At 36.3% G+C, this 72,089-nt stretch overlaps 3 protein-coding genes across 7 annotated transcripts; 1 reads left to right on the forward strand and 2 right to left on the reverse strand.

Annotated features, from left to right (window-relative positions):
- Window positions 1-879: 879 nt before the first annotated feature.
- Window positions 880-29,022, forward strand: LOC148674883 (beta-soluble NSF attachment protein). 3 transcript variants are annotated; one of them, XM_088625610.1, is made up of 12 exons: window positions 938-1,091; window positions 2,436-2,520; window positions 11,294-11,373; window positions 12,008-12,124; window positions 15,442-15,488; window positions 15,611-15,688; window positions 15,819-15,874; window positions 16,310-16,394; window positions 16,490-16,594; window positions 17,092-17,160; window positions 18,355-18,405; window positions 26,930-29,022. In XM_088625610.1, the coding sequence occupies exons 2-12, from the start codon at window positions 2,462-2,464 to the stop codon at window positions 27,029-27,031; spliced, it is 849 nt and encodes a 282-aa protein (XP_088481736.1). In that variant the 5' UTR covers window positions 938-1,091; window positions 2,436-2,461; the 3' UTR covers window positions 27,032-29,022. The 3 variants fall into 3 exon arrangements, with proteins under 3 accessions (XP_088481734.1, XP_088481736.1, XP_088481735.1); XM_088625608.1 differs by lacking the exon at window positions 2,436-2,520 and having other exon boundaries at window positions 880-1,091; XM_088625609.1 differs by lacking the exon at window positions 938-1,091 and having other exon boundaries at window positions 2,302-2,520.
- Window positions 29,023-30,860: 1,838 nt separating this feature from the next.
- On the reverse strand, window positions 30,861-39,799 carry gzf1 (GDNF-inducible zinc finger protein 1). Of its 2 annotated transcripts, none has more exons than XM_088625614.1 (6): window positions 39,648-39,799; window positions 36,713-38,106; window positions 36,122-36,216; window positions 35,242-35,409; window positions 34,751-34,908; window positions 30,861-32,697 (listed from the first exon to the last, which is right to left on the reverse strand). In XM_088625614.1, the coding sequence occupies exons 2-6, from the start codon at window positions 38,092-38,094 to the stop codon at window positions 32,170-32,172; spliced, it is 2,331 nt and encodes a 776-aa protein (XP_088481740.1). In that variant the 5' UTR covers window positions 38,095-38,106; window positions 39,648-39,799; the 3' UTR covers window positions 30,861-32,169. The 2 variants fall into 2 exon arrangements, with proteins under 2 accessions (XP_088481740.1, XP_088481739.1); XM_088625613.1 differs by having other exon boundaries at window positions 39,285-39,769.
- A 459-nt stretch (window positions 39,800-40,258) lies between these two features.
- Window positions 40,259-52,108, reverse strand: LOC148674885 (uncharacterized). Of its 2 annotated transcripts, none has more exons than XM_088625612.1 (7): window positions 51,715-52,108; window positions 49,317-50,471; window positions 47,620-48,615; window positions 46,571-46,665; window positions 46,008-46,175; window positions 43,170-43,327; window positions 40,259-41,730 (listed from the first exon to the last, which is right to left on the reverse strand). In XM_088625612.1, exons 2-7 carry the CDS (start codon window positions 50,468-50,470, stop codon window positions 41,500-41,502), a joined length of 2,802 nt encoding a protein of 933 aa, XP_088481738.1. In that variant the 5' UTR covers window position 50,471; window positions 51,715-52,108; the 3' UTR covers window positions 40,259-41,499. The 2 variants fall into 2 exon arrangements, with proteins under 2 accessions (XP_088481738.1, XP_088481737.1); XM_088625611.1 differs by lacking the exon at window positions 51,715-52,108 and adding an exon at window positions 50,886-51,026.
- Window positions 52,109-72,089: the final 19,981 nt, after the last annotated feature.

Raw genomic sequence — 72,089 nt, forward strand, 5'->3', positions numbered from 1 at the left:
GGCTCCACGGCTGAAACGTTGTGTTTTCTCTCTTCTCTTTTCAGCATGGAATAAACCTATTACTTTTTTGTTTGCAGACTACACATTTTTATGCAGCTACGCACCTGAACCAAACAATAGAATATGTTTGTTCCATAAAATATCACATTATTCTAGAACATGTATATGCCTATATAGAATTAATTATATCTGTTACCTAATACAACCAGTAAACGTACAAATATGTGGATTTTTAATTAAGCAAAATGTGTAGGCCAATAAAATATAACATATTCTGTAAACATTAAGCAAAATGGTTCTTACTTCCGTAAGTAATATTTTACTCTTAGGAAAGATGTTTAAGTTACGCAAATATAGTAGCACTAAAGCCTATTTTTTTAAATCGTGAACAGTTAAACAGTTTACTTTGAACAAAAAAGAAAAAGTTCTTAAAATAATGCAATACTATTTATATAAAATACTGTGAAATTCAAGTGTTTCAAAATAGATGTTTAAGAAATTTGTGAATGACTGTCATTGTATGCATTATTATTTATTATGTATTACGAACAAAGTTCTGAAAATAGAGTATATAAAACCCAAGCGTTCGTTTTTATTTTCAGAAAGGTCACTGCATCTGACTTGGTTTAATGAAAAGAGATGCTCAGTTACACTCTCCAAAACCAAATATTGAAGTAAATTAATCAAACATTCAAACACTGTGCTATATCACGTACTGTAGAACCACGCACGTAATCCCTACTTTTTCAGTGGAGAGTCTGAATCCGGTGATCCGCAGAACAAGTTGATGTGCTTCTTGGGACAAGTAGTTCTTTTGTAAATATGTTGTGCAATTATTGAAGATGAACAAACTACATATCCCAAATTGCCATTCGGCGGATGAAGCACGCCGGTGCTGGTAGTAAATAAAATCATTGACTGTTATCTACGGCCACCAGAGGCTTATGCGTTAGTATTTGAGAATTGTCGATTACAACACATATATTAATAAAAATGGACAACACCGGCAAAGAAAAGGAAGCCATTCAACTTATGGCTGAAGCAGATAAGAAAGTGAAATCCTCCCACTCGTTCTTGGGGGGTATGTTTGGGTAAGCAGCATTTTACTGACAGTATGTTTAAGTGGGGGTGGGGTACGTTTTTTATTTATTTTTTCCTTTTAAAAAATGGAAGACATCTGCACTTACTTTCTGAAATAAATATGTTGCCACTTTTTTCCCCTTTGAGAAAGGCGTACAGAGCTCATTGGATTGTTTTCGTGTATTTGAAATGTTAATCTGCCAAAGGCCTTCTCTGTGGAATTATTGCAACTCCTCCCATGGCCATCGAGTTCACATCAAGTTATATAAATATGACCAAAAGAAGGGGATTTGTTATCTTATATCCCCATGTAAAGCCCGAGTGTTTTTTTTTTATTTATAACGTTATGAAATTTGATTGTAGGATTTTTGGAATTATGAGAGAATATAGATGCCAACTGATTTTCAGCAATGTGGAACCCGAGGCAGTCCCACCTTCATGACACATCTTTAAGTTGTATGATATAGCTGCTTTTCTTTTTGAAACAGTAATACTAGTGACATCTCCATTTTTTTGTATCTTATCTAAGCATTGCATATACCCCGTTTGAAATTACCTAACTGTAGACCTAAGTCATATATATGTGGGAAAGCTAATTCGAGTTGCTGCATTTCAGCGATTCTCCGAAATCAAATGCTAGTGAATGATTTCTTTTTCAAATGCTTTAAAGGACAATTTAGAAAACGTCATATTAATGTGTTAAAATAAAACGCAAATCATAATTTCGAAGTTTGACAGTTATTTAACAGTTTAAAATAAGATACGCTCATAGGAATATACCGATAACTCAGGGCCGAGTCTGTTTTAGCTTATGGCCGAGACAAATGTACTCTCCAAGGTGTAGTTGTTTTTAACTAATAGTACTATGCGTTAGCAGAATGTACATTGAATACTATTTTCAATACGTGAATCAAAATTGGATTTTAGAGATGACATTATAGCATTCTGATATTTTTGATTAAAGAATAACAAAATATAATGTAAACAATTATATAATGATTTTTTAATGTAATCAGAGAATGCATTGTAGAACAAAATATGTAATTTACAAAACTATCACAATCAGACCAAGTCACACAGCTCTTAAAACGTGAGTAGCTCTCTGGTGCAAGCGACACGCAGAATACTGTAACCCCTTGGTTATGCGCTTCTGGGAAGTGGAGTTTTTTGCCCTTCTCATCCGCTTATTTTGTAAATGTATTTCGATGTTGGCATAAACTACATTTCCCGCGGCGCCTTGCGGTCAACGGGTCGGAGCGGATTGTAGCCACATAAAATAGCCCAAAAATTGAAACCTTTACAAGACGCATATTGAGTTTGTATATTTGTCCATCCCTACAAAATGGACATATCAGGAAAAGAGAACGAAGCCATTCATCTTATGGCTGAAGCTGACAAGAAAGTGAAATCCTCTCATTCCTTTCTGGGGGGTATGTTTGGGTAAGCGGCATTTTATGGAAATCCTTGCAGTGTTATGTATTCGTAATAAACATTGATTTAGCCTGGGGTCGGGCGGAGAATTTATTCAGCGACAGTAATGTTACTCAGCAGTTTCTGTAGTGGTTGTGTAGTTTGATACTGTGGTGTTACAATACTGATTAGAAATATATAGTTTTTCTTTGGATATTGAAAACAACGGGCTTTTAAAATGTGATGCTTATCAGGCCTGCCTTCCTTGTTTTTCAGATTGCCCTGCATGACCCTGACAAAAAAGGTGTGCACCATTGCTGTAGATTCAGATTTAAAGATGTTGGCTTAATATGGCTAAAATACATTTCCTAGTCTGTTGATAGGCGTTTTTTGCATGAATAATAAAATGAAAATTTACATTTTTGGGGATATGTATTGTTTTTGCTTCACTGTTAAATGTCACATGAACGTTTTTGTAGCTCTTTGCAGTTTGTGTTTTTCCACTTTATTCAGATCTGGGATCTGACAAACGAAGAATAGCTAACATTTTAATACATTTAGATTGCCCATACAGATATCTAATGAATTTGTAGTGACAGAAAAATCATTTTTTTTAAACATAACTATATATTATATATCCTTTAGATGCCTGCAAATGCTACACAAAATCGAGCATTTAAATAGTTTTTATTTTTTCAGAATTGCAATATGTTTTAGAGTTCTTGAACTGCTAATTCATTAGTTGAGGTCTTCAGGTTCTCACATGGCTTAATTTACATCTCAATGTTTAATGCAGGGAGGCAGTTGTTCTAAAAGTAGTGCATTTGTTGTTACAGTCCACAAAAAATGACGCCTCCGCTTCAAATAGTCTCAGTACATGTATAAGTTCATAATCGTGCAATGTTTTCAATTTTTAATATGAAGCACGAAGCTATGAAATAGTTTTCTGCAGCCTCTCTATAATTTTGAAAACGGTAAGCTAGGTACTGACAGCAGCCCTCCTAAAACAGTCACATCTGAATATCAGTGGGGCTCCTATATCTGGCTTTCAGTTTTGCTCCAGCAGCAGCACTGCAGTTTAATGCAGTTATTGTCCTTATTATGTCACCACAGCTTCCCTTAGTAAAAAAAAATAGATTTTGAAGTTCATGTGTATAAAGCCACTCCTGTAAGTTTATTAATTTAAAGACACACTTACAGTGCCTTGCGAAAGTATTCGGCCCCCTTGAACTTTTCAACCTTTTGCCACATTTCAGGCTTCAAACATAAAGATATAAATTTTTTATTTTATGTGAAGAATCACCAACAAGTGGGACACAATTGTGAAGTGGAACGAAATCTATTGGATTTTTGATACTTTTTTAACTAATAAAAAAATGAAAAGTGGGGCGTGCAAAATTATTCGGCCCCCTTGCGTTAATACTTTGTAGAGCCACCTTTTGCTGCGATTACAGCTGCAAGTCGCTTGGGGTATGTCTCTATCAGTTTTGCACATCGAGAGACTGAAATTCTTGCCCATTCTTCCTTGCAAAACAGCTCGAGCTCAGTGAGGTTGGATGGAGAGCGTTTGTGAACAGCAGTTTTCAGCTCTTTCCACAGATTCTCGATTGGATTCAGGTCTGGACTTTGACTTGGCCATTCAAACACCTGGATACGTTTATTTGTGAACCATTCCTTTGTAGATTTTGCTGTATGTTTGGGATCATTGTCTTGTTGGAAGATAAATCTCCGTCCCAGTTTCAGGTCTTTTGCAGACTCCAACAGGTTTTCATCCAGAATGGTCCTGTATTTGGCTGCATCCATCTTCCCCTCAATTTTACCCATCTTCCCTGTCCCTGCTGAAGAAAAGCAGGCCCAAACCATGATGCTGCCACCACCATGTTTGACAGTGGGGATGGTGTGTTGAGGGTGATGAGCTGTGTTGCTTTTACGCCAAACATATCGTTTTGCATTGTGGCCAAAAAGTTCGATTTTGGTTTCATCTGACCAGAGCACCTTCTTCCACATGTTTGGGGTGTCTCCCAGGTGGCTTGTGGCAAACTTTAGACGAGACTTTTTATGGATATCTTTGAGAAATGGCTTTCTTCTTGCCACTCTTCCATAAAGGCCAGATTTGTGCAGTGTAAGACTGATTGTTGTCCTATGGACAGACTCTCCCACCTCAGCTGTAGTTCTCTGCAGTTCATCCAGAGTGATCATGGGCCTCTTGGCTGCATCTCTGATCAGTCTTCTCCTTGTCTGAGCTGAAAGTTTAGAGGGACGGCCAGGTCTTGGTAGATTTGCAGTGGTCTGATACTCCTTCCATTTCAAGATGATCGCTTGCACAGTGCTCCTTGGGATGTTTGAAGCTTGGGAAATCTTTTTGTATCCAAATCCGGCTTTAAACTTCTCCACAACAGTATTACGGACCTGCCTGGTGTGTTCCTTGGTCTTCATGATGCTCTCTGCGCTTTCAACAGAACCTTGAGACTATCACAGAGCAGGTGCATTTATACAGAGACTTGATTCCACACAGGTGGATTCTATTTATCACCATCAGTCATTTAGGACAACATTGGATCATTCAGAGATCCTCGCTGAACTTCTGGAGTGAGTTTGCTGCACTGAAAGTAAAGGGGCCGAATAATTTTGCACGCCCCACTTTTCATTTTTTTATTAGTTAAAAAAGTTTCAAAAATCCAATAGATTTCGTTCCACTTCACAATTGTGTCCCACTTGTTGGTGATTCTTCACATAAAATAAAAAATTTATATCTTTATGTTTGAAGCCTGAAATGTGGCAAAAGGTTGAAAAGTTCAAGGGGGCCGAATACTTTCGCAAGGCACTGTAGATTTTCACTGCTTGTGATTCTTCTCGGCATCAAAAATATTTTAAATTAATGCTTTTTCAGTGCTTTAGACAACCAGTGTTTTCTTAAAGTTGATGACTATATATGGAAGAGTAAAAACGCAGTACTGGTCTGCTGCCTCACTCCAGAAAAAAGGTTACACACGAGAGGGCTGCCCATTTTAGCTTGTTTGGTTGCTAGTGGATACCCTAATTATTTCAGGGGTCAGTGGAACTGTCGTGCAATATATCTGTACCTGGGGAGCAGGGAAAAAGAGTTAGCAGATAATGAGGCATTATCACCTCATTACAATAGAAAAACTATGGCTGAGCGAGAGTCCTGTGGGGTTTGGTGGAAATCCATCAGTATGAGATTGGTACTCCAGGGCAAAGAACCTCGTCATCATCTACATACTGTACCAGTTCCTGGAGGAATCATGAAATGAACTTTTTCCGTTTGAATGTGCTTTGCAAGTTAACTAACTCACGCTTTTCAAATTTTTGGAGAAGTAATAGGGCACAACTTGTAGTGCCCCGTTTTTTAATTAATTCAACACAATCTGGTGTCCTCAACACGCGATGCTTTGGATTTGAGAAACTTGGATTTGTGAATTGTGGTTGTCAGCCAGTGAAAACTGGTTTCAGATGGGACTCAAGCCATGCTTGCTTTCTGTCCTTAGGCCTGAACTGCTTGTCCTTTTATATCATCTTCCACTGCATACTTCCCAGTATTTGGTGGATGGTACCTTGCTTTTAGTGGATGTTTGTCTGATAGAGAATAGAGAATATAAATATAAATATAAAAAGTGTAATAGTGTTCAGTGTTGATTGGTTCTGGAGGCTTGTAAGATGTATTTAGACTAGGTATTGTGTGTGTGTATATGTTGTTTTTCTTCTGTTTAGTATTATGCCTTTCCTGTAATATATGAAGCTTGGGAATGCAGCTGTGGTTTCATCAGTACTGCAGATTTCTGATGAGGTTTTCTCTGCCCTTAGGCAGAGCTGTGGGGTGGGTGGAGAGGCAGCAACATTGGCAGGAATTGAAAGTGCAGGATTTTAAAACATGGAGGTTGTTGCTGGGCAGAGTCTCCAATTATAATAAAATATTTAGCAGAATCTCTGTAGTGTAAAATACTGTATGTACTTTAACTGGATCTGGAGGAGATTGAGGCATCACTTGAAACACTGATAAGCTGTGAATAAAGGGTTTCTTACTTGTACCATTAGGTTAAATAGGGTGTACAGAATTGAGCATTTGGCACAGTGTGGAACTAAAGTACATTACATGTGTTTGTATGTAGTATTATGTGTGTAAGAAGAAAAGTGAAATTCATAATGATGTCTCTTATTACTTGTCCTCTTAACTGAATTACAGGAATTGTTAACTCATAATCTGTTAACAGATTTTATTGTAAAGATAGTGCAGATTATTTTTATTAAGTTTGTTTATCAGTGCCTGTGTTCAGAGTGTGAGCAGAATTGTACCTTCAGTGCTGACTTGCTCCCTGTGCTTCTGGGATAAGTTCTGTGTTGTTACAACCCTCACCAGAATAAGTGGCTTTCTGATCACACTGAAGCACATTTGAATCATGATTATCCTCTACAAAAGATAAATTGGTAAAAGATTCCCTTCATTTCAGATTGGTATCTGTGCTCAGTTTTCTAATAAAAACTATTTCATTTACGATGGCTCATGTCTATAAGACATAACAGAAGTAAGAAAAATGAAAATGACAGTAAATTGACCAAATTAAAGCAAGAATAAAACTAAATTATACATAAAAAGCTATAGTGAAAATGTAGATCTTTAAGAAAGTTAAAAAATGTCAGAAGTTGTGGAGTCTGCAATTAATCTAGGCAGTGAGTGCCTCAGATTTGATGCTGTACCTGAGAAGGCTCTGTGTCGCATTGTGCTGGGCCTGGTCTTCACCAGAGTAAGATGGTCTGAGTCAGCAGTTCTTTGATTAAGAGCTAAACTATTCTTGTGCATTGTGTACTTAAGATAGTCTACAAGACACTTCAGTGTCTTATACTTGAGCAGGAGAACCTTTTAATTCCACTGTAAATGTCAAAGGCGGCCCATTTAATTTAAATGGTAATTTAGTTAACACATGATCTGTAGAACCCTGGACATACTGAAGAATATTTAGTACTTGAGTAGAGATCCCAGGAAGTAAGGCCTTACAGCAATCTAATCTTGATTAATTGTATCAGTATTGCATTATGTATTGTCTGATAACGATAAGGGCTGTGACTGGGCAGTCATAAGTAGATATTTTATGATGAATTTTCTATTTTATTTTTAATGTTAATAACATGAGCTTCAAATCACAACACTGGATCAAGTTAACACCAAGGTTTCTACCTTCTATTAAATAGTGTAATTTCAGTGCTGTCAACACCATTGATAATGTTGGGAGTCTTTGAGCATAACCTATCCTTGTAAGAGATTACCTTAACAAAAGTCCTGTTCTGGCCATATCAGACCATATCTCAATATCACACAGGCACCTCTGCAGTGTAGACACTGTAGACATCAGTAGTGTGATTCAGTCAATAAAAAAATCATGTCATCAGCATAACATTAAAAAACAAGTTCATGATTGCGACTAATCTAATATAACATGTAAATACTAAACAGTAAAGGTCCCAACACAGAATCCTGTTGAAAACTGTAAGTAACAGTTCTAAAACAGCCTCTTGTTTTGAATTGATTCCTGGTAGCCAAACAGGAGCCAAACCAAAGAAGGAAAGTACTAGTGATGCCTAGGTCAGAGCTTCTCAACCTTTTTCATCTGAAGGCCCACATAGTGTACACAGTGTTCAGGGCAGAAAAGGTGAATAGCAAGAAAAAAGCTGTGGCTACAGAGGGTATTTTTAATTGAAAATAATTTGTAGCTGCAGTAATAATTTCACAAAAACATATCTACTGCTTATCTGCGGAGAGATACTTGGGCTTTCTTCTGGGAAATAATCTGATTACGCTGGCATGGGATTTGAGAAAGGTGGACATGGAGAGCAGCATTTAATGTTATTTGTAGCTTATTTCTTGTTCTTTATTTTCAAATAGGCAAGTAAAAACCCTGACTCACACAGATTGTGAAAGACAACAGGAAGTTGCTCGCTGTGGCAGACAGAAATATTCAACACTTGTCTGCAGTTCATGGGGCTGGAGTCTCTCAACAAGCAACAGACGCAAGGCAGGGTGAACCCTTGATGGGAGGCCAGTCATCCACAGGGCAGACACACAGACACTCCCACTAGGGCCACTTTTCCCAGAAACCAATTAACCTACCAGTATGCTTTTGGAAAATGCAAAGAAACCACAACACCCAGCTGAACCCCACCCAAGCTTGGAGACAACGTACAGACCCCACATGGGTAGTACCCCAGGTCTGAAATTAAACCCAGGGCCCCAGCACTGTGCTGCCCATTAACCACTGTGCCGCCGATCTATTTTCATATTAAGATAAGGTCACTTTATTGGCCATATGCAATTTCTTGTATTAGGAATTTGTCTTTTTTCGCATACCCCAACTTGCTCTCCATGAGACACACAGACAGGGAGAGAAGCTTGGGGTCAGAGTGCAGGGACAGCCATTTATACGGCACCCCTGGAGCAGGTGGGGTTAAGGGCCAACGGAGAAGGATTCCTCTGCCGGCCGCGGGATACGAACGGCAGCTTTCCAGCTACAGGCACAGATCCTTAGCTACAGAGCCACCACACCGCCCCAATATATTGAATGTATATATTGCTAAACAGCAGCTTCTATTGGTCATTGTCTGAACGGAGTTGGTGTTCCATGTATTCACATCAGAGAGTAGCAAAATAAACCATGTTCGATTGCCCCTGGCGCACTTCACCTTTCTACACCTGTCTGTGGAAATTACCAGCTTTCGCTGTTCTCTGTTCAGATCCAGAAATACTCAAGAAAGGGCTTGTCTGCATGTTGGTGGCATCTTTGAATCTCTAGTCTTTCAGTTTCTGTTGTGTCCTGTTGACATGATGAGGATCGTGTCTCAGTAGTAACAATGTGGTGCAAAGTCTGTTGTTTTATTGTAAATTGAATTTGATTTAAGTCTTCACAGAAGTCATAGCTAGGAACACTTATATTAAATTTCAGTTCCTAAAGTAGTTAAAAAAAAACATGCTTATTAATGTAATGGTACATAGGGCAACATTAAAGACCATATTGATGATCATGTCCATCACATGGCTTGCATAATTAATATTTCAGTGCTTTGACCTTGCTCCTATAGAGCTTTACAAGACAATAATTCTGTAGAATCCGATAGTCCCAGGATCAGATATATTCAGTCATGATATATTTATGAGTCATTAGCAAAATGTTGCAATGACCCCAAAATAATTTTAAGTCACTTATCCCAGAACAGTAGTGTAATACTTTTCTATAATTACATCATGTGTCCAAAATGTCCTAATGTTAAATTAGTGCTAGTAAATCTCTGGTTTTAAGACTCCATTAAAGTGAAAACCTCAGATTGTTTTACCTAACATTCTTAATGGAAAATGAAGTTTTGCTCCATGTTCAGAAAAGGAAGCTATTGGTTTGTTTATGCAGCAGTTGCTACTGGCTTTAATATCACAAGTGTATTATTGTAAAATTAACCAACGTAGTATTTTTGAGACCCTTCTTAATGTCTCAATTTCTTTCAAATTTTAAAACCAGGTATCAAGATTAATATATTATAGAAACCACCTCTTTTTTTTCCTAATCAAGTTTTGAAATTTTAAAATGGATTTCTCAGCTGTCAGCTGTGCAGTTGCTAGTAGTGCTGTTTTTGAAAACTTGTTCAAACTTTCTTTTAAAATTGCTGAAATCCCAGCTGACTGGAAGTCCACCCTTGTTCTGCCCCTTTTCAAAAGTGCGAAGGGGGGGTAATAAGTGCTATAGCCATATATCTGTTTTGCCATGCCTTGTTGTTTTACAGTTCTGAAAAAAATGAAAAATACATTTAATAAGCAATTGTTATTTTTAGAGCTTTGTGAAGTTGGTCCCTCTACAAACAGCATAAACAATGACTCCCAGTGCATTTGTCTGTGCTGCTGGAAGAGGTGTGTGTGCTAGTTCTCTTGTGAGATATTAGGGATTCTTTTTTTGGTGGGGACTGCACTGTTTGTGCCATAAAATGTAGCATTTGTACTGCTTTTATTTCTGAGATACAAAGCATTTTTATTTTTGGGAGTGTGCAACTCAGCAAACACCACAAATAGACTTTCGGTCTATTTTTTTGTGCAGCATTTGTGCTGGTAGTATCATGATGGCTCTTGTAAAAAATGTATAAATCATATTTGTATAGCTGTGTGGGATGAAAAGTAAAAAAAAATCAAAGCTTTTGAGTGTGCAGATCACTCAATTCTACTCAAGTTGCTGTGTAGTAGATATGAATTCCCATCACATGGTTTCAGAACTATTTACAGAACAATAAATATGTACTGACATTTGTTTTACGACCTTCCAGTTAGCAAGGGAATTGCACAAAGTCATCCCTGGTCTCTTGGTAATTTCCCAGCTTGTAAGCTTTAAGACCAAGAAGGTCTCAATTTCTTAATACATAGTAATCAAATTATCTGGAATAATCTGCAGGATAAGATGAAACTATCCACTGAGGGTGGTTTCAGTTTTGTAATATCTTTTCTGCATAATATTTGTATTTGTTAATACCGCCACATCCTATTATGTCCATTTGTTATTTACATTTTGTTGATCATTGTTTTCTTTAACTGCTTTGTTTTCTGTGCAGCAGTAGTATAAGCCTTTCATTGATTACACTGATAGCATTATGGTCAGCACGGTCAATGAGAATTTGTTGTTAAATACTATTTAAAATAGGTTATCTTCTTAAGGGTTTAATTAAGGGTCCTTGTTATCATGTGTATTAGTATTGCTGATTAATTTATTAATATTTTTCATCTGAGATTAATGTTACATGCATTTTATATTCTTAATTTCAGAGGAAACTCTAAAATTGAAGAAGCTTGTGATATGTATGCCAGAGCAGCTAACATGTTTAAGATGGCTAAGAACTGGAATGGTAAGTTATCTGAAAGTCTTTCATTTTTGTATACAGTTTTGTTTCATTTCTTTTGTTTTAGTTCTTATGTGCTTTTCTGAGAGCTGTCAAGAGATACTTCCATTCAAATTAACAGCAGAAGTTGTATATTCTCTCGGCCTCTGTGTATTGAGTAATGGCTTAATCCAGGTTGCAATTAGTGACATCTAGAGTAAATTTCAATCTATGACCTGAGTGCACGTGCCTGAAGTAGAGATACATAGGAGACAATAGTAGATTTGGTAAAATAAATTATTGTATTAAAGACCTGGCAATTTTGTGATCCAGACCACAAAGCCTGGAGAAGGTTTTTTGTTAAGGATCATTTTATCATTTAATACATTTGCAGTTTATAGTTTTAAAAGCACGATGTTTGTCTACTAAAACTCAACAGGTCATTTATACTCTTAAATTAACCTTTAGAAGAGTTGAAGATTAAAATATGGAAACTCTATATTCTATATAATTCTATATATTTTTACGATGTTGGAGTTAAAAACCCACAAAGACCTTCTCTATTTTACTCTTTCCTTCTTGTAAAGCAACAATTTTGTTTTTCACTTTGTATAAGTCATTATGAATCTGTCTTAATGGAGTGTTTCACCTTTATCCAAAGGTGCAGGAAATGCCTTCTGTCAGGCTGCCAAGCTGCATTTGCAGCTCCAGAGCAAACATGACGCTGCCACCAGCTTTGTAGATGCTGGCAATGCTTACAAGAAGGCTGATCCTCAAGGTAGGAAATTGTATTATTTCCTCTTTATGTTTAATGCAAACAATTATTTTGATTATTGTTTATTAGTAGCAGAAGCAGATGCTGAGAGCTCAATAAATTGGCTGTTATCACTGAATTACAAAAAGATTCTAAACAATGTTTGGAGCACTGGCTAGATTATGAGGGCCTACGTCTGTTATGGTGTATGTGGGTTTTTTTTTTTACCTTAAACCAGTTTCAGACAGGTTTGCTCTGAGGTGGTAGTTAAAAATCACTGATTAAACACAGCATATTTATAATAAATTACAAGTCTCAATTGTTGAAGGTTGTAAAATTTTCACTAACCTCCTTTAGACTATGGTGTGTGGAAGCCAAAATGGTGACATGCAATTAAATTAAGGGTGGTGACTGAATGAAGAAAAACAGATGAACAGAGGCAAACTATTGTTTTTGTAGACTGGCTAAGAATTCTTTTGTGTGTGTATATACCCGAAAAAAAGATGATTATATGTAAACTGATAATTCTTAAAATCACTAGTTACCTTGGGGGTGTCAAGCATACCGCACATCACAAGCTTTGCTGTGCCCTCTCCAGGATGTGATTACAGTCGCTCACAGGCTCAGAGCCACACAACGCCACTCCACAGACAGTGGCAAACTGTGCTTTGCCAAAAGACTGGGTCTTCTAATGAGAGGTGGCAGAGCAGATATCCAGCACAAACTAGGAACAGATTCTGCAGATCTCTATTCTGTTGAAAAGAATATTGTCAAAACAATTTGTTCAGCAACTGGTGAAAATAAATGTGCCACTGTAAATGTATGCTAGTTGGTAAGACGCAGGGCTGAAATGCTGATTAAACGGGATATGTAATTAGTGATCGGCATCACTTCTCTGAGAAACTTATAAAGCAGTTTGCAGTTTAATTCAGAAATTAAAAAGTTTTGTCTTTTTAACTAAAAAACTGAATCAACAAAAGACAAGATTAAAGGTGCATTGCATGAAAAGAAAATGCAGAATATTCTTTTGTTTGGAAACAGTTACGTGTTGTTTACAGATCTCGCCATATTATATTCTCCACTGTTTCTTGAGAAGATATGTCCGTGTCAAACTAGAGTCTAAAGATCAAACGGGGGGCACTGCAGTCACATAATGAAAACAAATGTTTATCATTCTGAAGGCAAATCCAATACAGTCAGTGGTAAAAATGGTAAAATATTCATGTGTTTACTTATTTAAGCATCAACTGCCAAACAACCACCAACAGTGTAGATCTTTCCAGGCTTTAACCAAACATTATCTTTAATGAATCAGATGGACCGAAGGCTGTCATTCTGTATGTACTGTTAAAGTATTAAGATTAGCCCTCAGCTGACAAATGGACAATAAGTATATTATTTTTAATAATTTAACTATATTAACTTGGTAAAGAGATGTTAAAATTGCAAAAATTGTTTCCAAAATGTTTCTACGGGCCTCTTTTACATTCATGCTATGTAGTTTAAGTGTGTACTGAGCAGTGTGGAGCAGGTTCTGGGTTTATCTCTGGGTGGGACACTGCAGTTTGTACCCTTGCTCAAAATCTTCTGTTGCTCCAGTAGAATACCCAGCTGTATAAATAGGTACTAATTTAAGTCACTTTGGATAAAAGTGTCAGCCAAATACATTAGTGTTAAAAAGTCATGTTAAACAACATCTAACAGAACTAATACAATTCTGTAATAAGTACAGCTTTAGTAGGCAGTGAAGTAGTAGCCTGAAATAGCACACAACCACAGATAGTTATATTAACTGAGTTAATCGACATCTTTATACTCTATTTATAATAGTTTTTGGTATTTAATAGTGCAGAATACTTGTATACTTACAAAATACATAATCAGGTGTTATAGCATATGACGGCATCAACAGTTCACACCTCCACTAGAGCTTTCTATTATTCTAAAAGCTTTTATTTTTATTAAATACAACTTAGTTTGGGTAAGAAGACAACCCAAAAAATTATTAATTCATACTGTAATTGCAATTGCAATTGCAAGCTACATTGCGGTTTGTAACAATGTAAGACATACATGGTATAGTAAAAAGTGTTTACCTAATCCATTATGTTTGCCAGTCAAGTCTAATTGACTAATTTTTAGGTATTTCTCATTAAAATTCTCCCTCTGCCCATCTGTGAAGCTAAAAGGCTACTTATTATTAGCTTAAAAGAAAACAGCTACAATTTCAGAAAGCTATGAGTTTTCTCTCTAAAATGTATTTGTAGTGATAAATCCTTTTTCATTTACCTTTTAGGATGTATTGTATGTAGCAATTTTAAATCCTTTACAAAATATATTGTGTATTATTTGAGCAATTTAATAAATAAAATATTTGTTTTATGTCATTATCAATATTGGACTTAAAAGTTTAAGTTATATTCTGAGTTATCCTAAGATAATGGGGAATATTTAGCTTGGCATTATTAGGTGGTGTGTGAATGAATTTTAATATTTATGTAAGGTTTGGAAGAATAGTTTTTGTCATATACTGTATATATAATTTGTGTGGTTCATTGCAATAACAAAATAATTTATAAAAAACTAAAATCTTGTCTATAGTAGAAAAACTGATGTCTTAAAAGATGTTTAGAACAAATGAGTCCCTTTGTTCTGATGTTTCCATGATTGTCTCTTGAGTTTGAGTTTTCTGTATCTAGTTGTCAGAACTTTGCAGATTGTCACCTTTAATATGTAGAAATACAACAGGTTTAAATAAAACTACATATCACTAATTCTAGAACTAATTCTTATTTTTAAAAATGTTTCCATTTTATCATTAGGCTTTTTGTTTCTGTTTTCTGTGCTTTATATTTTCACTTTTGAGTTCTGAACCATAATTTCTTATTTATCTTTATCTGTTTATCTTACTTCTATGACAAATTATTTCACATTTAAACTTGACCTGAACATTCTGTAAAACATGTTACAATGTTTATAAAATGGGAGAAATTAAACTAAATTGGATCAGGGAATTTATTTATTGTAATGGTGGTTGTTTATCTAGGGAAGCTGAAGAGATTTCAGTGTTTAAACATTTTAAATGCTTTAAACTATGACTTATCACTTAATACTGTGAGGAATCCTATTAAAATGTGTTCATTGCAAGTTTAAATGTAGAATTTTGAAGTTATGTTTGCTAGCAACAATATCTATGATGGTAATGCAAGGTTGGATAGAGTTTTTCAGCTGTGTAGCTCAATATTACCAGGAGAACAGTGGTTTATCTTGAGGGTTTTCCAAACTCATATGTTTACCTTTGTATTTACCTTTTCCTTCCTTTTTCCAAATGCACCCAAAAGAGGCTATCAGCTGCCTAAATGCAGCCATCGATATATACACAGATATGGTAAGAATCTCCTACTCAATGAAGAGAAACAACAGTTGCTTTATTATTGGATTTGTTGTGCTGTGGTGCTTGATTAGTAGATTCCAAGTCTTCTCATTGAAAAATTTCTTTCACATTCATAGGGAAGATTCACTATTGCAGCTAAACATCATATCACGATTGCTGAGGTCTATGAGTCTGAGCTGGTGGATATTGAAAAGGTATGTATAGGTTTTGGACTTACTCACAATGCTGCGACATGTCTGCTGCGTGCAGTCGCAATCGTTCAAAATCACGACAAAATTAAAGTATAGGTATTAATTTCTGTCTCATTCTTTAATTTTCATGTAGGCGATTGCACACTATGAACAGGCAGCAGATTATTACAAAGGAGAAGAGTCTAATAGGTAAGGCCAAGTAAACTTCCTTGTTTTTTTTTTTGCTTTTTGAGCAGCTGACATAAAGCTTTGTTCACAAAGCAGTAATCATACATACTTCCAGTTGAGGAAACTGTGCTTCTATAATGGATGAATAATAAGGAAAAATAGTTTTCATTTTGTGATACATACAACAGGATGATATTTATGGGTGAAAACAAGTTGCAGTGAATATAAGAACTTATACAGATCTTATTTTGGAACATTTTACCAAAAAATGGACTTTAAACTGAGGGACAAACCCTCACTCCTGTTGAGATTATCCTGAGGAACTAGTTTGCTTGATGTTCACAGAGCAGTTCTTAAACTATCAGTTTAGAAACATGATACAATAACCTGGTTTTACTTAATAAAAGTATCCTGTTCTGAAAATTCTGAAATGTTTGTTTTTTTATTTTGTTTTAGTTCTGCTAATAAGTGTCTGCTTAAGGTGGCTTCATACAGTGCACAACTCGAGCAGTATCAGAAGGCAGTTGAAATCTATGAACAGGTTTGTATGCTTTGCAAAGCTTATAATTAATATTTTCCAAATGCAAAGTAAAAACAAATCCACAATGAGTTTAATTCACCTTTTTTTTCCCATAGGTTGGCACTAATACCATGGACAACCCTTTACTGAAATACAGTGCAAAAGAATACTTCTTTAAGGCTGCATTGTGTCATTTTATTGTTGATGAATTAAATGCAAAGGTTTGTATAAATGTAACTGCTATCAGTGCATTTTGGGACAGATCAATGAATCAGCTTTAATTCAAACATATTGTATGATATTTCTTTAAAATATAGACCCCAGCTTTAATTTTAATTACAAACTAAAAAAATCACTGAGACTTCTAACTTTGTTAGAAAATTACACTGTAGTTTTGTGTTGACATATGTCATTTGCTTTTATACTGATATTGTACTAATTCTACACCTGCAATGCTATATATTTGCCAAGTATCTGAATGAAGAATGGAATTGAGTACACCTGATCAAGTAATAGAACCGTCAGATGCAGTTTTGTAATGAAGAAAAGCTATGCTTGCAAATCCTAAACATAAATTAATGTTTGTTAACATAAAATAATTTAAAGGCTTATCTTGCAGTTATTCTCTTTGAAGTTCAGAACACCAAATGTACAGGTACAATAGCTTTGACATTATGGCACTGATGTTTTTGCTTTTCTGTTGTATTTTTTTATCTAGCTTGCAGTTGAGAAATATGAGGAAATGTTTCCAGCATTTTCCGATTCAAGAGAATGTAAGCTGTTGAAGGTATGTAAGTTATCAACTTGACTCCATTTTTTCTCAGCATTAATTCCTTTAATGTTGATATAGATTATGGGGTAATTCTGAAGATAATGTTTTCTGGTCCTGACAGTTCAGTGCTATTCTGTCTATAGCATTTTCCTCTGTCCAGGATATCTCTGTTATCTCGCTGGGTTCTGTATGTTGTAGTTTAACCTTGTGTTCTGAAGCAGGCCTAAAATCTTAGTTTTCTCCAAAGAACTGTAATTGCAGTTCACTGAATTTGGTTCTGTAAATATGGCATGGGGCAGAAAATGTGGGGCTTTCATAAAGAAAAGTCAGTGAATATAGAGTAAAGGTTTCTATTGAAATTAGCGCAGAAATACATTTCGAACCGACAGTAGAGGCTATTACTCGGAACAAAGGCTGAGCTCTGGGAGCCAGGTGTTGGATTGATTATTAATATTGAGTAATGTTATTTTCTGAATTTTACCTTGATTTGACCTTGCGACGGTGCACAGTAGACTGAGAGTTTTACCCTGGTCACCACATTTTTAATTGACAAAGGATCACTCAGCTTTCAGTGCAACAGCAACGCCTAGAACCTGCCTGCAAATCCTGTAAGACACCTTGTCATTTTCTAAAACAAGGGGTATGTTAGAAAATTGTCTGCATGGGACTTTTTTTCCTCAAACAGTAAAGTGTTTTATTGAGCCATAAGTGATGGGTTATTCCAAATCGGATTAATCTAAAATAATTTGATTCACATTTTTTTTAAAAGACTGTTGTGAGTCATACTGTGGTTATTCTATTTAAATCCCTTGTTTGTGTGTAATTTATAAATAACTATTCATGTGTTTCAGGATACGACCTGACTATAAAGGTGTTGTGTACTGTGTTCGTTTTGGAAACCTTACATTTCTTTTTGTCTCAAGGGGAACTATTACAGAGCTCTGTTACTAATCATCTGGCTCAGCTGATTTATACAGTGGTTACTGTATATTCTCTTGATATGTACCAAATGCATTGTATTTGGAATTTATAATTCTGTTGAAAATGAATGACTGAAGATGAAAAATAAATAACCGTGCCCTATACAACAGCAATAGCAGAATAATAAGCGATGTTCCAATTTTAATCTTACATTGCTTTTCTCTATAAAGGTATTAGGAAGACTGCTCTTTTCTGCCTGAAAACTTACCTGAGCTTTCTTCCCAACAGAAACTTCTTGAAGCACACGAAGAGCAGAACAGTGAAGCTTTCACAGAAGCAGTAAGAAATATATATATTTTTTAGTTTACAAAAAATCCCATCCATCTGTGATACCAAAATTGTTCGTTTCTAAGGTTATTTTCTTATCTGCAATAATTACGTACCACCTGGCATATAATTGTGTTTATATATGTCTGTTTCCATGAGTAAATTTAATGTTCAGATAAGCGGCCCTTTCACAGATCATGCAAAATGTGATGTTGGCTTTGTCAAAGGATTTATGGCATTACTGTATCACAAAGGTTGTAACAGAAATCCTGTGCTCCTAACATTTTGGTTGCTTTTTATTCGCCCTCCACTTTATAAGAATTAAGTGATATGCCAGTAAAAACTCAGTCCTTTTTATAAGTAACAGATTCAAGCACAGTGTTTCTCATTTCAATGGACTGGAATTTGAAAATTGTTCGTATGTGGGGAATTCTATCAAAAGCCTTCTGGAAATCTAAATACACCATATCTCATTGTGTATGTTTTTTTACCATTTACCATTCATTTTTTTTGGGGTGTAGTACTGAATACTGAAATAACTTTTATGTATTCTAACCTCCATTGTAGTATTACTTTCAATCTCCTAATAATTATTCTAATATCCATTTTATCTATGCTTGCAATTCGTTGAAATCACTTTCTTTAACTTTTTTTTCCTCAATAGGTTCAGAATTACGAACTTATTGTTGTTTTTAATCATATTATAAATTATATTTGTCCTAACTGATTTGTTTAACCATTTAGGATACTTTTTTTTTGCCAAGAACCAACCAAGATATCTTTAGGGACATCCTACAGGAACAGCTGATTTTATTTAGGGCTTATCATAATCACTTCAGTTGATGTCAGATGAGGGCAGATTACCTTTGTACATGATTTCGAATGTGATTGGTTAACTCTGAACACAGTTACAACCCCCTTTATAAAGTGTGTGCAGACTTATGCAACAAAGTTTTTTTTTCCCTAAAAATTATCCATTTGTTTTTCACTTAAATATTGTTGGTTACAAGATCTTATTTAAAGTGAAAAAGGTCTGACATGATTTGTCTTGATTTCAGTCTTTTCATCAACAAAAGCTTAAATTTCAATAAGTATGTGATATCCACTGTATTATTGCATTTTTTAGAACATCTTATGACAATTCTGACTTGTTTGCAACAGGTTTATGACTGTTAATTCTTTAAGATGTATGTTTATTTGTAATCATCCTTTATTTAACAAGATAAATTAGTTACAATGATGACCTGGTCAAGACTCTCTTAGTATCATTAGATAGATGTCAAAGCCTTTAAAGAAAGCAAAGAATCAATAAAATTGAAATAGCTTTATAGGACATGATAATGTTAACAAGTGCAAAAGTCGGTTAGGAAAGATTTAGATCATCTTCCCCTCAATAGGATTAACACGCGGTATTCTGTAGTTATTAGCTGTATGTCACATACCCCTGTGGATCTATACAATTTTGCAATATGTTTCTGTCTATGTAATAGACTTTATATGCTGTATTTAAGTGAACATTGGTATTCACTTAAACTTTAAGAGGACACAACAAACTCATATTACACTGGCAAAACATGCCCCCAACCTTAAAGCCTAATGCTAATCCCAAAGGAGTTGACTGAACTCATGTACTCTTTAAATACCCAAGTACATAATGGGATACCTGACAGTTTTATTCACATCAAAGCTCAGGCCTGGTGTGTGTGTTTTTGATAATTACCAATTTGAGGTGTGTAAAGGAGGCTGTAGAGGGAGAAGGCGCTGTTCACAGTATTTCAGCAGCTGCTGAATTTTGTTAGAAACAGAATTTGGACTTCATATCTGAACTGCATTTAGATCCAGCTGATACAGCAATGAATAATTAACATTCTGATTCCTTACCTATGAGTATATTTTTAGAAAATTGAATAATGTATTTAAAGAAGAGTTTAATTCCACAATGAAAGTGAAAAGAAGGATGAAAGAGATCGGGACTGTGGCACAAAGGGGAGGGGTAGGAACATAAAAGAAAAAGGAAGAATAGGGTTAGACAAATGTGAAAAGGGAGCTAAAGAGATAGGAATCTGGCCATTGGTTTTAGGGGAAACATAGAAAGCAGCAATCTGTAATGAAAGAAGATACTTGAAAGAAATTAGTCAGTTTTATTTATTTTTTTTAAATCTCATGTAGTTTTATATTTCCCAAGTACACCTCATGCAGCCTGTATTAGGTGCATAATTAACCTAAAGTGCCTACACCCTAGCTAGCCATTTCATTTGCCAAAGTGTTTTGGTAGTTGGACCCTGTTTCTGTAAGATGTGCTGTAATATAGACCTTTAACAGCATCAATTAACGCAATATAGCTGTCCTCCCCCTTAAACCTGAAACCTGATAGAAGCCAACCTTTGACTTTGGGATGTACTTGTCACAGTTAATTATGATCTCTAGAAAAGCCTTTATAAAGTATTCTCTCAGTGCTCTACAGATGCAGCCATTCAAAATGGGTGAGGTATTTCGCGGCATACCCCGGTGGGCGTGTCACAGTATCACGCAGTATCACGCGGTATCACGTGTGTCACGTGTGTCACGTGACTAACTATCCGGCGTCGCCTTGTAAAACCGCCAGGGGGAGCTTAACCTCTCATGTACAGCATTTGAGCCTTTAATTTTGAACTGTGTATTACAGCATGTTAATCATCAGTCATTAAAATGTTGGTATATATTATGAAAGCAAGATTGCTCAGTTGGACAGAAGTACACAACCTACCTTTATCAGAAATATTTATGCATCAAAGCCTTTACTGAAGATATTACTAATAGTATTGATAATGGATGACTTTGGACAAGCTGTATACTCAAAGTATAATTTCTTTAGCACATTTGTACAAGCACTTGGAATCTGTCCAAGCCATACTTTGTCAGGCATTTTGTTTTACTTCAACGGGGCATAAAAACTTCCTTGCTTTTAACAGGGCGTTTCATAATTTCTAGCTACGAAAATGATTTAAAATGACACCTATCATTCAACTAGAGCTTAAAATATCACAAGGAAAAATACACACCGGTATTCCATTTCTCCCTAAACATTGCTTCGAAGTCTTTAACTAACGTGATACCGGAGTCGACAAGCATACTTTTAGAATTTGATTAAAAGGGAATATAATATGGAATCGCGTATCTAAAGAATTTAATAACGGTATGATTATATCCGTGTACTGCGGCAGGACTGTGTAAGGCTGTTTCGCCTACCTGATCATGCGAGCTGTCTTGTAGCCTACTGGTCTAGGTGCGTGACTAACAACGCACAGGTTGTGTGTTCGAATCCAGCTGGTGCTGGGCTTTTCTTTTAACAAACATTTCTTTGAAAAAATAGAATAGCGATATTATGGACAATCAATTGACTTTTATATTTCAAAATATCGCAACATGATCGATATTTGCGATATTTTGAATATATCTTCCCTTCTGACAGCGGTTCCTGCTTCTATTGTGTGTGTGTGTGCAACAGTAAATTTTTATAGAGAAATGGAGGCTGGACAGTATGCGTTACAATATAAACATTTATATTGATTTAAATCGTGTTCTGATTTAAATCGCAAACGCGTGTTTAATTATGTGTTTTTTAATCATGATCAGGCTAATGCATTTCTACATTTTCTGTATGAACCAGCTTAGAGGTTCATACAGAAAGACAGCTTGTGTTTAAATTGAGTGTAAGGTAATTTATGCTTCTAAAGTCATGGTCAGTATTGTTGTACTGTGCTGTACTGTGTCACATTATTTTATAGCGTTTTTATTGCGTTATTAAATCCGGTGGCGCTGTGTTAGTTTCCTGACTCACATTATTTAAACTGCGACACTGATCATTCATCTCTAAATAAACTTTATTTTATATAGCGTTTTAAGCAAATAGGTAATTAGATTGCTCATAAACCTAATCACTTTTTCTACATAAACACAGCGTGATTGCTCTCTGAAAATGCTTTTCCTTTATTTTTAAAGTAGGCTCAGATTTCAACTATAGATCGTATTATTATAAACTTTCTTGGAAAAATGTATTTTATGTAAACCATGTTTGCTATTAATTCATTTAGGGCTAAAATACGTTCATTGTCTTCTAATCGAGTCGAGTTGACATTGGAAGCCTGCCACACCCGGACCGTTAAACCAACGCATTAGCACGTCAAAGCCCATTGAGCCAGTATTGGCTTTAGTATCCCCCCCTTCTCCCCTCAATTCAATTCAGTTCAAGGTGTTTTATTTGCATGACAGATGGGTACAAGCAGTGTTGGGTACTGTATGTATATTGTAACGCTTACGGCAGACAGGCACTGTGTAGGAGCCGACGCACCAGAGCAGCGCCTGCAAATTTTATATTTATAACTTAGTTTTTAAAATTAGTCAAGCAATACGAAGCATCTCCTTTTACTTAGTGCCTGAGCATACTGCAACGCGTGTGAAGCCCATAAACGATATTAATTTTGGAACTTAAACATACAGTATATGGCTGGTCTCGGTACTTTAAAGAAAACATACACACCAGTATTCCATTTCTCCCTAAACATTTTAAGCATCGAAGTCTTTAACTAACGCGATACCGGAGTCAACAAGCATACTTTTAGAATTTGATTAAAAGGGAATATAATATGGAATCGCGTATCTAAAGAATTTAATAACGATATAATTATATTCATGTTGCAAAAGAACTGCAACGGACATAAAAACTCCCTTGCATGGTTTCATTACGACCAGAATCGGTCTTGAGATATTTTTAACTTGATTTACAGTATTTGAGAGGTATGTCTTAACACCGATACTACAGTGCTTAAGTACTGCTCACGTATATGTTTCTAGGTTTATATTATGCATTTCATACGGTCAAATTACTTTTGAGCAATAAGAAGCGAGAAACGGTATGCGTTTTACTTTCGTTTTGTGCTGGGACCCGTGGATTGATTAGAGATATCAAGTACATACAAGTCATTTTTTAAATGTTGTAGTTCGTCTTGAAAAAATGTTACGAGTACATCATCTATCAACAATTACACAGGTTCTGTTTCCATATTGCGGATTTTGGTTACGTAATATTATTTTCTAGATTTCACGTTGTGAATATGATGGGATGTCTGATGGGATGTTCCTAAAAATCCATCCTCTGTAAAACGTCTTCTCTAGTTGTCCTGCATATGTATTCGCTAATGAAGCTGTGTGTTCTGAGCCTAGCCAGCTTAGAGGGCTAAAGACAGCTTGTGTTTAAATTGAGTGTAAGGCAATTTATGCTTCTAAAGTCATGGTCAGCATTTATCTTTGTACTGTGTTGTAAACTTGTTCTGTGCCAATCACAAACTCGTTTTCAATAAAATTATTTTATTAATTCAGCAGTTTGTGAGAGGGACATCCAGCAGGGAGACACACACACACCGGTTTTCATTGACAACATTGTTTTTTTTTCAATTCCTCTTGTCTAACAGGAATGTTTTGTTTGTGGACAGACTGTTAGACAAGAGGAAAAGACCGCCTCCTCCTACGAAGCATTTCGTTGATCCGATCACGAATTCTTTTCCAGTCGTACGCAGCAAGGGTTGAGAATCTCCGATTCACCATCGTACTAATGGTTTCCCGGAGATTGGGTTAAAAAAAAAAAAAAAAACATACTAACAACTGTGCCATCCTACTCCTTAGTTAATACATTTTATTATTCATGAACAGTTAACATTGTTAGCAAAATATTTTGAATTATATATAACCCTATTTTTTCTTTAGTTTTGTATTTAACTTATATGATAGTCAGACTTAATGTATATTTGAACAATGAAAATATATTTTTACAAGATTTTACATTAAGCACTTAAAATTAATATGGTTAATAATAGTAAACTGTAACATGCTGTAACAAGATCGGTTACAAGAAGAAAATGCTTTCAGAGAAAATGTTTCAACCAAACCTGTTCCCACACACCCCGCCCCCACTACCATTAGAATATACACAAACATTTTAGCGTTTCATTCTGAGCAGAAGACCCTCACACCTGAAGAGTGCTGGCTGTGACGAATTAAACCGGTTTTACAGGTTTCAATCACAGACCATGTGACATGGGACTCAGTAAACTACGGTAACACCGTATTTGATAACGCTTTAAAAACGCTATAAAATAATGTGACTTGGCACAGAACAAGTTTACAACACAGTACAAAGATAAATGCTGACCATGACTTTAGAAGCATAAATTGCCTTACACTCAATTTAAACACAAGCTGTCTTTAGCCCTCTAAGCTGGCTAGGCTCAGAACACACAGCTTCATTAGCGAATACATATGCAGGACAACTAGAGAAGACGTTTAACAGAGGATGGATTTTTAGGAACATCCCATCAGACATCCCATCATATTCACAACGTGAAATCTAGAAAATAATATTATGTAACCAAAATCCGCAATATGGAAACAGAACCTGTGTAATTGTTGATAGATGATGTACTCGTAACATTTTTTCAAGACGAACTACAACATTTAAAAAATGACTTGTATGTACTTGATATCTCTAATCAATCCACGGGTCCCAGCACAAAACGAAAGTAAAACGCATACCGTTTCTCGCTTCTTATTGCTCAAAAGTAATTTGACCGTATGAAATGCATAATATAAACCTAGAAACATATACGTGAGCAGTACTTAAGCACTGTAGTATCGGTGTTAAGACATACCTCTCAAATACTGTAAATCAAGTTAAAAATATCTCAAGACCGATTCTGGTCGTAATGAAACCATGCAAGGGAGTTTTTATGTCCGTTGCAGTTCTTTTGCAACATGAATATAATTATATCGTTATTAAATTCTTTAGATACGCGATTCCATATTATATTCCCTTTTAATCAAATTCTAAAAGTATGCTTGTTGACTCCGGTATCACGTTAGTTAAAGACTTCGAAGCTTACAATGTTTAGGGAGAAATGGAATACCGGTGTGTATTTTTTTCTTTAAAGTACCGAGACCAGCCATATACTGTATGTTTATGTTAAGATTTCCCTTCAGTGGTAAAATTAGATATGAATATTCAATACTTAAACGGGCACAGTTAAGACATTAAATATACATATACATATTGTATACAGTACAGTTTGCATACGGTAATATGTTTATGTTACGCGATTAAAAAATAAATAAATAAAACTGGAAGGTCCAGCACCACCATTATGTTTATATGGTTGTTTTTGTTGGTTGGTTGTTATTATGGTTATTAATAATACGATCTATAGTTGAAATCTGAGCCTAAATAAAAAGAAAAAGCAAGTGATTAGGTTTATGAGCAATCTAATTACTTATTCGTTTAAAACGCTATATAAAATAAAGTTTATTATTAATTTGCTGGACAGAGCGGTGAACATTATTATGCATAAGACAAAGATAACGATCCTGATCAGTTTAGAAATCTGTGTACGCTGTAAGGTTTTTACTTCTTAAACTTTTAAAATACACGTTTTGAATATAAAGAATTCCTCTTCCTGGTAGTGTGTATAGCACGCCAGCATGTCTTTTTTCTCCAATCAGAGGGGTGTCAGATGGTGTCAGCCAATCACCATTCTGCGTTGGGTAGCAACGGGTGACTGTTCTCAGGTGGAAGATGTAAACAGCTTAATGTTCGTGTTAAATAATTTTTTTTAATTCAATTAAACGGGCACAGTTAAGACATCAAATATACATATACATACTGTATACAGTACAGTTTGCATACGCTAATATTTTTATGTTACGCGATTAAAAAATAAATAAATAAAAATGAAAAGCCCAGCACCAGCTGGATTCGAACACACAACCTGTGCGTTGTTAGTCACGCACCTAGACCAGTAGGCTACAAGACAGCTCGCATGATCAGGTAGGCGAAACAGCCTTACACAGTCCTGCCGCAGTACACGGATATAATCATACCGTTATTAAATTCTTTAGATACGCGATTCCATATTATATTCCCTTTTAATCAAATTCTAAAAGTATGCTTGTTGACTCCGGTATCACGTTAGTTAAAGACTTCGAAGCTTACAATGTTTAGGGAGAAATGGAATACTGGTGTGTATTTTTTTCTTTAAAGTACCAAGACCAGCCATATACTGTATGTTTACGTTCCAAAATTAATATCATTTATGGCCTTCACACGCGTTACAGTATGCTCCTATTCTTTTTATGCTCAGCTACTAAGATTTCCCTTCAGTGGTAAAATTCAATATCTACAACGGGCACAGTAAAGGCGTTTACAGTAAGTCTTTCTACGACAGACCAACGGACCACGAGTGCCCCTGTCGGTCAACCAATCACGCACCGCGGTATCGCGTGTCATCTTACCTGCGGTATCTGTACTGCGGTGTCTGTACCGCGCACTTTGAATGGCTGCATCTGTACCATATTATGCCTTAAGGATGGCAAGTTCTGAAGGACCTGCACTGCGATATAGCCTTGTGTGCTAAGTTAAATTAAGCACATTAGAACTTAATTGTTTTAGAGAGACGATTGTTGTTCCCTTAAATTTAATTTCCCTGTTTTTTCAATTGTTAATCCCTTCCAGGTGAAAGAATTTGACTCTGTCTCTCGCTTGGATCAGTGGCTGACTACTATGCTGCTTCGTATCAAGAAGACCATCCAGGGAGATGCAGGGGACCTCAAGTGAGAAGCTGGGAGAGCCTGTGGCATGCCACCACCTTTTAATTCCTATTTCTTTGTGCTGTGGCCTGTGAATAATTCGGAGTTCACAATATTTTCAGTACTCATCTGCAATTATAGTAAATCCGTTGCATTTTAATCTTTATTTTCAACAGAAATACATAGTCCGAAAAAAGTCCAAATCCCTGTCATGTAACTAGTTTCGTCTCGTTTTTCTTTTCTTCAGTGGGATACATTTAACTTACCTTCACATTTTAGGGTAGTGTAAAATGTTTTACAATAATTAAAACAAAGGACATTCCAAAAAGAAACTTAAAAATGTTGGGAGGCTTTTCACTTCTCATATAACTACTGGTGTTACTATATGGTACTAGTGCAAGTCTTGCGTGATGTACAGTTGTAATTATTTGATAGCTGGAGTGGGAATAATCAGTATATTTTATATTTTAATATATATTTAAAATGAAGAACACAGGTTTTGTCTTTATGTTGAACAAAGCACTGTAGATAAGGGAAGTTGATTTTTACTTTTCACTTTAGAATTGTTTAGTATGGTCTATTTGTAGTTTCATTTGAAAGGATGAAAAACAAGGAATTTAGAAAGTTATAAGCAACAACGGTACCTTTGACTTAAATGTGATCGGAGAATCCTAAAATTGCATGCTCTTCACGCAATGTTGGTTCCTATTGTTTTCAGTGCAAACATTTCACTGTTGTATCATTGTTATAAAAGAAAAGTTATCATTTTGTGGCATTTGTAGTAAGAAGAAATGATGTGGATCAGTAAAGCTGGCTTTCAACAGCAAGTACAACTGTAACTCATGACTGGTCATTATTATTTTTAGTGAAAGCATAATAATGCAGCTTTGAGTGCAAACGTGTATAAATGCCAGAGTCATGGTATCAATGTTTTTGCAAGAACAACTACATTTTAAAATCAATTCACACTCTTTGATATGTCCAAGAATATAAATATTTTTGAGCGTATGATATTCATGAACATCTAAAATCTGGTGTAAAACAAAAACTTTTACTGAAAATTCAGGACATTAGATAACTGATTCAGTAGTTTGTAAAGGTAACTGTATAACGCACTCATTGCTAAAGCATTGAGAAGCACAGAATGTAACCAGAAAAAAAATTGCCAAGTTGGAAAAATCAGTTTAAATGGTTAAAATCTTAAGAAATACTTAAGATTCATTGTAAGAAGTGACATAGTACTATGAGAAAATAGTACTAGAAAAGGATGTTAATGTCCTGTGTCAAGCAATTTAATATTTTTTTTCATAAAGTATACCCTAAACAAAAGTTAAGTTTTAGTACTGGGTGTATGGGTTTTAGAGGACACATTCCGGAATGTTTCTTCTCTATAGGTAGATGAGAGTTGATCTATTTGCTTACTAGTCTCCACAGTTGAAATGTTAAACCTGTTGTTTCTTCCCACTGTGATATTCTTATTTTGATTATTACAGTATGTATTTCTACCACATGAGATTTGTTTTCTGGTGATAGATGTTACATATTTATGGGTCTTTTGTTTACTGTGAAGAGCAATTATTATTTTTTGCTTCTGCTTAGTGATTTGCAATTCTGTTACTGAAATGATCAAGTATTTTTGCACAGATGTGAAAGAAAACGCATACAAATCCCTTTTGGTGTTGTCGGTGCAAAGGAATTAATGTCAACTATAACCTGTTTAATGTACTTAATGTCTCAATGTGTTGTGGATTAATGTGTTATCTGTTATAGAGAGCAACCCAGTGTATTACCTTTAAATGTATAGCATGTTGTCACTATGTGTAGTGCAAAATGTTGTGAAGTGAAACATAAAACCTGTTATAAAGAAATCAATGAAAAGAGACAATCTACCTGCCTATCAGTTTGTTGTTACCGGTTATGTAATTGAAACATGTAAACTAAGTGGCTGGTCTCTTCTGTATCTATTATTCAATGTCAGTTTATTCTGAACTGTACAATAATAAAATTAGATCAACACTGTTTCATTTTTCTTTATATGATTAAGTATAATACACTATGTGATGCTTTCACTACAACCACATACCCCTTATTGTAGAAATTCATTGGGCTGGATAGCTTGAACTACCATCAAACCTTAGAAGACTTGCCTAATAGTGCCTCTAGTTCAATTGTCTTGTTACATTTTCCTCCTTTGAAAAAATCTAAGAAAAAATAAGATGCTTCGATAAAGTAGAAGCTGATTAAAAGGTGTACTGTGTAGGGCAACTGTTCAACCTGAATTATTTTCAGAGCACTGAGACATTCTTTGAATAATTTATTTTTTTATTGTTGTATTTTATAAGTTGTTGTTTATAGATTGAATTACTTTATTAACCAAGTACTCTTGAAGACAAAATACATGTTGCAATAACACTTGGATCACTTGCTAAGTCTCGCCATGCATTTACAGGTAGTCTTCTACTTTCCTCCTGGAATTCATCTCCCAGATTTATGTCTGTTGGAGACTCATTTTTCAACCGTCCCGTACCCATTCCCACTCTCCCTTAATTCTCCCCACTTATGATGGATGCACATCCAAGTTATTTTTACATTTAGGTTTAAAATTAACCTTTTGAATTATGTAAGATGCATGACAATTCTTAAACGGTCATTCTTTGGCCTTCTTGTAAAAATGGCAAAAACAGTAAAATTAGCAAAACTTCAAAAACAGTTTAATTAGCCAGCAGCCATATCACCCTGCAACTCACAACTGGCAACCCACTGAAGCTAAGCAGGTGTGAGCCTGGTCAGTAAAAACTAAGGTTGCTGCTGGAAGAGGTGTTAGTGGGGCCAGCAGGGGGCGCTCACCCTGCAGTCCATGTGGGTCCTAATGCCCCAGTATAGTGACGGGGACACTATACTGTAAACAGGTGCCGTCCTTCGGATGAGACGTAAAACCGAGGTCCTGACTATCTGTGGTCATTAAAAATCCCAGGGCATTTCTCGAAAAGAGTAGGGATGTAACCCCGGCGTCCTGGCCAAATTTCCCGTTGGCCCTTACCAATCATGGCCTCCTAATAATCCCCCTCTATGAATTGGCTACATTACTCTGCTCTCCTCCCCACTGATAGCTGATGTGTGGTGAGCGTTCTGGCACACTATGGCTGCCGTCGCATCATCCAGGTGGATGCTGCACATTGGTGGTGGTGGAGGGGAGTCCCTATTACCTGTAAAGTGCTTTGAGTGGAGTGTCCAGAAAAGCGCTATATAAGTGTAAGCAATTATTATTATTATTATAATTAAATATATACATTTCTATCTACTGAAAAAAATGAACACCTTATTAAATGAAGACTGCATCTGCCAAATTAACTACTGTTACCTTAATCACTGGTAGTATTTTCTGCAAGTCTCAAAAATTTTACATAAACAAACCATTGTATAGTCTCATAATCTTAGAATAATTATGTCCACATATAACTCTTTCTAGTTTAAATTATACTACATGAGTACTGTCCTGCTTCCTTGTACTCAATGGATTATTGGAAAAAAATGGAGTTTAAATTCCATTTAAATTGCAGCAAGATTAAAATGTGGAAGCATCTTTATTTATTGAGGCTTTGGTGTAAATTTGAAAATCACAGGAAACTATTAGGTAGAAAAATAAATTAAGAAAAGTTTGAATAAAAGGAATTTGAGCAATCTTGTTTCAAAGGAAAAAAAATCCAGCATACAAAAAAATCTAAGAAAATACAACATTTCTAGATGCACTGTCTCTAACGTAAAGTTTGGTACAATTTATGATTCATATCTATTCCAGTGAATTATTTACCAGTATTATTACAGCAAGTTCAGCACTGAATTCAGTGACATCAAAATATTTCTGTACCTCATTTTATTTTTATTTTCAAATTACAATACAGAATGGCATTATAATGGAGTAATACTTTCCAGAAATACTTGTCAGAATTAACTGAAACCTAACATTCAGCTGAAGTGGACACATAGATCCAATATCAATATTTACACTACAGCCATTTAAAGCATTTAATTTAAACATCTCTTCATGTGCACTTGACAGATTTTTAAAAGATTAAAGCTAATTTCTCACTGTTAATCAGTTTACAAAAAAAGATATTACATCAAATACCAACAACAACACCACACACTGGATTCCTTATTGATTTTTTTTTTTACATTTTTAGATGTAAAGTATTTTTTACAAAAAAAGATCCCACTGAAATATGCTTTGCAGTTTACATCCTTCAGTTTCCAGACTTATGTCAAATGAGCTCTTTGTCTGAAGTCTAAAAACACATAAGCATATGTATACATTTCAGATAGTATATATTTACCTTATTTTCCCCCTTTGTCTTTCATTTCAGGAATAATCTATTAACAACCATCTATTAACACTTAGATGCTTTTTCCTGGTGAGGGTAATGGCAACTTGGAGCAAATCTCAGAAGCACAGTGTGCAATGCAGGACTAAAACTTTGATGAGCCTGTCATAGTACATACATACAGAGAGAATTCAGAAACCCAGCCAGTGCATTTAGAAGGTGGAAGGAAACTATAGCACACTGGAAAAATCCATGTGAGCAGAGGGAACATGCAAAGTCCACACAGAAGGAGTCAGTCTATAATTGAAACCAGAACTCAAGAGATTCCAGACAGCGGTACTATGTACCACTTATTAAAAAAAAATAATCACACACCATTTGTTCAAAAATTAAGCCAGTGATAAGGGACTGGGAATGCCTAACTACACTATGATTTAGTAGACTTATTTTGTTAATCAAATAGTAGTATTATTGTGTTTAGTTCAGGTAAAGATCTGATAACCTTCAAAGAGGTATTTCCCTGTAAATAGGTGTCTGTTTAACAAAAGCATAATAACAAAATACTAATTTTGTTTTGGTAAAATTAGGGATGTTTAGCTGATCACAATTGTTGTTCTTTTACAATAGAAAAAAAAAACACAGGACTGCCTTACAAGAAGAGAATACTGAAAAGACTGCAGGTGTTCCTGCATGCCACAAAAAACTAAATCTGTTTCTCACCAGTAACAGGTGGGAATTTCAAAATTATGCAAAACAACAATGTAAATGTAACTTTAATTTAAATCCGAGTGTTGATGAACAAATGCAACATTTATTCTAACACAGCTCTTCGACAACAAAAACATTATGCATCTTGTAGGGAAGAACTAGTGACATTTTCTGATGAAATTTCCATGGCTTCAACACTTATGTTCTCAGTCATATTAAGGCTGGAGGCTTCTGCGGTAATGGGGATTGAAGAACTGCCAGGGGTCTGTTCAGACATCTCTGCTGTGATACTTATGTCACTGGAGACGGGGGTACACACTGAAACAGGAACTGAAACAGGGCAAGCAACTGCAACAGGATTTTCTATGGAGACAACTGTGAAACCACCAAGCGATGCATGGCTAACCACTGCAATGGCTTGACCATTGGAGCTCCAATCTGCAGCGATGGACACGGGCAAGGCCTGCTCAGTCAAAGCTTCTGTGCTCACATTTGCTTGACTGAGTGCACTTTGACTAACAATGGCTTCTGAAATCGGCACTACCTTGTCCTGCTGTTTACTCACATCCATGTTACCTTGTTTCATTCTTCTCTTGTGGCCACTTTCCACATTCCCCTCCAAAACTACCAGATAGTTCTTCCATGGGGTTTCCTTGTCATGAGTCTGTTGATAGAAACAAACCTATTGTTTAAAGACAGTGACCTTTTCTCTATAATATATTCCAGGTTGTCATTGCAAATTAGAATTTGTTCTTAATTGATTTAATATGGTGAAGAACCTCTGGGAATTCTCAAGGGATGATTCTCGATTTATATCAATGATCTAGATTCTGGTGTTGTGAATTAGTCATGGAAGCAAATTATACTAAATTAGGAGGTTTATCAAACGCTGTAGAGTCGCAAAGGAAATTCTTGAAGATTTCAATCAAATTCAAGTCTGGGCAAACGTCTGTCAGACGCCATTTTAATGTAGATAACTCCATCCACCCATGTCATCAAATTCAGGGTGGCAGAGGATACTAAGAGTGTCCCAGCAAGCACTTGTCGTAAGGCAGGCTACACCCTGGACATGACGCCAGTCCATCACAGGGCACAAACAGACACAGACAAGAACACGTTAGGGACAATTGTCCCAGAAGCCAATTAACCTACTAGTATGGCTTTGGATTGTGTGTGGAAACTAGAGCACCCAGAGGAAATCCACATGAACACGATAAGAACATACAAACTCCACTTACTTAACACCACAGGTCCAGAATTGAACTGTGGTCCCCAGTGCTGTAAAGCACCAATGCTAACTGCACCACCGTATCACCCCTTAAGTAACTCATCAGACAGAATTTAAATCAGGGTATGTTAGAATTACACAATACATTAGTAAGATCTCATGTAGAATATTGTGTACAACTCTGGTCGTGATTTAATAATAAATAAATCAGTGCTCCAGAATCAGGTTAGAAAAGAGTGACCAGATACATTTCTGGGCTAAAATTAATTACTTACTTTGTTAGGCTTAAATTTCTAAATCTTTTTTTTGTTTTAAAAGGATCCAAATATCCAGTGCTAAATTCAGTACTTTATTCCACTGAATATTCAGAATCCTGCAAGACAGAGTTAAATCCCAGCGGACATCTTCCGAATCAAGAGTGAAACACACATCAAAGCACAGAAACTAAGGGGAATTGCTTTTGAAGCTTGGAAGAGGAGGCACATCTTCAGATAAGGTGTTGTGGGAAAAAAGAGCAAGCTTTACAGTCATGTTATGAAAACTGTTGCCATTACTTCATTACAGAAATGCTTGGATGAGATTTTTGGATTAATTAACTACTAGAAGACAAACATGATGGCCCAGATGGCCTCCTTTCATTTGAAAAACTGAAGGTTTTTATATTTAAGACCTTAACTCTAACCCAAAACACAAACCCGAATCTCACCCCATTACTGATAATGAATGTTCCAACAATAAGATGTAATATCAGACTCTTAAGAAAGAAAATGAGATACTTGACTCAATTCCATTATAAAAGACAAATGAGGTATTGGAAAGAAATGTCTAACTCAGTTTAACCTCCTACACCATTGTGCAACACAGGACACAACTGTTGTTAAGTTACAACAATTTGTAAGTATACCATAGCTTTATATGAAAACTTAAAATCTACAGATAGCTATACTCTTATCACAGTGGTTCGGAGAGCTGGTCCTGGAGGAAAATTGATAATTTTAATTCCAGGTAATCTCCACATCTTAAGTGCTAATTTAAGTTTTAATTGATCTGCTTGCTTGTGTACTCTTTAAACTTGTTTCGTTGGTCAGTTGTAAGTGTCAGAAATACTCTTCTTTCATTGTTTATTTGGCCACTCCTTAACTTGCAAACTGTGGATGGATTTCTGACTAAGCAGCTCTTACTACTTGATCATTTTATGGTGGAAAGACGCAGATAGGAAAGACACTCACACAGTGAGCATTTTTCCTTCTGAAGTGGTCCAATTTGAGGCAATTTGAGGCAACACACCTGAGTGAGGGTAGTTCTCAACTCAGAAATTCATACGAGGTTGCTACCAATTCCAAATCATGTTGACCTTTTAAGAGGTGAAAGCAAACCTGTAAATATGCCCTAAAAAGAATACTGAAATCAGCCTGCATTTAAGAACTTTGCTGAAACAAAAATGAGAAGAGACGATTCCTCCAGGAACAGGGTCGAGAAGTGATCTTACCATAGTATGTCTCCGAACAGTAGACTTGTCTGTGAATGTTCGGCGGCACAGCAAGCACATGTATGGCTTCTCTCCCGTGTGGATACGGTGATGACGCTGCAGAGCGTTGAGCTGAGTGAACTGCTTTCCACATTGGTCACAGCAGTATGGACGCTCCCCTGAAACCATAGATCATAGCACAGGTGTTACAGGCCAGTATGAATCCTGACAAAACACTCACCCTCAGTCATAGCAATAGTGTACATGGATTAACAGCAGGAACACTGGTTCCCACATTGGTTTTTCATTTGAAATTACACTGTATAGTAAGTCCCAATATAAATATGTAATTTCTTCTTAACACAGCAATTTATGATTTATCATTATGTATGATACCACCATTATCTTCTTTTTCAATAGCTACCTAAAGTGATTGTTTTACATATTGAGAACAGTACAGTATATGGTATCTTATTTTCATATGGTTTGATATTTATATTTTGACGTATTACCTGTATGCACTTTCATGTGCTGGTGGAGTGAGTTTCTTTGTGCAAATGCCCTAGAACAGACTTCACATTTAAATGGCTTGGAACCAGTGTGGATTCTAGCATGGTGTTTTAAGTACTCCTTGGAAGCAAAGCTCTTTCCGCAGTTCTCACACATGAATGGTTTCTCTCCTGTGAAGTAAAAGGTACAGTAAACACACAATTTAATAGGACAATTATTTTCCACTTTGGATTTTAAATCCCTAAATGTACATAGTCAATATTATATAATCAACAGTGATTTTCTCATATATCACTGTACCTGTACACATTATGGTTGTGACACTTTTATATTATTCATGCACTTTGCCAAAAATTATAAGGATTTTACCTGGACAGAGTAATGGGCAGATTAAATACTAAACTGAATGTACATTTAACAAGAATCATTCTCTACAGTGAGTGCAGATAACATGAAATTTGAAATTCCAAAAGAGTTTAACCTCACAAATGAACAAGAAGGCTCCAAAACCGAAACGTTATGTTTTCTATCTTCTCTTTTCTGCATAGAATAGACCTATTACTTGTTCCTTTACAGTACTATACTATTATTATTTGATTTGACAGGTGTCTAAAATACTCAGGCACCATCAACATTTCTGTTTGGAAAAGTAATTTAGTTCTAGTGATGACAGATACAAAACAATTTACCTATAAATCATGAATTAGTAAAGGTTACTACAATAAAAACACACTGGATGAGCTTGTTACTTATAAAAACAAACAAAATTAAAGTAATATGGGCCAAATGGCTTCCTTTTAAAACCTTTGTGATGTTTTATAAAGTGCTTGACCTCACACTTTACAATAGCTGTATAATGCTTTTACATTGTAAGCATTTTACCTGAGTGACATCTCTTATGGTAGGCAAGCATGTGGTTTTGCGTGAATCGAGCACCACATTCATCACAGGAAAACGGTTTTTCACCAGTGTGGGTTCTATAGGAAAAAATGAATTAAAGAGGTAGATTTTCAATTCCCTACAAGCATATAAATATATGATGAAATCTTAATAAATGTTATATAAAAAAGCAAAATGAATCTGATGTGGAAGATGAAATAGCTGTGCAAGCTTACTGTATATTCAAATTCCAATTGGCTATATTGACTTGATCAGTTAAGGAAAGTTTATTTCCTTAAACTTCAACATTTTTTAAATGAACAAAATAAACAATAGGATTATTCCAATAAACTTGGCTCGTTCTTGGTCTTTTTTTATTTTACATGAGTTTTAACAAATATGCTAACCACACAGTATTTTAATCTGGCATAAGCACAATTTAATTTACAGTGAAAGCCATATGATTGAAAGATTACACAATCTCCATTTTCATGAGGCTCAGGCCTCTTTTAGACCAGGCTTTAGAAAATCTAATTCACAGCATACTACAACATCAAACACTGTACTTCATACTAAAATCCCCCAGAACCATACCTGCGGTGTGTCTTGAGCGCGGACGTCTGGGAGAATTTGGCTTTGCAGTCTGGACACTCATATGGACGGTCTCCAGTGTGAGTTCTCTCATGAAGCATGAGAGCTGTCTTGGAGCTCAGTGCCTTCCCACAGATTTGACAGTAGTGCCTCTCTCCACCTCCCTCATGCACCTGCCGAATGTGCCTCTTCACATCCTTCTTGCGCTTGAAAGCCTTGTTGCAGACATCACAGGGGTAAAGCCGCTCGTCACTGTGGACATGACGCTCATGGATTTTCAGGTTGCAACGGTTAGCGAATGTCTGATTGCAGGTACTACAGCGATAGATTACTTCTGGCATTACACCGTGGCTCTTTTTGATGTGTTTAAGATAGCTTTTCTCATATTTAAATCCCCGCTGACACGTTTCACACCTGAACAACCCACCTCGCTTCTTCTTTTCACCATCTTCCAGGTCCCCGTCATTCTGGTTTTCACCAATCTCAAAGTCCACATCATAGAAATCGTCTTCAACAGGATCCTCATCTTCATTATCAGCCACATCGGATTTCTCCGCGGCTTCCGCTGCTCCGGTAACGTTAGCACAAACATCTCCTTTCCCGTTTTCCCTGTCATCCGGTTGTTTCACCCCAGTTTTATCAGTAATGTCCACTGTTGGAGGTTGGCCTGACAGCTCATCTGCCACCCCCTGCTGGTCCTTCAACTTTCTGACATATTTTTTTTTAGGAATGTCTACGAACACTTTGCGGCCTGCAAGCCTTGAACTTAACCTCCTGCTCTTCATTTGCTCATCTTTCTTCTGCTCCCTTTTCTTTTCTATTTTCTGTGCCGTATTTGCTTTTTCATTCCCAGTCGCTACAGTACTTAATGCCAGTTCCAGGGGGTTTTCTTTTAGAGGAAGCAAACCTTCTTTTGTGCCAGCTTCATTTTCGACATTTTGTGATAGGTTGTTTGCTTGTATTCTACTTGCTCCCTGTAAATCAGCAGGTTTCAACTCATTCACCTGCTCGCAGGTATCCACCAAATCCTGGCATTGCAACAGTTTCGCAATCTCGAGTATGTTGCCAACTCTACCCTTTTCAACTTGTACTCTGGAGGTGTAGACAAATTCAAGGAAGCAGGTGAAATCAGTAGCTTCCATTTGCTGCAAGCAGACTTTGGAAGATTTCCCGTTCACCTCATCTTCACTGAGGAAAAGCTCTTTGAAGAACTTACTGGTTGCTGCTAGCACCGTCCGGTGGGCTTCAAACTCCTCCAGTTCACCGTGGAAGTCCACTTGAATGGTAACGTCACATAACTGTCTTGAGAGCCGCAGTCTGTGCATCTCATTCAGCACATTTTTATGGTAGGACTCTGAAGTTAGCTGAACAAGAGTGTTGCTCATGTTTTGTCACTTCTGGTTATAAGTAAAAAAAAATCAAACTTGTTAAAAAGTTCATGTTTACTGTAAAGCAAATGTAAGTTTGACTACCTGCCATATTCCGTTTTCTACAGAAAATGTTTTCTATTATTCCAAAACTCTTTCAATGCATATGCATTCATAATATGAAAGCAAGCATATGCTAATCAGCTTGCTGACTGAAGATCTTAAACCTAACAAAACATAACATTTATCAAACTGTTTAAGACATTGTGGATTAGAATGTCTTTCAAATTAAACTATGTGATCAATTATATTTTCCAGACTGGTACCACGAACAACATCATGCTGAAAAGAGATGTAATAAGTATGTAACGTTATGTGTGAAATATATGAGAAAATGTAGTATTAACGATCTATTTCAAATAACATCCAGTTGCACTGAAATTAGAGAAGTTCAAGTCAATAACGTACCAGTTTTTAACTCAATGTTGAATCGCAAAAACCCTAATAATATGTTAGTACTACCTTTACGTTTTTACTTTGTTATATATAGTTTCTTTATTTTATGGGTTTTGTAATTATTTTTAGAGCAAACTATTAAACTAATTTTCACTAAGCCCTCGGATACAGGTAACTAGGTAATGTATGATGCTGTTTCATGCGTGCCTGATGAGAGTTAGCGATTTTTGATGTCACAATTACCTGTAATACTGATTGGACCTGCAGCGTAAAAAATAACCAGCGCAGTAATGGTTCAAAAAAGCGATTCCTTAAACATTAAAACAAGCTGGATATCGCCCAGCAAGAATTTACAGCCTTACTTAGAAATCATAAAAGTGGTAACTGCAAAGTTGAGGAGTGTTTTTCACTTGGAAAGCATAATGTCATATTCTGTTATCATAATTAATTATTTTAAAGCGGCGCAACATCATAGTATACACGATTACTTTGGATTATTATTAAACATAAGAACACTTTTTATTTTTATTGCAGCTTATACATTGTATCTAATTCATATCCTCCTGTTTTTTTTTATATTGCTACATTGGCCAAAACAATGGCTTTTTGTTTATGCTTTAAAAGTTACAGGTGCAACTTAAACGAATCTCACTTCACCCGTTAGTTGACAACTACAAGCTACAGTGCATATAAGTGCAGTAAACGAAGACCAAATGAAACTGAACCCAGCAAATACAAAAGGGCGACATTACCTATATCATTGCATCTGCAGTTGTAGCAGACAAAAAAACGTTTCAAGTCCACAGGCCTAAAACTTTGAGCATGCATCAACACAAAATCCTTAATATTTCGCAAATATTAAATGAATCCATTGCTCATTCTAATCTGTTGCCAATTGTAAATAAAACTTTTCAGTTCTTTTTTAAAGAGCAAACCATGACGTTGCTCTTCTGTCAAAACAACAATAGTAGTAAAATCTGGGATTTCAAGTCTGAAATATTTTGCAACCTCAAGTCACTTTTAGAAAAAAAAATCATCTCATAACACTGGTAGCAGCGAAAAGATTATGCTCTCTAGAAGTACTGGGAGCACATTTTTGATTTTCGGTTTCTTACCGTAAGCTCGGTAAAATGGCAGCCCATCACAATCTTCAGCAATACCATGAAGTGTATTTCCTGTAAAAATTGCACCCAGAACGCCTTGGTGCCTTTATGTAGCAGCCATGTTGGAGATGGTAATGTGAGGTAACGCTGCGAGTGCTTTCCAAACATGGCTGCGAAAGATTGGAGAAAGGCGGAGTGGGGTTAAAAAAAAGCTGTTCAGGAGCCAAATATACATTTCTTTGAGCAGATCGCGGAAAATAATAGTGATTGTTGATTTTCTACATACATGACCCCACTTCGAAGAAACAAAAGTTAATCTATTACTAACTAGTACTATGTGCTGATATATGTTTTAGATTTATAGTCAGGGTTGAATGTGTAATGTGAAAATGGAAATGTAAATTCTTAGATTTGCCTTTATGCCTTCTTACACCATAAGCTTATTTTATAAAATAGACGTTTTTCTTTGAAACGGCATATCCTGTAATATGACTACTTGGTCTCCACTCCATATGCAGTAGTGGGTTTTGAGAAGCCTCTTTCATTGATGGTTTTACTCAAATTATGCATTTAGCATAGCAAACATTGATTTAAGAAAAACAAAATAATCACTCTCGACAAAGTATTGAAGACAATTTTAATTTGTTGAATAAATCACAGTACACAGACATGTTCCAACTCCAGCAAAGTGCATTTAAAATAGTGACATTTTTACCACTTCTAATTTATCGTGAACATATCACAATTATTTTACAAAAAACACCAGAATAAAACTTTTGTTTTCAACTTTATTTAAGTTGTTTTTTTCCCCCACTGGAGTTGCAAAGAAAAAACATCACAGCTGTGTTCGTTACATTTTCGTAAGACTAATACTGTATGTCCAAGACAAGAATTCAAGTTCAACTCAGAATAACGCATTTACTGTGCTGTCATATTCTTTTGCTTAGAGAAGGCATGTTTTTTACAGTCAGGTTTTAAGAATTAACATTAGACAAACTGTTAATAAAAAATCTGTTCCCATTTAATCAGGAAAATGCAGTGCACTCCAAAAGTATTTGGACAGCAAAGTAAAAGCTGTTTTGCTTTATAATCAAGCAATATGCATTTGCAATCAAAAGATTAATATTTATAAATATAATACTTTTGGGTTTTCCCATACATATAGTCGTATTAGAACAAAACATACTTTGTATTCAACCCAGTGATTTCAAGTATTGCAACACATTTATTATAAATATAATTCAGTGTGTAAAAATCAGTATTTTGCTGCCTAAATGTCTGAGGCAATAACTGCCCTCACCCCATTAAGTTCACCAGACTGTGTGTAATCATTTGAGATGGTTTTCTACAGCCATTTTTGAGTACCTGCCTAATCTTGGGAGTGATCCGATGTTAATAATTTTCTTCAGCATGTAAAATGCACAGTCAGGTGGAAAAAAAATTCCAAAGTTGCCTCACTGCAATTTGTGTTATAGGAACTAATAAAACATAAATCATAGAACAGAACATTATGACATGTACTCTTATAAATTGATTCATAATTAGAAACTGTGGCCTTGTCAAACCTAATAAGGTTGCAAAATAGTACTAAAGCTACTTAATTTTTCAAATTGCTCTGTTAAGCAGTCAATTAAGTCTCAAAAAGTTCACAATATTTTTCAGAATTTATACATTGTCAGAATTTGGCCTTTTTAGGTAAAAAGGTAATATCCTAAGAAGCTGAAGACTGAAATAGATTAAAAATAAGCACCTCTTTATGCACAATGTACAATTCACTACATTCATCATATTATAAAGCTATTTACATTTCTGTGAGAGTAGAAATATAGTATTTTAGAATTGCAAGCTACTATAGTGCTATGTATTATGAAGTGTTTGAACACTGGGAATTCTGTTTGAGAACTGCATGACGTTTTTCATTTTTGTTTTTTTCTTGTTCTTCATGGGCTTGTTTGAGGATGTCAGCAAAATCCTGATTAACAGGGCTGTCCTCTACATAGGCACCTCCAAATGTTTCTATCTTGGACCAGTTGTGATCCTTTTTTGTGGTGAGATCAATCACATAGGTTCTCCACTGTGCCTTTCTGTCATGAACCTAAAGATTCAGGATTAAAGAGGAAGACAGTTAGATTTGCAACTGCAGAAACGAGATAAAATGAGAAATGCAATGTTCAACAACAAACGTCAAAGCGTTGAAGTCACCCAGCTATGTTCAAAATCTATTTAATAATCAGGAGCACAGACTGACAAAAGTATCTGTAGGCTATAAACAATAAAGAACATCTGCTGTAGTGATAAGGTAAAGCACAGCTTTACTACACTGTTGTTTGGCAAAGCAACTGTAAAAAACCTGAGGAATACATAAAAAAGGTCATGTTTAGAAATACGTTCAACAGATATTTTTTTAGAAAAACTGAATTTCATCCAGGGCTGGCACATTGGCTAGCACTGATGCCTCACAGTGCAAGGGCCCTGGGTTCAATTCCAGACCTGGGGTGCCATCTGTGTGGATTTTGAATGTTCTCCCCACGTTCGCATGGGTTTCCTCTCACAGTCCAAAAACCTACTGGTAGGTTAATTGGCTTCTGGGAAAATTGGACCTGGTGCGAGTGTGTACATGTCTGCGTGTCTGACTTGCAATGGACTGGCGTCCTGTCCTGGCTGTATCCTGCTTTGTGCCTGTTGCTTGCCAGGATAGGCTCTGGCTCTCTATGACCGTGAATTGGAAGAAGCACTTATAGAATTGGTGAAAGAATGTCAGCCAACTTTAATAATGGACAACATGCTTATAGACATTACACAGAAAGTATTGCAGGTGGGTATATGTCCTAAGGTTTTTGAAGTTGTCACATTGCTGAGACAGGCCGACAGGATATAGAATTCCACACACCCTTCACTGCTTTTATCTCCGATTTGAAACTGAATGTTGGCCACAGTAGGGATTAACCTGTGTTGCTGTGAGTTTGTTGGTAAGGCTTTTGAGACTAATAACAGTTGTACCGCGGTAGTACAATCTTCTGACTGCAAACACTAGTAGCTCAGTACCCAGAATTCCTTCAGGCAGTCCATCTAAGAATTCTTCCAAACTAACAAAACTGAAAGGTGAGAACGGCCTCTCACTTACTGAACTGTATATCTGCTTACATCCAAGTGGCAGAACATTCAAACAACCTGTGGGCTTGAGGACGCTTATTTCATTAAAAAAATTTACTTAATAATGCAGAAAAAAGAAATACAATATTTATGTTGTTAGAGTGGGGATCTGTATCTGCCTGTAAGCTGAGATGGAGCATGTAAAAAGTAATGCTGTACCACGCTGAAAAGTAAAAATGAAGAAAACATGTTTTGGATGTGGAGGTGATTGATTTATATAAGGTAATGCTTAAATTGTGCCTAACTGAAGCTTCAGTCCATTATTTCTATAAGCAGAAAACACAAATAGATTTATGTTATGCCTGGCATTTCAATTTGAGAAGTCTTGTCAATTGTTTTCTAAGAAGAACACTGTAGCGTTATCCATCCAGCGTCCCTTACCGCCACATGTCTCCTCAGAGTGGACATGTCCGTGAAGCTGCGGTCACAGGCTTTGCACTTGTAAGGCTTCTCTCCTGTGTGAATCCTCTGGTGACGCCGGAGAGCTCCCTGCTGAGTGAATGTCTTCCCACACTGCTCGCAGAAATAAGGACGAGTATCTGAAAAAAACATTAAAAGTCTCATTTGCAAGTTTTCAATAAAATCTTGATTTTATACAAATTAAATAAAGGGTTAAGATACTTAATTGGCCTAAGATTAGCCAGTTCCTGTTTTGATGCATGGGTTCAATGTTCATTTTTCACATAAAGTATTGACAATAGAAGTCTGTTGCTTTAACATTTGTGTATAAAACACTGAACACAGCCACTCCTAATTACTATTGGTACTGTAATAACTGTTAATTATCATCATTTTTAGACGTTTTACATAAAAAAATATTCAACCTACTGCAGCTGAGAATCATGTGGTACAGTTACAAAATGGTGTTATGTTTCATTTTTCTAACAAGGACATGTATAATGTTGAATGACTAAGGCATTTTCCTTACGTTAAGGAGATATTGAAGAACTGCTTGTTCAAGAACTTCAGAAAGAAAATGAAGTAACTGGTTTATACTTCATGGTGATGAGGGTGTCATGAGTTTTTTTTTTGTCTGTGCAAGACTTCATTAAATTTAAGCAAATATAGGGCAAAGAGCAATCGGAGAACAATTAATATATGAATCCAGAGTTAACTGTGAAATGTTACAAAGAAGTCGAAAGGCCTCAAGACCATATTTACAGCCCGGTGACTTAGAATTAAAGAACATGAGAAATGGTAGAAATAGGATGATGCCAATCATCCAATTTCAATCTTGTTTCTAACATCTTACAGCCAGCCATTTCTTAAAAGCGTCAGTTTAAAAGAGTGTTTAACTCCCCTGTTTATTTTTGCTACTGAGTGTGAAATATTTGTCTAGTTATCCCCATCTATACCCTTTAGGATACATACTTGACTCCTATCCCCTGCAAACTTTATCATATATTTTTAACTAAATGCACACAATACTAACTTCATATTTTATTCAAAACTTTTATTCATTCTGAGGACTTCTAAAGGTAAGTTATATATGTTACAGTACATGTTAGCCAAAGAAAAAACTAAAGAAAAAATTACATATGCTGATTACATATGAATTCAGACCCTTGAATTCAATATTTCGTGAAGCACCTTGTGCAGCAACTAATGCCAAACATTTTTTAATTTTAAGTCTCTATCAACTTTGCACGCTGGCTTATTACAATTTTTGCCCATTCTTTTTCGCAGGTTTCCTCAAGGTTTCTTAGGTTGTTTAGGGATTCATTATGGACAGAGGTCTTTTAATATTTCCAGAGATTCTCAATAGGAAAGTCAGGACTTTGAGCCACTCAAAGATGCTCACATTCTTATATTAATGCATTCCAGTGTTACCTTGTGCTTTGGAGCATTCTATTGTTTAGAACTTTCACCCAAATTTTAGGTCTTTAGTATACCAAAACAGATACTCCTATAGTACTATGCTCTATCCATTTTCCTTCAATCCTAACATGCTTTCCAGTCCCCGGGAAGGAGAAGCATCCCCATAGCATAATGCTGTCACTTCAACACTTGACTGTATGGATGGTGTTGACTGGATAATGTTCTATATTGGGTAACATTTGGCATTTAGACAAAAACATTCCAATTTGGTTCCAATTCAGTCTCAACTGACCACAACATGTTTTACCACAGTTTTTGCAGGATCACTCTGGTTTGTTGCAAACTCCATGCAGGCTTTGAGATGGATCATTTTTAGTAATGGCTTTCTTCTTGCCTGCTTACCATATACTGTAGACTATTTTTATTACATACTGTATTGTTGACTAATGTACATTTTTACCTCTGAACTCAGCAGCACTTTCAAAGTTGTTGTTGGCCTAACCCCCATTTCCTTTTTATCTGGTCAATTTGATGGAACAACCTGATCTAGACAGATTCTGTTTCTTTATGACTGAGGAGTATTCAGAGACTTTGATACTTTTGTGTGTCCTTCACTTGATTTTAAAGCTTCTTAGTTTTCACGGTTGAGCCCTTGTTTCAAATTCACTAGCTGACCAAGGAACCTCACAGAGTTAAATGCGATTCTGAAACAAGGTGAACTACTATTATAGCATAGCAGACAGAGGCCAGTCAACTATTTGTGTGGTTACTTACAGTAATTTGATTTTCCACACTTCAGCCTTCTCGACTTTTTCATTTTTCTATCATAATATCTATTAACTTCCTTTTGTTATTTAATGTTTGAAGTAGCCTGTGTATGTGACACATATTAATTACTATTTTAAAATGGCATGACCTCATGCTTTGAAGAAACAAAATGTGAAAACTGTGCAAAGGTCTGAATATTTTTGTAAGGCATGTGTGTGCTGCATCATGCACTTTTGACCAGGTACTCCTACTACCAGCATGCATCACGTTGCACCTATGAATGTTACATTTTATTTAATGTGTTTACCCAGTCATTAATACTATTTTCCCCCCTTTTTGCTATTACTTTGTTCCTTACCCCTCCTATTTTCATATCATCTGTAAATTTAACTAGCCTTGTAGTTTAAAGCGCAATGGGCCTAAACGAAATCACCAGGTCAGATCATGGCCTACATCCACCAATTTAGAAGTTGTGCCCTTAAATGACCTGTTCTCAAAACATGGGAATGCATTTCTGTGGACTCCTTTGCTTTTGAGAGTCAACCATTTATCAGGAATGAAATACTGTATGCCATGTTTTATGCCTTAGTGTTATCTACCAATTGACACCACTGAAAAAAAGGCTAAACAAACCTGAATGCACTCTGCTGTGCTGGACATAAGACGCACGAAGACCAAACGCTTTCCCACAGACTTCACACTTGTAAGGCTTGGCTCCCATGTGGCATCTTTTGTGACATTTTAGGTATTCATTCGTAGAAAAGCTCTTCTCACACACATCACATTTATATAGTCGCTCACCTGCATAAATAACAGCAAGTATATGTGTTGTTTAAAATACTTAGAACAAGTGCTGAACACGTACTTAAATTGGCGTGTTCCTATTTTAAATAGAAATACACCAGTCTTAACATTTACTCTGTTTTAAATATTGAGATCGTACGGATTTTCAGTAGTTTCCAATTAACTTAGTTAAAATTAGCTTCAGTAAAGAAAGAATGTAACAAAATAAAAAGGAAAGTTGAATTATAACATTGCAATAAATCTCACTAAGGAAAGCATCACGCATGCAGTTTTAGTGTGGGACAACATTTTACACTTTTTTCTCTAAATCAATTTTCCTCAGTGCGATAGAGACGAGACGTGAAAACGGAGTTTGCTGAGGAAGGTAGAGAGGCTGTGAATGAGAATTTTACCTGTGTGAGTCCTACGATGGCCATTCAGCTTGCCTTTGTCAGAGAAACTGATACCACACACCTCACAAATATATGGCTTCTCTCCAGTGTGACACCTGTGTTCAAGGTGAAAACACAACTCATTAACAACTGTCACTCAATGTAAACATTTAGAAAATTGCTAATTTTCACTTTGTTTAGTTACATAACTTATTACAGTGGGTTTACTTAAAATTATAGCTAATTGCTTATTCGTAACAGCACAATATTATGAGATGTGGATAGTCACAAACCACTGACTAGATCTGAATTTGGATTTTTAAAAACTACTCATAAAACTGAATTTTGGCTAAACAAATATATTGAAAATTCAATTAAATTTAACAGAAGATCCATTCTACATACTGATCACATTAAGGAGAATTTGTTCACAAAATGAGCAACTTAATTCTTGACAAAAGGTTCAACAAAATATTAGTTATGCTTAAACTGTAGCACAGTTACAGTAAATGTCATTTTGAAATAAGTTTAAATGGAAAAACAGTAACATACTCTTAATCCCTCAACTCTGAAGCAAAGACATTTCTGAGTGATTTTCATACCTTAACTATAGCGTGGAACATATATATGCATATAAAGTCATGTTAGGAAAAATGACATCTATTCTGAATATATCCTTTGTCATTGCAAACCTTACAAAATGGCAGCTATCACACATTCTTTAGAATTCTAATCAGTTCAAATACAAAAACCCTTCACTGCCAGAGTCACACAAAAGCTTTTAATATATGAAGGGAAAAAGAAAGTCCAACTGAATTCGAAACTAATAAGCACCTTAATTCTTGGTCAGTCATCCCTGATTTATATCCTTATAAGTCTCACAAGGAATATCACAGTTAAAACAAAATATGGTAAAACCTCAAAAAATCACTTTTAAAACATGGAATATGAGGAAGGCACACCAAGGAAAAGTAAAGCAAAAACACTGTGAAAATTATGCAAATTTTAGTGGTAAATGATCATAAGGGAACACAACCTGCAGGTTTTACATGGTGATGAACAGAACTAACCTCATGTGGATCTTGAGCTGCGATGGTTGAGCAAACCTGCTGTTACACACAGAACACTGGTATGGTTTCTCTCCAGTGTGAGTCCTCATGTGAAAGACGAGAGCTGTTCGGGAGCTCAGGATCTTCCCGCAGACGGAGCACAGCGGCCTCTTGACCCGGCCTTCATGTTTGCGCACATAGTGAGCGCGGACGTCCCTCTTACGCTTGAAGGTGGCACCGCAGAGGGTGCAAGCGAACTGGCGCTCCTCTGTGTGAACGCATGCCCGATGTTCCTTCCAGCAGCTGTAGTTGGCAAAGGACCTTCCACAGGTGTCACACTTGTAGAATTTCTCCGGTTGGCATTGATGAACCTCCAGGTAGTGAGCCACAAACCTCCTCCTCAGAGTGAACTGGCTTTCACATTTATCACATTTGATGACATACCGTTCTTTTTTGGATTTCAGGACCAGGGGCTCTGACTCTTTTTTCTGTTCCTCTTCACTGCTGTTCTCATCCTCCTTGTGATCTTCCTCGAAATCTGACCCAGAACAGGAAGGATCAACATCTTCTCTTTCATCATGATCATCATTTACATCACACTCACCATTCCCCCCTTCTATTAGTTCAGGTGGACTATGATTTCCACTCTCTCCATCACCGTGAGCCCCATTTTTATACAACTTTACTGCATGTTCTGCAACACCTGTCCCCCTCACATCTGTCTGGCCGTCTGTTTTCCTCTCATGCTCACAGTGTAAATCAGTATCTTTTGTTGTATCTGCCTCCTTTATAGTACTCTCTTTTTGTGTTGATGGTGTACTACACTTTCCTTCAATACCAAGTGTCTCATTACTGCAGACAACAGTCTTCTTATCGGCTATGTCATAGATTTCTTCATCGTTTACAGGTTGTCCATCATCTTGTACAATATTGGCTGATGCATCATCCTCATTTGAAAGAACATGTTTCCAGTAAACAGGTTTGGACTTCCGCTCTTTAGCACATAGATGAATTTTCCTGTAAGAAAATTAAGACCTATAGTAGATCAGAATATTAAAACAAAGAAAATATTGCACGGTCATCAAAATTTGAAATTGTTTTTATACCCCTGAATTTCCTGTTATCAGTAATCTTGGTTTACATTTATACATCTTTTTACCATTAAAGTTATTCATAAAAGATACTCAACTTGCAGGTCGTAGGCATTTGGGCAAATGCATATATCTGGATTAAGAATTGGTTTTAATCGAAAAATAGGTAATACAGATAGGATAATACTCCAATCGGGGTTACATAATTAGTAGAGTATCACAGGTACTTGATCAATCATTATATCAATAATAAAGATTCTGTTATAGTTAGTAAAATAGTTAAGATAGATGCTGATACTAAAACAAAAGAGCCAGAAAATGCCGTAGAAGCAGCAAATGAAATTCAAAAAGATTTAGATAAAATTCAAGACTGGGCAAAATCCTGAAAGCTGATGTTTAATAAAGACAAGTGCAGAATAGTACATATAGGAAACATAAACCTTACTCTATATATATATATGCATGCATAAATATATGTGGATAGAGTCAATCTAGACTTAGGTGTGTATCTAGCGCACAACGTGACCCCGGTCTTAAATCATTTTTAGCTACTGACATGACTGAAGCCATTTTTGGGGCTCTGCAGCATACTGAACTTCCAACACATCATCCCACAGAGCTGTTTACCTCACATGTGTGTTGAAGGAAGATTTCTGCGCAAAGCTGGCAGCACAGTCTGTGCACTTGTATGGTTTCTCTCCTGTGTGAATTCTGATGTGGACGGTGAGTCCACCCTTTGAACTGATGGTTTTGTGACAGAAAGGACAGACCTGGGGCTTTCTCTTTTTCTCATGAACCCTCCTGGTGTGGTCGTTAATGTCTTTGGGGCGTTTGAATCTCTTGTCGCAAACGGTGCACGCGAACAGGCGTTCGTTGCTGTGGACTGTCATCCTGTGCTGCCGCAGGTTCTGATGGTTTGAAACTAGTTGGTTGCACATGTCACAGCTGTACTTCACTAACACGCTGACCTTGTGCTCTCTGCTCATGTGCCTCTGGTACTGCTTCACAGAGTTAAATTCCTTACTGCATTTGTCGCAGACATAGGTTTCTTCATGCCATTTCAGCACCCTTCTGAGAGGCTTCCCGCCTGCACAGCTGGACTCCTTTTCCTCATGCTGTGGCTTTCTGACAACCAACCTTGTTTCCCACCCAACTGGGTCTTTCAAAGATGTTTTATTTTGGGAATCATCACACCCCTTCATGTCACTGTCCTTCTCTTTAATTTCTGCAGTGTGCGCAGATGGTTGTGAGACCATCTTATGGAGCTCCCCATTCTCTTGGCGTTTATCTTCTTTGAGCTTTGTGTCTGAGGCCTGGTCTAAGGATGAGCTCTTGGATCTCCAAAGAATACCTGGTGGAGATAAATCCGACTTGGTCGCTAAACACTGACCAGAAATGGAGCCCACACAAGCCTCAAGAAGATCACTGCAGTTTAGCTTCTCTGCCACTTCTTTTAATCCCAGCAGTTTAGCTGGTGAAATCTCCACTCTAGCCGTGTAGATGAATTTCAGAAAAGCAGCAAAATCCTCAGTGCTGATATCATGCAATGTCACAGTGGTCATTTTGTCACCAGAGAGCTCCTCGCTTAGAAACAGCTCCCGGAAATAACTGCTGGAAGCTGCCAGGACAACTCTGTGGGCTGAAAACTCCTCATGGACGCCATTTTGTTCTGTATGTACAATCACATCACACAGATACCCAAACTCATATAGGGAATGGAGTGCAGTGAGCAGGTTAGCAGCCATGCCTTTGGATTCCATGGTGATTTTAATAGTCTCCATTCTGCCAAAAGAAGTACAAAAAATCCACAGGTTATTTAGGTTATTTACAAGGAAAATAGGATTTTTGACAACGCACCCTATTAATGACGTGAACACCTTCAAAACAATATACTAGGATTCCAAGTGACAGAATAAGTTCAATTAGTACAGCTTTATTTTTAGTATACAGTCTGGTGTACTTGCATTCAGACTAAAAGCCCCATTCTTACTAATATATATTTTCTCCACTTCTGATAAATCAGAGAGATTTCTACAGAAATAAGAAATTACATCCAGTGTTTTTAAACAAGTTCATTTTCTAGACTTTTTAAGACTCTGTTGCCACAATGAAAGTGTTTAATATAGTTAGAAGAGATATTACTGTAAAATAAATGCAGTTTAACAAAACATTTATCACATTTAACTAATTTATTACCTGTAACGGAGGGTACCATTTGAAGTGTGTGAAACTACAAGAGTCCATCTTACAACATCCTTTATCATTTTGGTTTTCGCTCCTATTTTAAGTCCTTTTTATTTGGCAGAAACTAAATCTCTAGACTGAATGGATTTCTTAAATCAAAAAATGTCCTTAAGAATATTTTATAAAACAACAAAAGAAAAGCTATAATCAGCATTAAAACAATTTGGAACAGTAAGTAAAATATCACATGCCACAACAAACACAATAACCCTGAATGAACAGTGATGCTACTTATTATTTTAAAGGATTACACATAGTAACATAGTGAAGTCTGTCAAGAACTACCATTTCCAATTAATATTCAGATTTTTGTCCTGTTTTATTTTCACAACAACCATTTCCTTACCACCTTATGAATTCTAGCCAGTTAATTGAAACATTAAGAGTAAAGAAGTTATTAAGATCATAAAGACAATATCACGGACACTGTATTATACATACTGTATATACTATATAATGTGCACCGTGTGTTGTGTGTATAGACTACCCGTGCAAACACACTTTCAAAACATACTGTATATATAGTAATATACTGCATTTTATGCAGCTGGATACACGTTAAAACAATTTGGAAAATCTAGTCACAAGGCACCGAATAATACTAATTATTAGGTACCCCACGGAACAGTAAACTTCTGTAGTACTGCATTGTATGTCAACTTGTGCAGGTTAGTTTTTTGTCTGTCCCCTAATCAAAAACACAGTCCTTTCAAAATCATTGCTATAATCCACACACTCTAGCGCATTATTTATATATATAAAAGCTTTGCACAAAACTTACCCGTTTGTTATTCTAAGAATATCCTTCCTTTCATGAAAATGAATGGAAAAATACACCTTCGCTAATAGTGGTGTTCAGTACCGCTAACGCGGTTCATCCACGCTTCATTACGGCACAGGATGTGAACGCATGGTCAGATTACATATGTTAAATTTCAGTCTCTTTACAGTAGTCTGGTTACGTTCAGCAGCGTCGATTTGTATGCATTTGGATGTGCAGAAATCCTGCTCTGCTGTTCACTGTAACCAATTGGCAAACGTAACCTGCCACAGTGTGACTGTGAAAGCAATCGAGGAGCCTTAATGCGACTGTAAGTGAAAGTGAAAACGCAGTGCAGCAAGGCCGCCACACACGGAAGATTTCCGGGGCAGCGTTGCTTTAATGTCCCCGTGTGGAAATGCTTGAGGCTGTGATTACAATCTAAACCTACATTTGCCGTATTCTCAGTCACCAATCAGAAATGAGCTAGTGAGAGGTCACAGAAGACATTTTTACGACGTTAGTAGTTGTGGCAGGCGGCATATTCGTATAGCAAACTGGTTTCACATAAGGCTTTGTGGATATAATGTTCCAATAAAGTTTTTATACGAAATAGTTATTTACGTAGTTTACTGTAGGATAGTAATATAACACACGATTTTGGAACCTGTCCATTTTTACAATACTATTGATATTTACTTTACAATTTACAATTTTTTTTGAAGGGTTGTTTCACTAAGGCGAAACCTCACCATGGGCCATAAAGGTGTTTAATTCAGTTACGCTAACATTTTCCGAAACTCTCTTACCAAGTGGTTGGAAAGGGTGTTTGAAGGTAATCTCCGAATGCTGATGGAACACGTTTCTATCCTAAAACGAATACAATAATTATAATTGTTTTAAAAATAATTTTGTTTTATAAGGCTTATACAAATGTATTTGAACCAAGTGAAAATGCTAGGTATAAAGGGTTTTTTAATATTTGGTTGGAGTTTATATTAAATGAGTTGTATTTCACAAGTATTTTTATTTAGGACTGCACATTAGAAAATCATGAAGTATAAAAATATACTTTCAATGTACTTTGCAACAAATCTATAGAGTCATTTTAAATTTCTTAAGGTTACGTTTTAATTAAAATGTTTAAAGAGTTTAACTATATTTTGCTTCTTTTAAGTGACCACCAGATGGCGCGCAGGTTACACTAATTAGGGCAAACGCAAGTCAGTTTTTAAAATCAATTTATTTTTTTAATACAAATATTTTTGGGATAATAATACTAATAATACTACTAATAATGTATCACACCTGAAGAAGGCTCCACGGCCGAAACGTTGTGTTCTCTTTCTTTTTTTTTTCAGCATGGAATAAACCTATTGTTCCTTGGCAGCCTACGCATGCTGACACAGCTACAGGTACCCACCTGAAATACTACTAATAATAATTGCTTACACTTATGTAGCGCTTTTCTGGACACTCCACTCAAAGCGCTTTACAGGTAATGGGGACTCCCCTCCACCACCACCAATGTGCAGCATCCACCTATATATATAATATAATTTACTTTCTTAGACCATAAAGGCGTACAGTTAATGTTTTAGAATCTTGGACAAACAGAAGACCTTTATTAGATCACCCCACTTCTTATTTCTAGACAGACAAGTTCAGATGTATTGTTAATTCTGTTTTGACAGGTGAATAGCTTATCTATTATTTTGTATTGTAACGCAATGGGGGCTCAGGTGGGTGCCCTTGCCGCATTAGGTCGGCCCCCCACTATCGGGGGCTCGAACCCGGGACTCCTCCGTCGCTCTGAGGGACTCAGCCCGGTGAGCCAAAGAGAGATCTCTCTACAGCCCGGTAGCTGTAGTCCTGCTATCACAGGGAAGGGCGGTGACGTCACCTGCTCTGGTACGCCGGCTCTTACACAGTACCTGTCGGCCGTAAGCGTTACAGTATGAAATAATAAATCAATTTTTATTTATTATTTCATACAACAATCCACAAAGCTTTGGGAATGCCCACTGTTTTTTTCATTAGTTTTCATATTGTTAACCACAGGCCTTTATCATTAACATATTTCATTTGTAAATTTTAATCTTAGAGCTCTGGCATCAGCTCAATCAGAGTTGAGTGAGATTACTTTAATCAGCAGAAACTCAGTGACATTTCAGATAGTTGAACAAGTTTCTTTAGGAATTATCTTTGATCCTTGGCAAATTCAAAATCCTTCTGTGCATGATTAAACCCTTTTTTCAGCAAGGCACACATCATACAGTAGAACAGATCTGATTCTAATTTCTAGTGATTTTGTCCAGATACTAAAAGGGCTAAATGCTGGACTTTTATTTCTCTATTAATGATGCAGTGTTTGAAGCAGCAGCTAAACGAGGAGCAAGAGGAATTTTTAGAACTGAAAACTGAATTTCCTGGACATTAACTTCCCACATGATCCTATAGCATGATATTGCCAGCAGCCATATCACCCTGCAACTCACACCTGGCAACCCACTGAAGCTCAGCAGGTGTGAGCCTGGTCAGTACCTGGTCAGTACCTGGATGGAAGACCTCCTGGGAAAAACTAAGGTTGCTGCTGGAAGAGGTGTTAGTGGGGCCAGCAGGGGGTGCTCACCCTGCGGCTCATGTGGGTCCTAATGCCCCAGTATAGTGATGGGGACACTATACTGTAAACAGGTGCCATCCTTCGGATGAGACGTAAAACCGAGGTCCTGACTCTCTGTGGTCATTAAAAATCCCAGGGCGTTTCTCGAAAAGAGGCCAAATTTCCCATCGGCCTTTATCAATCATGGCCTCCTAACAATCCCCCTCTATGAATTGGCTTCATTACTCTGCTCTCTTCCCCACTGATAGCTGATGTGTGGTGAGCGTTCTGGTGCACTATGGCTGCTGTCGCATCATCAAGGTGGATGCTGCACATTGGTGGTGGTGGAGGGGAGTCCCCATTACCTGTAAAGCGCTTTGAGTGGAGTGTCCAGAAAAGCGCTATATAAATGTAAGCAATTATTATTATTATAATTATAAATCTACTGAAATAAGTGCCACTCTTTATTAGAATTCTACATTTACAACCTTTTCATTATTTATTATACACCAAGTGTACAGTATATACTGTATGTAATATGAATGCTTATCTTTAGAATTAATATAATTAAAAAGGAACATTGATAATTATTGAGCTTTTATGCATGGCCTGGAAAATGAAATATAAAAACTTATTTTTTTCTCCTGTGAAAATAATACCACCTTTTAATCTCCAAATAATAAGTACAAAATATATTTGTTGTTATTTCTTTCATCAATAATTTTCACTAGAAGCAAAATGTATTGTAGAGCAAAAAGCTTAGACAAATTTCAGTGGTAATCTAGACATTGCAAACACCTAGCAGATGGTTTAATGTAGGGAATGCAGTAGGTTGCAGGTAGTAAACACATAAACTATAAATACAAACTGGGAAAAGCTAATCGAGAGGAGACTACTTCTGAAAAAGTCGTAGGTGTTTATTTTGACATCATTTACATCTTCTAGCTGCGGGAAAGCAAAAAAAAAGGTAAACAAAATGTTGAGATATGCAGTCAAAACCACCTAACTTAAATCAAGAGATATTATACTTAATTGTATAATGTGCCAGTAAGTCCTCATTTTAGAATATTGTGTACAATGCTGATCATCATGTTATAGAAAAGGCTTTGCCTATCTGGAATCAGTCCAGAGAAGAGCAATCACAAAAATCTTGGGGCTATAGGAAATGTCCTGACAGACTGAAGGAACTGTTTTAGTCCTGAGGAGTTTGACTACAAGGAGGCCTGAGAGAAGTATTCAAAACTCTCAAAGGCTCCCACGAAGTCATTCCAGTGGACTTCTTCGATATCAACAATGAAACAGAAACCAAATGACACAAGAGGAAGCTATGTGGAAGTGTATTGAAAACCGAGAACAGAAGGTCATGCTGTTGAAGACGATACCTTGGCTTGTTTCAAGAAATGACTCGATTCAATCCTTGGATCAATTAGCTGCTAACTTCCAAATAAGCAAAATAGGCCAAATGGACTCTCTTTTGCAATTGTTCTTAAAGTCACTCCATTGATTGCTACTGTAATTTTCTCAAAAGTGATTTATACTGTTTATTACAGTACACCAATGCAGGTGATGTTAGATGTATAGGCAATATAAAATGAGTATTGTAAAGTATTTGGGGGAATACAGTAAACCCTAATGTTTGCCCCATTCACTGTCTTAAGCGATCATCTCTCACTCACAGCATATATGTTTTCTACAAAACAACCTGGTTACATTGCTGGTGGTGAATCCCATAATAGGTTATTTGGCTGACAGTCTGTTTCCACATTCTACTACCAGTCAATAAGTCAATCATCCCTACCTGGGCTTCATACTCCTGCGCAGCTGCACTGAAGTCAGGGCAGATCACTACTTGTCTTTGCCCCAGTAGCATATACAGGTTCTGCATCACCTCTACAAATACATTTTTCTGTGACGTTCTTTAAAACAGCATCATAATTTTAAGATTTCGGTGTTAGAAAGAATGAGAATTGATGAATGTATTTTAAATCACAATGAAAGTAAAATGTGCACAGTAATATGTAAAACCTCCAATATACAACACAAACTAGACCAAATTCCCAGGTACTGTATGCGCAGCAACATAGGAAAAGAAACGTCTGCAGTGAAATGTCAGCTGTGCAAACTGTACTTATTCATTCGTACATCACATTACATTAGTCATTACAGTGACTAGTGAGCAGGAAGGGCCGCCTCACGTCACAATTCTCACAAACTCTTGACAACATGGCGACTATACAGTACAGTACTTTCACAAAGTTCATGATTTCGTGTTTAATTCAGAAGTAGTACAATTTTGTGATGGCACTAGGTGGTGCTATTTTATTTTAGCACAGTGCATCTCAACTGCCTGTGGACCATCGCTGGTCCCTGAAGCAATGCTGTCCAATCCTTAATGGGTCCTTACAGACAGAGCCAGACAGGCATCATAATGAGTGAAAGTGATTTTTTTTCTTGCATTTGTATTTAGCCTAACTGGTCCTCAAATAAGGAGCACCTTATGGAGCTGGTCCCAGGTACACAATATTGAAAAACACCTATACTGTGACCTCCAGATTTATTCATACCCCAGGTGAAATAGGAACAAACTACATCAAAGAACAGAAATATTAACAGATTAGATAGTGCCCAGACTGGAACTTAATAACATTGCACAGAGCAAAGTCAAATTTGTCATATATTATTTTAGGCTGAGGAATAATTTTTGTTAGATAGTATCTTCAATTGAGGAGGCTTTAAAGATAGAAGACATGATTCTGCCATTATTACCATCTCCTCTGTCTGAAAGGCTGGGAAATATCACAGGAAACAGGAACATCACATCTATGATCTATACACTGTTCCCCTCCCTGGATAAATAGATTTATATCTCAAAGGATACATGGGAAAGGGATTTAAATTACACCTCTGAAAGTGTTATTTGAAAATCTATAATTTCAAATATATTCTCATTTTCTCGTAATACTAAAATCCGGGTTATTCAATATAAATTAGTACATGGATTTTCATTTTATAGTTTAAAGATTGTTCTCTATGGACAGAATAAAATCCAGTATTTGTCAATACTCTGCTCAGTATGTAGTGGATAGCTACATAAATGCTTTCTGCTATTTCTCAACAATTATTCAGTTTTGGAAGAAAATGCTACTTTCTATATCTGTAATTTTAGACTTCAACATTCCCATCTCCCCAGTCATTTTGTTTAATTGTTTAACGTATTATCTGTTGTACTTTGGCTATTCTCAGTATTTACTTCTGTCTCTCACAAGAGCAAAAAAGTTTCTATTACTTACTGAAATGAAAAATCCAATATTTTATTTATCCAATGGCTTAAATTAAAGGCTGAACACTAATTTCTTCACAGGCTGCATCGTTACAGAATAGAATGAGTGAATTTAACACTATCCTTTTTTATCTCTTCTATGTGAATCTATGCTGAATCCTCACATTTCTGGAAATATTACCTGCCCATATATGTGGAACTGTTTTCATATTAAATAAAGATACTATTACCTCACACAGTTTATATATTGTGTATACTGTATATTACACAAGTACATATATGGTTTTACTCATTGTGATTATCATTGTTTAGTGAACTGTCTTCTGGAGTTTGAATCACAAATGTTTGACTGGGTTGAGGTCTGTTGATTGAGATGACCAGTTGAGAACATTTATTTCATGTGCAGTTAACCATGTCTTTGTTGATTTATGGTTTAGATCATTGTGATGTTGGAATGTCTATTTTTGGCTGCTTCTGAGCTTCTTGGCAGAGGAAAAAGGGTGGTCTGTCAGAATCTCCTTTTATGTGCTGGACTTATACTGGAATATAGGGCACACAAAAAAAAAAACATGCTGTACACCAGCGTATTTCACAAAGTGTTTTCTCCTGGGGAGCATCACCTTTTCAACACCAAACTTAACGTTGGTGAGCATGTCCAAAATCTGTATTTTTATTTTTTGTGACTATAAGATATGGTTGACATGAAGACAATTGTCATTCAGTAGTTGGGCAAATTCAAACGGCCTCTTTTTGTAGTTTATCCTCAGAAAATGTTTCTTTCTTGCAATCCAGCCGTTAATGCCACATTCAAAAAGGTACTGCCCAGTGAAAGTTTTCAACACTTTGAATCCTGAAGTTGCTAATTTATGTTTGAGATCTCAAACTGTTGTCTTTGGATTTACAGTTGCCTCTTGACCCACTTGTCTCACTGCCTGTGGGGGCAAGATACACTTGCGTGGTGGGGTTGCTACTATACCACTAGACCACATTTTTTAATAACCGACTGCTGTAGAAAGTGGTAAATTCAGCCTTTTATATATTTTTATAGCCATTTTCCAACTTGTGGATTTTAATTATCATTTACCTGTAGTCTTTTGAGAGCTCTGACCTTAACCATTCTGATAGCCTCTTTTATTTTATTGACAGGAATGCTTAGATGTGTAAATAAATGTGACACATTTTCTGGAATATGATTATTCCTACAAATTATAATAAAATCATAAATAATAAATTACACACATTTTCTAGGGTGCTTCACAGAGCCTAGATTGCATCTTTACTTAGTATCTGTATAATTTTTCTTTTTACAAATTTAATCTTTACACAGTTCCCCTGGTCATTCAGATTTCTATTGTTTTGGACACTCTTTCACACTTCTCTTTCTATTTTTACTGATTCCTCAGCCTTTTATTCCTGCCGCTTCCCTCATTCTCCCACACACCTGAAGAAGGCTTCAGAGCCAAAACATTGTCTTTTATACTTTTTTTCAGATTTTAGTGCGGAATTAACCGCTACTTGTTCCTTTGCCCCTTGCACACTGATGCAGCTCCACACTCCAACCTTGGTGTATAATTACTTCTAACAAAAGGAGAATCAAAGAGAAGCACTCACAGGCAGAAAACTTCACAAGTTAATTCAGATTGTCAGAGTAGCATACCTTTAGTCTGAAATCTGTATTAATCAAGGCTTTCTAATGACACTTGGAAGAAATAATTATTCAGTGTATTCAGAGCTACTGATTAACTAGAAGATATTTCTTAGTAATGTGGGTGGTTTAGAACTTTCTTGAATTTGGAAGACAAAGCATATAGAGTGGGATAAAACTCAGAATACTCCGTTTTCCCTCCTTGATTACATAATTTATCAACATAAACCAAAGCAGTTTTAGCTATAATGATGTAGCGGCGAGGCTTATTAATAAGACAGAATAAAGTGTTGCTGTTCTTTCCCAAATGAGGCCCCATCTCTCTGTTCATCTCTGTGGTGCAGCCACAGAGAAACTATTCATGCAGGCTGATTTAAAGATGTTTTCTTTTGATAAGGGACAGCTCCCAAATGGGGATGCACTTAGCTAAGCCTGGCTATCATGATCAATGGTCATCCATTGGCGCCTATCTGTCTAGGGAGTGCCAGATGGACATCTGGACTGCATTCCTAAGTGTCAGGAGTAAGTGACTCATATCTCACCTTGATCAACCAATCAGGGACTGGTAGGGCCAAGTAACCCACGTGGGACTCTGATGCCCATGGAACTTTCAGCCAATGAACGAGCTGAAGTTCCTTCAGGTAAAAACAGGCAACACAGAAGGCCTGAGAGACTATTTCGGACAATTCTAAAGGGAATTCAAAGGAGAATTCCAGGGCAGGAAGGCCCAGGAGCAGAACGCTCCCAAGGGCAGGACATTCTCGCAGCGCGCCTCCTGACCATCCTGAGACTCAGCCCGGACAACCACGGAATGGCCAGTGTGTCCGAGTGCCAGAACTTTCCTTTGTTCTAAGAGTCTAGAGCGGAGGTTGCCAGAGAGTAACCAGAGGATCCACCCGAGGTTAGCACCAGCAGCAAGCCTCGTGGACAGGTCGGAACTGTGGACAGCTGAATCACTATTCAGAACTAGCTCTTCATCAGGAACGAACCGGTCCTCTTCCTGACTTGCTGGGGCCCACAGTCATCTTTTCTCCTGTGCACAAACTCTTGCTAGTTTCAGCCAAAACTAACTAGCTGGTCTTCAGAGAGCAGCGCAGAGCATCAGCAGCGCACCGTTGCAAGCCGCACAACACAGCCTGGCACGGAGCCAGAGAGCCCGCAGGAGATCTGAATCCCCAAAGAATGGATGAGTATTCAACTTCAACGCATTACTGCTCAAGAATTCAATTGTTAGCCCAACCAGTTGATATCAATTTAATTCCTAAGAGTTATGTACTTGTTTTGAGTATCTAATGTAGAAGTTGTAACCAAGTTCAATTACGAAACGGTCTAAATGAATGATATACTGAACGTATGTCCTCTTGATATCTGTAACACTTCGTAACTGATTGAATATATACCTTTTGTATTCTGATAACCCTCTCGATAAGATCTGTTAGGTTTACATGCATAGTCTATGTATTAATAAATGTATCCTTGTGTATTAGTACCTGTGTGTGTGCGTTGTTTGAGTTATATCGCATGGTTGGATTCTAAAGCCATCAAAAGAATCAATTTTGTGATTTACTGCTACAATTAATAATTGTCCCAGTAAATGCCCAAACCCTACAGAACTGGTGCCTCGTGAGAGCACACTACAATGACATAAGAGCTTTCTCCACGGTTATCTTTATTTCTTTTTTTTTTCACTTTTATGCACTTACTTGTACATTTTAGCTAATCCTATTTCTACTTGTTCTTCCATTTTCGGTCCTCTTGTGATGGAGAAGGTTGCTGCTAAGCTGTTATATACTGTATCCCGTAGTAATTAGCAGCAGCATCAGAAATTACATGGAAGCCTCCTTTTATGTAAAACATTACAACACTTGCAAGGATGTCAGAGCACTAGGTTGGGAAGTGTTGCCTTCGTGGACCTTCCAAACAGAAGATCCAAATAAAAATATGAAGATAAATACAGCATCAATAACAAAAGAAACAGAACATTTGATGGTAAGATACTGGGAAGAATTTATTTACCTGAAATTCAAAGGCTGGGTATGAAAAATGTTGAGAAAATAAAGCTAGACTGACTTGAGGTTAATGGAAAGAATTTATATCACCGTACTGTTTTTTTTATTTCCTTCCAGTTCTAATTTCCAAACAATTTAAACAATACTAAGCACATTTAGGAGGAATTGCATAAAACATTTTTTGCAAAACATAACAAGAGAGAGGAGACGGAAAACACACTTCTAGATCCTGAACAGTACACTCTGTCCTGATATGAGTGAAGACATCATCCTTAAGGGGGCAGTCTTTGCAAATAGGAGTCAAATGGAACTGAAGTCAAATGTCTGCCTTTGTCAGCTCAGAGTAATGTTTTAGTGACTCCAGTCAAGTTAGAAGAACAGAGTTTTTGACCAGATAAGAGCTAACAGTGACATATTCCGGCTTGAAGGAATGTCTGACATTGATATGCTTAAAGAACAGAATCTTTACAGTTTTCAACAGAGAAGACCTTTTTCAAGTATTTTTCCTGGATAAGGGTGTCTGCAAAACATATAAATAAGAAACATTTTAAAATTCGTAATAGATTGGTTATTAGAAAGTGATGTCCAGACATGATAGATTTGAGTTCTTTTACTTTAGATTGTTTTTTCCTTAGTGAAAATTGCTATATTTTATAGGTTCAAGGAAACGTTGTGAGAAAGAGACAATGTAGAGGTATGTTTGCTTATTTATTGATTTTTCTACTTAGTTTTGCCGTCATGGCTTGAGCAATCAAGAACAAATGAAAATTGAGAAAGATTAACCACATCACTGCTTAATGAAAATACTGTCATAATATATTAGGAATGCATAACATGGACTAGGTCCACTGACCACTGAACTGGAAGATTGACAAAAGGAGATGTAAAAATGTGAAATAAAAATATTTAGATGTAACATTAACATATCTGAATGGTAAAGCAAACAATCCAAGCTGTCGTTATGCAGAGAAATTTGGTATTCAGAAATACAGAAACATGGTATGAAGTTTTACCAGGTTTGAAACTGCTCTTCAATGCAATCACTCTTCACCTCCACTTAATTATCGCAAATTAACACAATTGTCCTTTAATCTCACAATTTCCTGTTAACAGAGCTCTTCTAGTTCTGATTCTTCTTCTCCTCAACCATTTATCGATAGTGGGCTTCAACAAATCACTGTCTTGATTGCAGAGACTAGAACAATTACTAGTTACTCAGTGTCTCCCGTGCAGCCATGATTTTGTGAGCTGGCAAATTGTTGTGCAGCAGTATACCACCTGCTTGCATTTACTTCATTTTCCACAAATGCCTTTATACAACTGGGCCAGGAAGTCGGGGCCATGCTGTATTTGCATGCAGTTCCAGCACAGTATACAGTCTGCAACTGGTTACCATGGTAACATGGTAGCTATTATTTTTAAGTGTAAAGATGAAGATTTTAAATCAAGTTTCCTTTAGATGATTTTCCATTTTATTTTTATAAGAAACTTGGGGGCAAAGGGGAATTAAAAGACAACAGAAACCATTTTCTGTTTGGGGCTATCATCTTTCTTTCTTTTCAATACAGAATTTGAACAGTGTTTATTTCTTACCCACTACTTTTTAATATCTGACATGATTCCTGATATGTTTTATATTACTAATGGTAGAGATTGGCTGATTCTGTATTATAATTTTATTATTCTCTGCATGTTTATTGGCAGTTATGCCAAGATCAGGAATGGAAAGTTGGTGCTGTAGTAGAATCCAGGAATAGCAGATCGGTTCTGCAATCGGAACAGGTAAAGGTTGATTCCATGTTGAAAAGAGAAGAAAAGGAAACAATGTTTCTGCTGTGGAGCCTTCTTCGGGTGAGGTTGTGTTTCCTTTCTTCTTTTTTCAGCATGGAATTAACCTTTACTTGTTCCTTTGCAGCCTATGCATGTTGACGGAGTTACCTACTTGAACTACGTCAGTTCTGCAATAGTAGAGGGTAGATTTTTTGCAAAAATCATGGAATTTGTGTGGCAAGAACAGTGACCTCACAGTGCAAGTATGGTGCTGTGGTATCTTTCGAATGTGGTTTTATTAACCTAGAATTGTAGGTTTTGTGTAGTACAGTATATAATTGATTATGGCCATAGTTTTCTGGAGCAGGCCAAGCTGAAGAACTTCTTTGGGCATAAAAATGCCTAATGCATCTGTTGTGCTGATTCAGTTGCAATATCTTCCATTTTCAGTAGCCAGGTGAGACATAATCATCACTGTGTCAGTGTTAAAGAGTTCCAGCACACCATGGATAATATTTTATGTTGTGTCTAACAGAAATCTTAAACTCTTTTATAAGTTCCACCTCCTATATCTTGCCAAGGCAAAGTTTATTCCTAGACTGTGTCAAAAGCCTGGTATACAGTATTTTACAGATTCTTCACTGACTCATGGTGTCAGTGTGGATAAAGAGGGTCACCTTTACCTTCTGCATAAACCATGTGATTAAGAACTTGCTTTGCACTGTGTCTTTCCTTCTAGGCTTGCGCCTGTTGGTCAATTTTTGTCCATTATCCAATGACCCTGGAAAGAACAGCATGGCATTAGTCATCAACAGATGGTTATTTGAACATGAAATTAGGCATGAGTCATAAGTCTGTGCAACTTTCAATATAGTACATACTTTGCACAATACACACAGTCTAAATATACAAGTTGAAGTTTTTTACCCCTTTGAATTCCCTTTTTAAGGTTTATGTAACCAAAACAGATGATTTGAGAATAGTTAATCTACAGTAAAATGAGAAGGCAAAAATGGATTTGATACATTGAAGGTACTATGAAGGTGTTTCTTAATCAGATTGATAAGACATCCTGCAGCTGAAAAGTTGCACTAATTTTTACTACATCATTACAATGGGTCAAGTGCTGTCTGCTTCATCTTCTTACCAAAAGAAAATACCCCTCATCCAAGATAATGCCAAGTATCTGTTTAGAAATAATATCTGATGTTACCAGATTGACCTTGTGCAGAAGTGGTATAAAACTGAAAAAAAAAAAGGTTACAAATGAAAGCAGGACATTTTGTGGCCCATTTGGGCACATGGTCACATGGAAATTCTATTGTATTTAACTCATTTGATTATTAGCAACTAATTGATCTGATGATCTCATCCAGCCATTTCTTGAAAGTAGATGTATTTGGCTTCAATAACATGGCTTAGTAACTTATTACATGCTCCCACAACCCTTTGTGTAAAGAAGTACCTCCTGTTCTAAAATTTAAATGCATTTCCACATACTGTAGTTTCCAAATTTAGCCTTTGGTTCAGGTTCGGGTTGAAGAAGTCCAGTAAGTTGGCTTTGAGGATGCCTTTGAGGATTTTGAATACTTAAATTAGGTTATATTGTATTCTTCTCTGCTTAAGATTAAAACAATTCAGTTGTTTCTTTAAGCCTCTCAGTGTAGGACATTTCTGGTCCCAAATGTATCTAGTTACTCTGGTCTGGGCAGATTTCAGAGCAGGAATATCTGGTTTTTAATGTTGTGGCGTATAACAATGATGCACAACCATTTAGTTTCTAACCAACATGATCATGGGCATAACATGCAAACACCATGCACATAGTACCCCAGGTCCAGAATTGATAAAAGAAAAGGAGTGTTAGGAGTGATTTTTGAAGATACTGTTCTCTGAGACACAGCAACCTCCTGGGTAAAGCAGGTGAAAATCCAGTTTTTATCATTCATGTACTAAAGGTACAAATGACACGGGTATCAACAGTACACAGAGAGACAGGGAACATAGCAGAGGGGGAAGTATAACACTATACTGTACAGTATAGTATTAAGGCACAGGAATTAAAACTAGAGGAGTCAAGAGTGTCTGAGTCTATATGAGTGAGACTCAATAAGTTTCATTCTAAAGGTCTAGTATTAGGAGCACACAGTTGATCACTAAATACAGATGTTGATTATAATTCAACACTGTGTAATAAAAAAAATTGTGTAAAAAAGCAAGGTAATCTTTTTTCAGGGAAACTTTAGATTTACCCACTCACAATTTAGGAAAATTCTATAGGAATTACAGCAGCAGAAATGGCGGACATGGTTAATGATTGGTTTGTTAGTACAACTACAAGAGTAAATTACTGTAATGTTCTGCACCTGTCTACATTGATATAAATTAGGAAGATCAGTGGTCTAACCTCAAAAAATGAAAGTATCTGTAAGTTCTGTAAAATATCTGTACTCTCTGTTTTCTGTCAAGTAACATGTACTCAATCCCAAAACATATGAATTACTACCTTAAATATACAATAATATAATATTTTGTATTATATGGCAATATACTGTAATAAATATAACTATATTGTAATATAAAAAAATATGAATTAATTTATCATAACTCATCTGAAAATCTATATATAACAACATATTATAATCTACCTTTTATATAGACTTTTATAATCTTTATAATCTTATATAATCTTTTTTCCATAGTGATGATGCTCCACTTCTATAACTCATTCAGTTAAGACAAGTAGCTTGATAATAGATGGGTGGTCTTACTTCTTGGTCTTATCTTCAGGAACTCGACACATACAGTATTTCTAGTATGAAATTAGTGTCAGGGTGAGATAAACTTGTCTAAACACATGCATAATCAGGTTTGCAGACATCAAGCAAAAGTGAAATACCCTCATCCACACTATAAAATGATGACCTCCACATGAATGTGACAGCGAATCTAAACTGTATAGCAGCTCTATAAATGTACCACTGAAAAAATCATATTGATCTTCCCCAGTGCGAATATACCTGCAATCTGTTGTTCAAAGGTTGCCGGTTCAATTCCCACAGCCGACAGAGGAATCCTACTCCATTTTGCCCCTGAGCAAGGCCCTTAACCCCAGATGCTCCAGGGGCACCATATAAATGGCAGTTAAGTTCATTTGAATTTAACTGGAGATTCCTCCTACTGTGCAAAAATGCACCTTCATTGATACAACATAGTATACTTTAGTTTATTGGTTTCTCAATCAGATCTACTGTATATACTATGGTACAATTTGCCTGATTACTTCCCATATTCTATAATCAGTCTCATTCTAAAGTATCTTTTTATTGTTTCATGGTAGGACAATTAAAACCAACTATTTAATAGTCTTTGTCATAGTGTAGGTACAGTACAAAGAATTTAAAATAGTTTCCAAGTACAAATGCTAGATTTTATTTTAATACCTTTTATTTGAAGCCATATCAGGTGTAGGGTTGTCTGCCAGAAATCTTTTTTATTGATACAGGAAATCCATTTTGCCTTGCATTACCCTTAATGAGTTCTGCGAGCGAATGGCCTCTTCCTGTGACTCATTCTGTGCTTTGTGGACCGGAGATTGTGGTTTAGTGTTTCATGTTGTAAAGTAATCACTATGTCTGCATTTTCTTGCAGTAGCATTAAAGAAAAAAGTTACATTACATTATAGTTTCCTTTCTTAAAACAAAAATAAGGATAGGTTTCTCAGAGTGACTCTTTCCTCTGGTACAAAATGTGCTCTAAAATTATTTGTTAAAGTTGCAGAAGGTGTGTATACAACAAGAAATAAGATTATATTGACATGATATTATTATGTACTTTTTCATTTACACATAATCCTTATATGACTAGTTGCAGTTTATTTATCATGAGGAAAAGCACTATGTATTAAATATTATATGTGATGTTGTTTTGTCTTAGCAGTTACCCTTGTAATAAAATAAAAGTACAAAGCACTGATAAATCATACTTTTATTGAACACATTCTAAATAAAGGCCTCTTAGATGCACACTGATTTGAATTTTAAAGTTACATTTTAAGTTTAAAGGTTTTTTTTCTGTACCACAATTATAAAAAACAGTATATGGTAAGAAAACAACATGTCTACCTGATAACAATGAAAACTATGGCAGTGTTTGATGGCATCTGGAATCAGATTAATTAAGTTATTGATGAATTCATATAAGTAGTCTTTTGACTATAGCATACCTTCATTAAAAGAGCTCATACTATGCACATTTAGTTTAACATCATACACTTGTGTTGAAAGAAAGACTCTAAAGACACTAAAGAATAAACTTAATTTTCTACATCCCGAGGCATGTGCTTGTACCCCACACTGTTATGAAAGCACTGTAGCTTCTAAGCTCGTTGTTAAGACATTTTGTTCTGTTTTGTGGCACACAAGGCATTTCTGTTGAACCCTTGAGCAAAGCACTCTTATTTAGATTGCTTGAAATGCACAGCTGTACAAATGTGTACAAATTTAAGTCACTTTGGATTAAAGCATCTGCCAAATAAATTAATAATAATAAGGCAGAGACAACTATAGATTTAATCCATGTCCTTCCTCATTTCCCTGATGAAATGTGGAGGGTATATCTGATACAACAAAGTACTCTAGTTCCTAGTGGGAAGTACTGTTGTTTCCTGTTTTTACCAAGCCAGGAACATGCAAGCAAACCTCAATAACCAGGTCTGGCATGCCCCATGCCCCTTTCTACATTAGTTATACTGTTGTGTTTAGGTTAGATGTACAGTTATAGAGACATGAATAGAGCCAAAGCAGGTTATTCAAGTCTAGCACATTTGAAAGATGTTTTATTTATACATATTAAATAATTAAGATGGAATTTCTGAATATCAAATTAATGAAAAGGTGTTGTGGGTGCTTTGATATGCCAAATAGGAGCAAACATCCCCACAGAAACCAGTCTGTAGTTGCATATCCTTAAAAAGTAAAATGTCTTGCCCTTTCTTGACATTCTACTCTTTCTTTAACTGCCTGTGCAGAGAATAATCATAACAGGTTTATGGGCACAAGATCAAGCATGGGTGTTACAGAGACTGAAGGTGTTTGTGTCTGGTTCTGCTGTATGGAAGCCTATGCTTTAAGTTATTTCCTTTTGGCACAGGTTCATATAAAACAGATCAGATTTTCATTAAACTTTCTGGGCTTTTCATGTAAGTGTCCAAGTTGTCCTGTTCTGTGACAGGACTGGTAAACAGCTGAATGCCGTTAAAGGCCTCTGCTATTTTGAATAAACACACCAGTTGATGATTAGTTAATTATTTAGATAATTGATGATGAAAAAGAACATATCACATTGCCAAAGGTGAATCCTCAGTATGTCCACAGTGGTGGTTGGACTTTTAGTTGCACATTGTGTGTCTTTACTTGTGTGGCCTACTACTGTAAATGCTTCTTCAATGTACTTTTTAAGTATATTGACGTGACACTCGCAGTGCCTCACACCATTGATTGGACCTGGGAAAGGTGTTTATGGTGCAAGGACCTCACTTGCCACTGGGTGGAGTGCAGCAAGAAGAACTTTGTGCAACAGCTCTAGAACCCTGACTTGCATGCTTTCCTGCTCAGGGAAGTTCCTATGTTGAGACCAGAGTGCCACACAGTTTTCTAAGAAGTGGCTGAGGGACTGATCAAGGAAGCAAAAGAAGCACGAAACGGTCGCCAGTTGACACCAAAGAAAAGATGTTCAGCCCAACCCCAAAGTGTGCTCTAAGTTTGGGCAAGATAAGCTCAACTTGGAATGTTTTCATTGAGAGGGGAATAAGGGCAGAGAGTCAAACAGGAAAGTACCAGAGATGCAGCTATGCACCTACGTTTACATGACCAGGTGGTCACACTTCTTCAGGTCCACATGCACTTCAGCTGCTGAATCAATTAAAAGAGATTTAACTTCTTTTGACCAGGGCCTGGCTTTTACAGAGACGCCTAGAAGACCAGCATGATGCTCTGCAGGCCTTTCTGCTGTCAGAAACTGCCAAATCTTCTATACTTTCACCAAGCAATGCCAAACAAATGGAAAAGACTGACAAGAGTGCATGAAATTGGCCAGTGGGATGATGGAGAAGAGTGAGGCACTGTAGGCTTAAGGACAACAAAGAAAGAGCCTGGAGTTCAAGGTGGCTGAAAATGACTATAGACCAGACAGCTGCAGTTCAGTGAGATGAGGTTTGTTTATTTTTGTATATTCTCGTGTTTTTGTATGGTCTCAAGGGTGCACCGTTTTCTTCCTGTCTCCCAGTGACACATTAACTAGGTCTAATTTTCTGTGCTAAATTCTCTCTGTATCTATGGCCCTTAATTGACTAGTGTCCTGTCAAAGGTGAGAAAAGTCCTGTCCTCTCTGTTCTACCTTGAGCCCTTTGGTTCTGAGATTTTGGTTGGGTGTTGGCTTTACTCGGTTGGAAACAAAGATTTTTTTTGTTATGATGTGATCAAATGTATGCATGAAATTATTTTAAAATAAAATCAATGTCATACATTTTACATCTTTCTTGACTATACCGAAAAAATAACATTTTGACTCTGCTGGCCAATACTGTACGTTCGGAGGGCACTTTTATCAGGAAGGTATTTTGATACCTGGAGGATGGGCTACAATGCAGGACACTGAAAGGAGCACAATAGCTGGGTTTCATTCAGATCATAAAAGTACAGCATCTGAATATGCAACCCAAAGGCAACAGTGATGGTCCATAGTACAGGCATAAACACCAGTTTCTAAATTATGGGAAGAACAAAAACCTCTCCTTCTTAAAACCCTTCTCATGTGGACAGCATGGCATATGCAACCAATGTCTAAAAAACTAACATGTATAATGGTCTCCAGTCTTTACCAGTTTCATATAGTTTTTTTTAAATTAACACAGGCATCAAATTCTATGTTTAAAAAATGAAAATAGTTATTTCTATGATATATTCTTTGCCATGCTAGAGTAAACATCTGTCAACACTCTCAAATTAAGCCATTAACATCTAATAGCTTTACAATACTTTTGATTTCCTGATTGCCTCTGCTACATTGATCCATGTATCTGTGCTCCAGGCAAGACAGCATAAGACACCTCTAGACTGAGTGCAGATGTCAATTTTTAATTAGGATTGTAATTTGGAGAAAACAGAATGCCCATTGATGTATGCAAGTTGCACAGATTTACATTGCCATTATTGGAGTAAAAGTATATGTACAGTATAACCTTGAATTCTCATTTTTATGAAACATATACTGTACATGCTCTATTGTAATACATATTCAAAGGAAGTAAAATGTATTTGATGATTAACATATCTGAAATAGGCTACATTACTTCCCCAAAGCTGAATGTAAACTGTTCTGTATGTAATGAAAGTCCTTCATATTTTTCAAGGATAAAGTTTTTTTTATGCCCATATTGGTTTTACCAGTAGTTCCACATGACAAATGAAATTTTGATACATGAGATTGCCACTATCACAAAATAAAAATCCCTATTAAACAATCCCACCAATTTAAATCAAATATATATTTTTTCAATCTTAAATAGGAGAGGGCAATCACAAAAACCTGGGAGGGATTATGTATGTGTAGTTACAGATTAATTTAGCATCAGTCTTGTTATTATTCACAACAATATTAGTGACAATGATTTAGAGCTTTGTTTGCAGAAATTAATCTGAATTTCAATGTTCAGGCTATATACTGTAGTAACTGCAAATGGACATCCTTAGTCAGGAGAAGAAAGATTTAATTTTCAGAAATGAAAATCTAGAGAGAATGCAGAAATAAAGACTCCAGTCAAAGTGAATATAAAAATCTGCTACCATCTTTAAATATCTAATTTTAAAAAAATATCTTATCACTTTTACAACTTTTACAAGTTCCCGCAGACCTAGGAGAAGAAAATCTTACAATACTCCTTCATTAATACTTTAATTGAAAAAAGAAACGTTCAATTCATTGATAAAAAAAGAACATCCAGGTATCTAATTTCCTGCTGTTCTCTGTCAAACTACTTTATGAATCTAATTGCCTGACTATTTAAAGCAATTGTCAGTTTCTCCTTGAGACATCCTTTGTGAAGCTTCCTTTTTGGTAACTGTATATACCATTTAACTCTTGGCTTTTACAAACCAAAGAAATGAACTACTGGAGGTCTGCCAGCACCTTCTATTCTCTCTAATGTGCTATTTGTACATGGATTTCAGCATGACACAATGATGCGGCTGTTTCAGTGAAGATCAGAGGCCAGCTATTTACTGCACTGGACTCATTTTGAATTTTACTGTTATCTCAAATTAATAAGACAGTTACTGTATATTATTTTGTATTTGAATTACATTTGCAACAGATGCTTTGCATACGCCCCCACTTCTGAGCCCTGTAAAGAAATATTAAATGGCACAATGAGGATTAAGTATTGATAGTTATTACTGCAACATGCAATACTGAAAACAGTAGATTTAACCATGGATATGATGTTGCAACTGGTTGTTATCCTCATACACAGTATGTTTCATACACTAGTTTTCTTTATTATTGAACCTTATTGTAATTCCGTGGGTCTATCTTATAGAGTCTAACATTTTCTATGTCTTTCTTTTGGGTGGAATACAGAACATAAAGCAATGGATGAAGGGCGTGTCAGTTAATATGTATTTTTTTGTATTAAGTATTCTCATGAGGCATTCGATGTGGGTGTGCAGAAATATGAAATATATATTACATTATACTTAAAAATCCAAACAATGGTCAAATTCCCTGCCACTCAGAAGTCATTTGTATTTCAGTTCTAAAGGGAGGTATTACACTTGATTATTTTTATATACTGGTCTACAATGTGTTTATCTGCAATTAGATTTGTCTACACTCTGTCTGATCTAATCAGTGATCGATGTTGGTCTGCTGTATACATTTGTAGCTGTTCTATATGCAGATATACCAATTTACTTGCTTAATTAGCAAAATCAGTATTTCCTTGCTTTTCTTTCCCCCAGTCTCTCTATTTGCCATTTATTCTTAACTCTTTGTCTATTTTACAGTTCATGGGTTTTCCTTGGATTTTGTGAT

The sequence above is a fragment of the Lepisosteus platostomus genome, chromosome 3 (assembly GCF_059453375.1).
Source record: "Lepisosteus platostomus isolate fLepPlt1 chromosome 3, fLepPlt1.hap1, whole genome shotgun sequence".
Classification (NCBI taxonomy): domain Eukaryota; kingdom Metazoa; phylum Chordata; class Actinopteri; order Semionotiformes; family Lepisosteidae; genus Lepisosteus; species Lepisosteus platostomus.

Bases quoted from the DNA above. Each gene is read 5' to 3' on its own strand.
- LOC148674883 (XM_088625608.1), top strand. From the start codon at position 994: ATGGACAACACCGGCAAAGAAAAGGAAGCCATTCAACTTATGGCTGAA. The intron at 11,374-12,007 runs GTAAGTTATCTG...CTTTATCCAAAG, and splicing joins GATGGCTAAGAACTGGAATG to GTGCAGGAAATGCCTTCTGT. The intron at 17,161-18,354 runs GTATGTAAGTTA...TCTTCCCAACAG, and splicing joins GAGAATGTAAGCTGTTGAAG to AAACTTCTTGAAGCACACGA.
- gzf1 (XM_088625614.1), bottom strand. From the start codon at position 38,094: ATGAGCAACACTCTTGTTCAGCTAACTTCAGAGTCCTACCATAAAAAT. The intron at 34,909-35,241 runs GTAATACGTCAA...CTATGGTTTCAG, and splicing joins GCACATGAAAGTGCATACAG to GGGAGCGTCCATACTGCTGT. The intron at 32,698-34,750 runs GTAAGATCACTT...TTCTATCAACAG, and splicing joins CTGTTCGGAGACATACTATG to ACTCATGACAAGGAAACCCC.
- LOC148674885 (XM_088625611.1), bottom strand. From the start codon at position 50,953: ATGATAAAGGATGTTGTAAGATGGACTCTTGTAGTTTCACACACTTCA. The intron at 50,472-50,885 runs GTAATAAATTAG...TTCTTTTGGCAG, and splicing joins AATGGTACCCTCCGTTACAG to AATGGAGACTATTAAAATCA. The intron at 46,666-47,619 runs GTTAGTTCTGTT...CCTTGAACACAG, and splicing joins CAGCTCAAGATCCACATGAG to GTGTCACACTGGAGAGAAGC.